We start from the raw sequence: 60948 nt of genomic DNA, 5'->3' as shown, positions 1-60948 counted from the left end.
ACTTCGACTGCAGCAGGCCATAACTCTGGTACAATAATTTCCAAGCTCTTCACAGCATTTTCATTGTTGGTGTCCACCATCCTGCTTCCAATGTTCTCAACCAAAGCTTGAATAAACTGATTACGATCAAAAGAAGGGTAGGCTAGTCTCTACGTCGAGCTTTGAACTGGTCCAATGTTGTGCCTTTAAAGGAGTAGTTTTTTGTACTTCCGGGACTCAAGTTAACAACTTCATCAAACGAATATATACTTTCCTTCTTGAATAGCTTTTTTTATTTGAAGTAGAGAATTAACAGTCCATTTGACATGACGATTAGCTACTACGAAGTTGATATTCCCAGTCTGGAGAGTTTCTGACAAAAGTGATAATTGGCGATTGCTATCAACTTATGTTCGTGTTTTTTTGCAGTTCTGTTGTGAGAAAGCTGTTAAAGTGTTACTTGTTCAGTCGAGAAGTTGTTGTTCAGCCAGAAAAGCTGAAAAATGGAAGCTTGAACGAGCCCCCTCTACATCAAGCCTTTTCGTTTTTAGGGGGATTGAGCCCCCCGAGCCCCCCAGGAATGCCTGCCCCCTGTTCACAACCTTTACTTGCTTCTAAATCGGGTCTCGTTACCCCCCAAAAACAGGCAAATTACTTCCCGGGGGTAACTTACCCCCAGGTTGGGAACCACTGCTTTACAGTTTACTCTTACTGTAGAAGTCAGAATGCAGAAGTGCTTGAAAAGTAGTGTGCTGAAAAAGTATTGAGAATCTAATCTGTACCCGATAGAGCCTGATGTGAACGTGCCTTACTGTACCGGTAACTTTGTTGCTATTTAGCAGAGTAATTTGTGCAATTTCACTAGGTTTGTTAAGCTGATTTTTCATGTGTTATTTTTAGCTGTACATTCAAGAGCATTTGACGGCTTGTATGTTTTTAATTAACATTTTTTTTCAGGTTCTTCCACTGACTGGCATGCAGTTTTTACATAGTTTACTAATCAATGTAGTAATGATTGGAATAAGAATGAATGGCTTGATGAAAATGTATGTTTGTTGAATTTGTGTAATGATGATTGTACACCTTGTCCTTCAGTGAAAAAAAACCCAACACATGACAAAACTGAGGCTAAGCAGTTCTGTTATGAAGTATGCCTAACACTCAGAGACAATGAGACATCCAAAAGATTGTGGGTGTGGCAGTGTTAACAGAGACATCCAAAAGATTGTGGGAACGCCTGACGGGGGGTCTGGGGGGCAAAGCCCCCCAGAAGTTGGAAAACATAGTTTCCGCGCCCCCTGCTATAAATTGGGCTACTTTGGGAGCAAATTTGCTACTTTTTTGACTACTTTTTTTTCAAAATCTGGCAACTCTGCTGGGTAGTGGGAATGGCACCTAAAAGTAAATTAGGCCCCGTGCCTAAATATCTTGATGCCACAGTGTGCGCACCTATTTGTCACGCATCTAACTATCTGCACCTAAAACATGTGCTCCGCATTGTCTTGCACCCCACAATGTACTCTTCGCAGAGGTTCTTCAGACGTTGCTGTTGTTCAACTTCAGAGACCCTCTTTCACTTCTTAGAAGGTTAGCCTGCAGCATCTTGTGCCAACATGGCAGAGACTAAGTGCTTTAATACACTTCCAGATGGAAGGTTGGTGGTGGCCAACGAGGTGAAAGAAATGGCAGTTCCATCCCTCACAGTTGCCTGATGCACGATCCAGACTTTAGGAGGATAACGAGTAATGTTATGGTGCTATATTTTCCTCTTTTGCATTTGTGTCGTTTTTTCCTCTTACATTTGTGCCATGTTTTCCTAAAATTTTTTACTTTGTTGGTAGAAAGGAAAGGTCATTATCTGTACTTTAAAAATTAGTTCTGAAGCAATGCTATGCCAGAAAGCCTTACCTGACAAATCGATTTACCTATCTTGTCACCGCACTTTTTTCTAATTTCAGTATTATTTAGCCTACTATGATAATAAATTTAATACTAATTACGAGGCAGACTAGCAGTTACCCAATTTTTAGAAAGACATGTAAGAATAGCTTTTGAAGAAACATAGTCCATGTGTGCCGTGTGTATTTTTGACCATTTTTTCAAGAACCTCTGAAAATCAGATTTGTTAACTTAAACAGTTACTCTTTTTTTTACCAGAAAGATATTTTTGTAGTCTTAAGTGTGTAATAATTTGGTGGTAGGCCCTATTGTTGTGTGTGTATTTAAATTACAATGGTGCATTTTGTGATTGCTGTTTTAATTCTAAAATGCGTCCAAACACCACTGTCATTCTGGTGAAATATTTCTGTGCAATCCACCTAATTAAACAATTCGTAAAAAAACTTGCGGTAAATCATGCGATAACAGCAACAACACACGAATCCTAATAAAAGCACTTCTCGTTGACATATTTATTTTTATGCCGCTTGAAAGTCAGGATGCCATTTTTTTATTTTCATAAATAATGGAGTTTTTCTGAAATCGTAATTTGAAAACCAAACAACAACTCACATAATTAGCAACAGCGTAAAAAAAGAAAACTCGGACAAGTTGTGATAACTTTATTGATAATTAAACTGTTATATAATTTTTTTTCTGTCAAATTATTTACAAATTTGTGTTATGGACGCAATTACACACATGGACCCCAGCACCTTTTGGTACTTAAGCAAGGTAAAACCTTTGTTTTTACTGTTATTATATATTTGTTATAATGCAGGGGTCACCAACCTTTTTTCATGCGGGCCCAGGGCTGCGATTTTTTCTTTCTTGTCGAACGACCAAAAATTCTGCATTTGTTTGTCGAATAGTAATGACGTCACAAGAGTCAGATTATAAGCGTTTGGCCCCGAGTTACCGCACGAGTTGTGTGGTATCAGAGTCACTTACTTAAGTTTTTAATCGCACCCTGGTGGAGTGATTGCAAAGGAGTATCAAGTGCTAAGTTATGTACCTACCGGACATGTATACTGCCCTCGAAATTAACTTCCATCTACGACGGCAAAACATTGCCGTCGCCAAATCAACAAACCTTGGATTGCGGCGGCAATTGCCGTATGCTTTAAGTTTAATGTCTGATCAAACGAAATTTTATGCACTTCTTCATCGCGTGTCACACGGCGGTAGCCCAAAGCATCACGCAAGCTATTTTATGCGCTGACAATGCTGTTGAAATTGTAAAAAGTTTGCAACCTTATAAATACCGGCTTATTGTTACGCAAAAGTTATTCTTTCATCGAATGCTTATTGTTTACCGGTGTCGTTGCGAATATAAATCATTCATGGTGAAAGAAGATACAGTTAAAAAGTGGAGTTTACCTGCTATAGATTATCAAACAGAAGGAAAAGTTAGTGTGGTATTTTGCAAAATTTGTAAAGAATTTTATGACGGAAACAAATCGGAATTGGAAAAGCTACGGGGTCAAGTTAAAAAAGTAGTACGAAATTCGATAAATGGTTCTTTGGCAGTAAAGTAATACTTCCGATCATATGGCATCGCACATTCATGAACGGGCAGTTTTGCGTCTTCAAGTATTCCAGTGACGACGCGACAACCTCATCCTCCGATACAGCATCTGATGATTCCGATTCTGACAGCTAGTTCTTTATCAAACAGACTTGTGTTTGCTCGCAGTATCCCAATTGTGCCGAAATTATGTTAGTGTAAACGTAAATCGAGGCAATCATTTCGCAGTGAGCTATTAATTTGTTACCGGTACCTGGTTGAACAATTAACGTTATTTTATGATAATTCAACGTCGCTAGATGTCGAATTAATGTAAAACAAACGTAAATTTCTTGGGCATTGTTACGCAGGCAGCAAAATTTGTTATTTTTGCATTGACTTCACGTATGTAGACGTCGAATCAATGTAAAAATGATGATTTTGGCTGTCTGGGTACGCAATATAATCCGCCAGGAAAATTAAATCGATTTGTGTTGACTCGAACGTTGAATCAACCCAAAATTAACGTACTTTTCCCCCTGAGTTATTTAACGGGCAGTTCCATGATAAGGACAACCAACCCATCAAAACATATTTTTTATCTGATAACAATAAAAATGGTATCCCTGGAAAGCTTATTCTTTCTAGTTTTCAGAAAATAAAAATATTTGGCCCTGACACAAAATGGGTGGAAGTTATGCTTCAGTAAGCGAACATCATTTCAAATGTCAAAAAAATCATGAAAAATACTCATATACTGAATTCTGAAGTTTCTGATTGATATTTCAAGTAACTTCGTCAATACTGCTGTTGTACAATCAGAAATGAGTGTAAGATTAATCTCTAAAAAAATTTTTTTTGAACAAGGTGTCACATTGGACTTCTAGCATGTAGGACTTCGACCTGGGGGTCCTGTACGTCCGTCACAAATTTTTTCCTTTATTTTATTTTATTAAATTATTAGAAGAATTAAAATTTTGAAACTTCATTTTTTCTTTTAGTTCCTACATACCAACCTACATCCCAAATGGTTTTCAAAAATTTTTTGTTTAACTAAGTAAAAATGCGTGACGGATGTACATCGTAATGGAACGTCCATCACGTACGTCCGTCACATACGTCCATTATAGATACTAATACTGTTTAACTAACTTTAACTTAGTCATTTTGTGGTGCTTATTAATGCAGGGATCATGCTCATGTTTATATTGTCACTGATATAAAAAGTTATTATCCCAGGTACCATAAATCTTAGTTATTATAACCCTATAGTTTTCAATTACACTTTCTACATCTTATGAGCTCATAAGTGTAACCTACTGATTACTGAACTCTTGTTACAACAATGGTCCACAAGAGGGCCGTGAAGTCTTCAGAAAAAAAAGGATCAGAAGCACAAGGGTAGGATTATCTTTGAGGAAGAAGAGAAGTGAATATCTACATAGTATGATAGGAGTTGAAGGATGTGATAGCAAAAAATTAAAGTTTAAGCAAATGATACCTTTGTAAGTTAGATAGAAACAATGGCTTTTAACTTTCAGTGTAGAACATAATTATAAATTATGTTACTGGTTTTGTACTCTTTCCAGCACTTGATGCCAGTAAGTCACAGGAATTTGTGTTCAATACAGTAGCTGAATTGATATTTCTTCATCTTTGGTGATTAGCAATGGCTAAAACTGATAGGTTAAGCAGTGGCAAGAAAAGAGAAATAAGAAATTGAAGGAAAATCCCCAGCTATACTTAAACCATTTAAACAAGGATCGTCTCAGAAAAGAGAAAGAAAGAAAAACCATGAAAGAACGAATGACACAGCAAGAAATTGAAGAACACAGAATTAAGGAAAGAAATCGCATCTGAAAATATCGAGAACAAAAAAAAACAAAGTTGTTTCTGCTGAACCTAGTACATCGCGAATTCTGTCTCCGTATGGGTCAAATCAAGCAACTGGAAAGGCTTGGCGCAAAATGTCCAGGTGTTTGCCACATTCACCAAGGAAACAAAAGATTCTTAATTTTAATAGCTGCTCAAGCAGAAGGATTAAATCTCCCTGTCGACACTAGGAAAACACACAAAGGCTTGTCGCTGGACACCATCATGAAAGTTCAAGAGTTTTATGACAAAAATGATAGTCATGGCAAGCTCCTGGAAGAAAAGATAGGATCATTATAAGAAAGGAGATGATGGAAATACGGTGGAAAAGCAAACACAACAAATATGGCATATGACCATTGACCAATGACCATGTCTCTGAAGGAAGCATATCAATTGTATTTGACAGAAAATGAAATGCGTCTTGAGAAAGTTGGTTTATCCAAGTTTTGCCAGCTGCGACCTCAAGACATCAAAACTTTTGATAATATGCCACATAACGTTTCAGTCATAGACAGCAACAATATCGCTGTGGCTTACACATCCAATGATAATCAGCACACTGTTGCGATTATACTTTCCAACTATGGAGAATCTAATGAAGACATGAACGTCTGAAGTAGAAGAAAGTGCTTGCTATCAAAAATGTGATTGGGTACTTGTTGAATATGATAGTGAATTTTACCCTGGTGAAGTTCAACAAGTAGCGAGCACAAACTACGAAATTTCAGTGATGCACAAAAGTGGCAGTGTGTGGCGATGGCTTATAACTATGTGTGTACATGACTTATAACTAGTATACTTATAAGATACATGACTTATAACTAAATCAAATATAGTTATTACTATCTGAATTCTTAACAGCCTGTTTCACCTCAAACGAATCATCAGAAGGGTCTTATTCAAATAGAATCACATAGTTTATATTTGTGACTTATAACTTCACATTTGTGACTTATATGATAACTATGTGTGTACGGCACTACAGCAACTACACAAGTGATTCTACTGGTTTGGAACAATAAACTTTTATATTAAATTAGTTCATTTTAATATTGGACGAAAGAGTTCACTTTTCAACTATACCGTAATTGTAATTATTTGTATAGGCTGGTCTCAATTAAAGCATATATATTGGAAATTTTAACCCATCCATTAAGTTTTGTGTTATGTATGCGATTTTTCACTTCTTTTATAGTAGATTTCTTGCACCATTCCTGCTTAAATTCAGAGCCGTACGTCCGTCACGAAAGTTTTGTACGTCCGTCACGTTACATTCTGGGGCACAGTGTATTCAATTCACACAATAAATTTGTGCAACAACTTTTGTGAGTTAGTTTATTCATTCATTAAACTAATCAAGTTAAAAAATTGCAGTTACCTATGTACAAATCAGAGCGTTTCGTATTTTACGAAAGTTACTCAGGATTTCTGGTTTCTCTGCGTACGTCCGTCACGCATGATAAACGAGCTGTATCTATTTTATAGGAAGCAGCTAGAAAAAAAATTTTGGGGTGATTTCATAGTGGTAGGGTACCCTTTCATGCTATGTAGTAAAATTGCCAAGATTTCTATTTCATCCACAATTACGGACTGCTATAACTCTCTGAATGTTACGTCCGTCACGATGGAACTGCCCTAACGTAAATTAATGTAACAGCGTGCGTAACGCTACTTTTGGTATTATTACATCACAACAAATCATACAGTGCGGTGGTGATAGACTACTCTAGTAGCCTATATTTTTCGCTTCTCGTTTTCGATTCAACGTCTGCAGACGTGGAATCAATATAAAAACGACGGGTTTTGCTAGCTGGGTTGTGTGCTTTTGTGAATGCAAGTGCAAAATCGCCCATTATGTAATCACAGAGAAACCCTTTTAGTGGAAGGAAGTCGAGTTGCAACCGTGTTTATGTGTCTACTATTCTTTATTCACATTGCAAAACATTTCTCCAATCTTGGAACAAGTGCATAAGTCAGACATAAATACAAACTTGCATAGACGTTGACAACTAAAAGTAGCCTACTTCGGTTATTTTATCTATAAAAGAAAGTTAGAAACCCGTTGTGTCGAATAGCACGAAACGTGTGTGGCGAAATGTTTGATGCCAGGCATTAGTAGAACTTTGATCAAAGCATTTTCCCGCAGTGTTCAAAATGTTCTGCAAGAGAACTCCTTTCCATAAAAATAGCGGCTTTTTCATCTGCATTTCGGAACGTCTGGTCGGAAACTAGGCTGTTTTCTAGATGTGAAAAACTTTTGTAACAAGTATCCAACAGTCATTTTAAAAGAGCAATATTGTTAATTGGCTCAAACGGCGAAATACAAACTGGCATAGACGTTGACAACTAAAAGCAGCCTAGGTTATTTCATCTATAAAAGAAACCCGTTGTGTCGAAAGCACGAAACTTGTGTGGCAAAATGTTTGATGCCAGGCGTTAAAACTTCGGTCAAAGCATTCTCCCGCAGTGTTCAAAATGGCGGCGCGGACGCCTTTTTGAACACTGCCTTGAAGTACCTGGCGTAAGAAAATTTACGTAAGTCTTATGAATTACAGCACTCTTATGATTGCATCACGTGATGCCGCCCTCGCCCCCCCCCCCCCCGATTGTTCCTCGACCTGACGACGTTTAGTCCTCTCTCAGTTTTTTTTTTTTCCGTAAGGCACGGCGTTTGTCGAATAGTGATGGCGCGTGTCGAGTTACCTCGTCACCAAAAAAGGCAAAAATCGCAGTCCTGTGCGGGCCACTTTGGCACTAAGGAGAGCTGTGGCGGGCCGCACTAATAAAATGTTAGGTAGGTTGACTCTTATGCTAGAAAAGATTGCATTTCGTACCCAGTATCCAGCGTTGCATGTTGTTCATATGTATGTTAGAATACCGCAGCAGCAAAATTAATCGAACAACACTACTGCCAGGCCAAGCTCCTTTTACAACACTTTTGACTTTTTTAACAATGCCTAATAAACGAGGCCACTTGTTTTGCGCACTTATAGCGAGGCGAGCGGTTTCATCGGAATATTCATCGCCAAGCAAGAGTGGTGTTGTCGCTTCGCTTCACAAATGATATCTTGCAATTAACAATTTTAGTAAACAAGGAAATGTTTGACACATCGCAATACAGGCAACAATAATGACCTGCAAACATATCAGCGAAAAATAGGCTCCAATAACGGGTCTGCTACTATTCGGCGAGTCCGATTCGACTAGTCCGATTCGGCGAGTTCCCTATTCGGCGAGAGCCTTTTTCGGCGAGTGCCCTATTCGGCGAGTTTTTGACATTTTTGAAAGGAAGTTATCGGGTACCGTAGCCTAATTATAATTGCCGTTTTTACATCGTTTTAACGTTGAAATCGTGCGGAAAGGAATAAAAATAAAATGTTTGAACTATTAAATTAAAATTCGTCATGTCAGTTCAGTTATTTTTATTTTTGATCATGATATCAAAAACAATGCACGTCAACATAGCAAAGGTAGAAACGACAAAACGCGAACGTTAAAACGTGCTTGTGACTGAAGTAACTTATTGAGTTGAAAGAAATTTGGCTTGGTCGCAACACCTTCAGAAAAATTTAAGATATGAAGGGAAAATAAAACAAAAAAAATGTTACAAAAAAAAAAAATCAGTTTATGTCTATAAGTTAGTACTTTGGAATAGTTAAAATGATTAGTTTGGATCAACAAATGTGTGGCCTACAGCTTGGATTGAAAGGAAATTATCGGGTACCCTCACAGTCTAGTTATCCCGACCAGCAAAGATTTGTTCCAAGAACACAGTTCATTTTTACATTGTAACAACCAAATGTGTGGCCTATCGTGTTAACTTCGCTAAACGTTGAAATCGTGTAGAAAAGAGAGCTTTTGCTGACTAGGATACTTTGAAACTGAGAAACATTCACAGAAGCCTTTCGATTTGTTCCAAGAACCCAGTTAGCCTAACAGTTCATTTTTACATTGTAGTAACAGAATGAAAAGGCTAACCAAATGTGTGGCCTACAGCTTGGATTGAAAGGAAATTATCGAGTACCGTAGCCTAGTTATCCCGGCCAGCAAAAATTGCCGTTTTTACATCGTTTTAACGTCGCTAAATGTTCAAATCGTGTAGAAAAGAGAACTTTGCTGACTAGGATACGTTGAAGCTGAGAAACATTCACAGAAGCCCTACGATTTGTTTTAAGAACCCATTTAGCATAACATTTCATTTGTACATTGATTCAACGTCTGAATACATTATCTTAAAAATGCAACGTATCGTAGGGCTTCTGTAAATGTTTCTCAGTTTCAACGTGAGGACGAAAGCAAGTACCTCCACGTGGTCGTCCCCGCAAGTACCTACTTTGGGAAACTAAACTTGCTACAACTGTCGCTATAAAAGTCATCATGCGTTGACTGTTTGCCTGTCCTTGCAAACATTGAGCCAGCTGCACTACGGCGCCAACGTGCTGTTCTTTCCCTAAGCCGTAAAGCCCTAAACCCTGGCCATCCGCTACACACAACCACACTGAGATATCCACCAAAGCAGCGGCTAAAATCAAAAAAGCCATTTGTACGCGCTGCACAAGACCTTCTGGCAGCCTCTGGTGGAAGCCCTAGCAAACAGTGGTGCCACTCGGCGTGGTGTGAACAATGGTCAAGCAGCACGTCCCCACTTCGCCAAGTATTTAGATCCCGTCCGAAAACCAGATGGGACATGGCCTCTCTAGACTTGCCTCATCAAGGCGTAACCGTTTGCTCACTGGTGTTGGACGCTATGGAGCAGACATGTTGCGTTGGGGCTTGGCAGAGAGTGCTGCTTGTGAGTGTGGCGAAATGCAGACAGCAGCCCACATTATCAAGGATTGCCGGCTATATAGACCACCCCATGGTATGGAAAGCCTAATTTCCATCGATGACGACACCAGGCAGTGGCTAACCAACGGATGCCCTAACATATAGCGACATACGAAAGAAGAAGTTTCAACGTATCCTAGTCAGCAAAGTTCTCTTTTCTACACGATTTCAACGTTTAGCGACGTTAAAACGATAGGCCACACAATCCAAACGCTTGTGGAAATCACCGAAAAATCGTAATTCTATCGTAATTCATAAACAGTCTTCCCTCTAAAAAAGCAATGAGTTGGTTTTTCATCCTTTTTGTGAGAGTCTATAAAACCGTCTTTCTTTTATTATAGACAACTGTCACTTGCGGTGCTTATGAGCATGGCAAGAATTTGTTGATTAACAACATTTTGCAGTACTTGCTTTGGCAGTAAATATACTAAAATTGGAACAATACAGGGAAGATTAGCATGGCCCCTGCGCAAGGATGACACGCATAATCGTGAAGCATTCCATATTTCTTAAAAAAAAAACATTTTGCAGTACTAAGCTAAATATTTTCATAATACAATCAGAAAAAATCTTTAAATTTATATATATATAATATTTTGCCAATAATTATAAATTGAGTTGACACACCGACTTATTTTGCCAACAGAAACTTGCATAATAAGAACATTGTTCGTGAAACACAATAACGGTGAAACGCACACTAGTGTTTACATGACATTTGCAAACTTAAAATAAGCAACCCTATGCTCACAGACATTCGAAAACAGACGTTTTAATCAACCACTGGGATAGTGTGGCTGGACATCGCATTGGAATACCTTTAAACGACACCTACCTAGAACTACAATCTGATTGGTCGGTCGGTGGAATCGTATGCAAAGCGAAAATATGCTTCCCGGAAAGTATTTTTTCGCCTTCGTGCTTTTTAACTCCTCAAGAAAAGTATTTTTGGTTATACTTGTACGCTGATACCTTCCGCGGGCCGCAGCGATACAGCGTGGCTGGCCGCCAGTTGGTGACCCCTGTTATAATGTATGTCCATGACAAGCAATTGATCGGTAGTGGTGCAGCTAATAGAGAGCCAAAAATTATAAGTAGGCCTACTTAGGCCAAATTTGACAAAATTCACGTTTCATAATTCTCTCTTGGTGTCACTGTTATCCACCGGTGTATGCACATTGATACTTTTACCAACAAATGTTTAAATTGTTAATGCAATATTAATCAATGTATTAAGCTCTTTCTTATTTTGTGTACTAATTGCATTTTTATATCAGTTTGACATATTACATTTAGTTTGTTCAACATATTTGATGTTAGTAAAAACAGAGAGAGACTGTTCACCAGGCATTTGATAATAAAGAACGCAAATTACTTTTAATATTTGATGTTTTTGCATCATTAGATTCATCATCACAACGAAGCTTGAAGATAAATACTTTTGTTTAATTGCAGATGTTATTGTATAAAACAGGTGGATGTGTTTTGCAAAAACTGGAACAGCATGAAGGCTCTTTAAAAAATTTGGTGTTTTCATCAAACTATAGAAACCCTAAACAACTTTATGCTCTTGTTTGTGAAACACTGAAATACACTGATGTTCTTGAAGAAATCTTGGAAGCCACTAAGTTTTTAAACAACGTGAATGGTATCAACAAGCCTACTGCAAAGCTACTTTTGTATGACTTTTTGTTTGGAAAAGGGATTCAATGTTCAGGAAGATTCAAGCATATTATTTATTCCAGAAAGTCAATGCTTCAGTCTGCACTTGCTCGAATTAAAATAAAACGGAAAGCTGTGAAAAATCATGATCTTATTGCATCACAAAAGATTTTGTCTTTACCCAAGTATTTGCGCGTCAATACCATCAAGACTAATCTTGTTGATGTTGTCAGCAACCTGCATGATTGTGGATACAAAAAAGTTGAAAATGAATCAGTATGTTTACAAAAAGATGAGTTCTGTGTTGACAAATTCATTCCAAACTTGCTTAATTTTCATGGTGAACTGGACTTCCATGACAATTTACTATACCTGAATGGACAAATTATTTTTCAAGACCGGGCAAGTTGTATTCCAGCGCAGGCTCTTTCCCCCTCCTGCAATGACACTGTCATTGATGCATGTGCTGCACCTGGAAACAAAACTTCTCACTTAGCTTCGATTATGCAGAATACAGGAAAGATTTTTGCATTTGATTTGGATCCCAAGCGACTGAAAACAATGAAAAAATTGCTTAACAAAGCTGGTGTTGCTAATTGTGATGTCATGTTAAAGGATTTTCTTAAAGTTTCAACTACTGATGCTCAATATGCCAACGTAACTCACATTTTAGTAGATCCTTCGTGTTCTGGTTCAGGCATTGTCAGCAGAATGTCACACCTAACTGATAACGTTAAAAGCAACTCTAAAACTAGGCTTGAAAAACTTTCTCATTTTCAACTGGCTGTCCTTAATCATGCATTATCGTTTCCAAATGTGTTTCGTGTTGTTTATTCGACTTGTTCTATACATGGTTTAGAAAATGAGAATGTTGTAAAACAAGCTTTAGATAAAAATCTTAATTTTTCGTTGATTTCTTGTTTGCCAACATGGCATCGAAGAGGCTGTGTTGATTTTGGATTGACGGAAAATGATGCTGAGAAGTGTGTTCGGTGTGATCCTAACCATGATTCTACTAATGGTTTTTTTGTAGCTTTGTTTGAAAGAAATCATGAGAAATTACGAACGATAAATCGCAGTAGGAAACAAGTTTCAAGAAAGAAAAAAATTAAATATAATCATAAAAAATGAAAGATGGTTCCGTGGTCATGTAGTGGTAGTCTAGTCCAGTTTTAATCCGGTGATGTCTCCGTTACTGAGGGTGGCCGGATTCACCTCCAAGTACCACAATCGCCTTCACACCCTGCTTCCACGAGCTATATATGTTTTGGACAAATACTGTGAAATCTTATCTATTACAAATCGGATAGCTTCGTTTAATACAAAGTATTTAAAAAAGAAAGCGAAATAATGATGCGATGCTGGTGTTTACTATTGCAGATTGCAGCTCACAATCAACGATGCCATTGAGCCGGAACTTTTCTATAGTGACTTCTCAACATCAACTTACAAATGTCACAAACTTTACGCAGAAACAATTTAGGAAATGCATGGAAAAAGATGTAAAAACACTTTTAAAAGCAAATAAAATAAGGGAATAGGTCAAAACAAAGAATTTCTCGAAATTGTCAACGTTTTTGTAAATTTGATTCAGGCGTCCATAACTTGCAAAGGGTGGGTAGGGGCAACTGACACATCCATATCCATTCGACGAACCAATTGTTTTACTATCAATTGTTAAAAGCTTTCAAGTTTACTGTTTTTACAGTGCTGCATATTCTTTCAACTAGTGCAGATGAAACGGCAGATGCCATTAACGTGCCGTTATACAGAAAAATCAAAATAATCTTAATAGCACAGCCTACTATTTGTGTTTCTTCGTCTTTTCTTACAAGGCTCGCTTGGAATCAAGCTGATGTGCCATCCAAATTTTACTTTCTGAAACCGACTGGCTGCCTATATGTGACAAGATTGTGATGCAAACTTGTACGCTCTCACTCTTTGAAGAGCACTAGCTAACAATTTTTTGAGAATTTGCCGACAGTTGCTGTATCTCTCAGCAATTGCACTCACACAAAATCTTACCTTGTAGACTAGGCTACACGACAGCTGAAATATTTTGCCGTCTGTGACTTCACCAATGAGACACGAAGTTAACTCTATAGTGTTCGCCGAAACAGCTGTTTTGGATGCTGCTACAAAAAGCTCGCGGATTTACAAACAAGTGCCCGAATTGGAATCTGCTTTTAAACTTGAACTTCATATAATATTAATGCTTGTCAGTTTTTGAGCAGGAGTTTCCAAACTAGGGGTCGCGAGCCGTTTTTCGGGGGGTCACGAAACGCCTGAAAATCTAATATAGCCTATCGTTTAAAATTCCTTTTTTGTCAGAAAAGATTAAAAACAGTTTTACTTCACAATCAACCATTCCTCAACCTGAGGTTATAACTTAGTAGCCTAGGCCTATTGTTTACGCTTTCAGACGTTGCAAACGCTTGAATAGCCTAAGCTAATAGAAAAGCATTCGATATTTTTCACCTAGTCCTAGGCTATATCTTGTGCGTTGCTTTTTGCAGACTAAAGTTCACCAGTAACCAAGCTGTGACAAAAAGCAAGGGTAGGCCTATTTAGAATCCTATGTCAATATAGATTACCGTATATGGACTTGTCATTTCCAATTGCATTAAAAAAATTATAGTGGGCAGGCTATTTTGTTTGAAAGTTCTTTCAGCTACAGTTTCAAGCTTGTAAAAAAAAATGCGGCACCAACCATCTCACTAAAGCTGATTTCAATAAATCTATAAAAGATTGCACTAAATTCAACCGGTGAAAATGTAGCCGATACCGGTATTCATTATTATGTTCTATAATTTAGCCAAGCTTGACAGGAAATAACAATCGGAGGAAATGCAGTAAAAGTCGTGATAACATCGCGAAAAGACGTTTTTGAATATTTTTATAGGGAGTCGCAAGGCTACGTTGATTGCTCTGAGGGGGTCGTGGTGCAAAAAGGTTGAAAACTCTTGGGTTTAAAAAATGCTGTAGCAATGAAAACATTTCGAAGTTGCAGCGACCATGAGCAGTGAGCAAGAAGAACGATCGCGGGTATCTCTGCCGTGGTATGGAAAAACCTAGTAGGCCTAACTACAAATTTGAAAAAAAATCATTTTAGTTTAATTTTGGAGTTACCGGTACTAGGTTTTTCCGCATCTTTTGACAATATTTTAATAACAAAATTTCGCTGAACTCACTGAGATAATGGTATGGGAAAACTTAGTAACTCGCATTGACATAAGAAAATGGTATGCAAAAACCTAGTAGCCTAACTAGGCCTACATGTTGAGGCATCAAGCGTATTCCAACTGAGTTAAATCTTAGCGTTATGAAATGATATCATTCCCAACATGCGACCTCGTTTTTGAAACAATGCGTAGTTTCCGTTTTATTACCTTGCCAGGCCAATTAGTTGGGGTTGCCATATTTTCATCACCCAAAAAAAGGACACATTTCAATGACCATCGCTCACTACATCAACTTTTTGGTAAACGCGTGATGTTTTTTATCCTAGTGAAATAAAAGTATTGTTCATACCATTTTTATGTTTGATAAGTTTTGACGTGCTTTTGGCATAATACAGCTTGAAGATGCAGCAAAAAAACAAAGTCTAAATTTATTGGTCAGATGTTGCCCATGAATAGGCTACTAGTTGCAATGTGACGCAATCAATCGGGCTCATATGAAAAAGGCAATGAACAGAACGCGGAGAACCGGCGGAGCCTTGTTCACTGGCTCATTCGTGCTTGGCAATCCAGCAATAAAAGGGGTAGTGGGTGGCAAACTCATTCATTCATTTGTATGTTTAAAATTAAAATGCATCAAAATTAAATGCCGACACAACTATGCAAAAAGGACATTTGGGCATTTTTGAGTGTCTTCGGAGGACAATTCATTTTTCATGAAAAAGGAAGACAAATTCTCCAAATAGAGGACACATGGTAGCCCGAAATTAGTGAACTTCAAGTATTTTTATATTGACTCCGACTCCGGACTCGGCGCCGCGAATGCAAAATCCGACTCGGTCAAAAAACACTGATTCCGACTCACCAGCCCTGAGTATTATATTTGTTTCTATACAAATACAAAAACATTGCAACTTGCTATGTTTTTGTTGTTCGAAGGTTGAGTTTAATGAAGAAAATAGTTCAGGAGAAACCTAGTAAGTGCAATTATAAACGAACAAACAAGAAAAATGACAAACTAGTAGGCTATATGGGCTTGAAAGACTACCCTTGTAACCAATATTCAAAACCGCCACAATATCAGTATTAATCTAATTTTGCAGAACTAAAAGCTAGAGATGTTCAGTTTTTTGCGTTTTTCTCGAAAAGTTGAAAATGTGAGTTACTAGGTTTTTCCATACCACGGCAGAATCTGTTGCCAGAATAATCACCGTTACGATTTGTACAGACTGTAGAAAACCAACATCTATGGTGACTAGCCTACAAGAAGTGGTGACTGGAAAGTGACAAAGCGCACTTCGTGACTTTCTAATTACTGTATATTGTTGTGTAGCATTGTCAACATAATTCTGCATAGCTGAACTACAAACTTTTTTAATTGCACCTTGACAAACTTGATAATGTCTCTAATCTTTGCTTGTTTGTATTGCACAAAAAGTAGATCGCATGCAGATTGCAGAGTGATTAGTCGCACAGGCCACAGTTGATGATCACTTTTTCAACAATTCATTTACTTACAAGGTGACACACTACGACATGACCAACAGAAATAAGTACAGTAACAAATGCTTCAAACAACTGAAAATATTGAAATTGCATCCACGATACTTCAAACTGTTTCGAATAACTTAACATATTGTACCATATGCAAAGAAAGGTTTGCATTGCAGAAAGGATAATTAAGAAATTTAAAAAAAAAAAAAAAACGATCTGGCTGACGGAGTTGAAACATTGCAGCTGCAAGAGAAAGTCAAGCAGCGAAAGATTAAGTAGCCTACGGTATTTTATAACGCAAGAGTTGAAGCAAAATAATCAAACTTGTTTTCCTAAACAGGCAAACCCCAATTAATATGGCAGAAACGTCACACCAGCACTTTTTTCAATGTAGACGGTGATCCTGTGTTGTCAATAATTAATCATTCAATAAAAATAAGGGTGAACCCTAATAACAAAGAGTAGCCTATTTTCAATGCCATTTTAGTTAAAATAGCGTAGTCTTTGAAAAATTTTCGACACCTGCAGAATAACATAGGGAAGACTGCTTTCAAGAAAACTAACACATATCAAACAAAATTCTTCAGGAAAAAAATAATATCATATATTACAAAAAATACAACGATTGAAGTAAACAATGTTATGGCTGTATTAAAATATTGCTGTTTCGACAAGTCCAAAAACGGTGAAACGACAGATTACGAGAATCACTTTACCCAATAAAATTAAATCCCTTACAGGCAACAGTGAAATACAATACTCACATTACTGTAAATTTTGGTGTAACTAAAAAGTACGGCGACAGGTCAAAGCTTTGTTTAGTCCACTGAATTTCAGTGCAGGCTCACTTTTTCAAGACCGTAAGTTTAAAGATCGATGGGCTAGTCTCTACTGCATCAAGGATCATGTCAATATGGACTTTGGCCACACATATGCTTCAAACAAAATATGCTGTAAACTGACGATTGCAGCTGCAACGATTCGGGTCACAGTTACAAAAAGTACATCGTTGTTTATGTGCAATTCTTATACTATAACAATAGGATTTGTAGGAGAAAACATAACAATTAACAAACTGACATAGCCATACTTATCGATCAATTTAGCAAAGAATTGATTAAATGTTTTCTGCATAATTCACCTTCAGTTTCGACTCCTGCAGGACATCTCCACACTTAGACACGTGTCGACCCACAAACCATACAAAACAGTCCGGTCCGTGATATTTAGGGTTCGGAACAGGAAGGTCATGAACCCGGTATCGAGATGTGTAAGACCTTCCCAATAGTGTCAATTGAGGTTGTGGGTCATTTCCACCACTCGTCTTCTTGTTAATTGAAGAGGGGAGTCCCTTCCCAAAGAGATATTGGACTTCGATAAAAAACGTTTTCTCACTGTAATCGGTGACAAGAGTGCAAGAAAAGAGAAACGAGTCCTTTGTATCTTTGTTGTGCTTCCACTCCACTTCATCGCACTGCAGCGATAATGGTTTAATGACTGATTCTTCTGCAGCATCAGAAGGGACTTTATTGTTGGTTGACAAACAAACAGACCGGACATATTGAGAGTCTTGTTCATCGCCAAACGTTTCAACGTACAAACCTTCTATTGTGAACGGGCGAGCGTTAGAGACACAAGAATATCTTCCAACCTCAGTAGCAGCAAACCCAGGAGTTTTGCTGAACCAATGTTTGGAAGGAAAGATCTGGCACAAACCAATACTGGTTTTCAGAACTAACACACACGATTGGTTGGCTTCCACTCTGACGAAGACTTTCCCACCAGGAGCCGAAAGATCCAACTTGAATAGCAACAACAGGGTTTGGAACGGCTTGGCTGCCTCGCCGACCAAATCAAACTTTCGGAACAGAGGATGCGCACCAACAACGGGATCGATCTTCAACTGGCAGTTTCGTCCGAGCTCATCGTCAACTACAGAAAAGTAGTCACAGGGAAGGACTGGCATCATCTCCTGGGCGTCCAAGTGATACCAATCCCCTTTTGTAGAAAAACCAGAATTGAATGTCGTAGAAAATCCATTGGTGTCATTAAACGCACCTGGTGATGTCAGTGGTTGGAGCGCGTCCCAAAACGCGGCATTGTTCTTGTTGAAGTTCTTGCAGCCCAGTTCCTCGTATACCCATCCAGGAGCAAACAACGCGGTGGACAGATCCTCTCTGAAACATAACAACCCGTGACGAGTGGAAACAGTCATAGGCAGAAGATCGATTGTCTAGTTTCCACTTGGCTAAGAAAGCGAAAAATTATTTACAAATCAAGGATTTTCCTGAAGACTATCATATGGCACCAATCAAAAGAAGCATTTCACCCAATTCAGTGCGCAAAACAAATCATTTGGTTAGGCTAACACTCACAACAGTATTTCAATAAAAGTTATAATTTATGTTGTGGAACCGGTTTTCGTCCAATAGGACTCCTCAGCACAACCGGATCGAAACGAAAAGTTTTCGTTTCTTTTTCCTTTCTTCAAAGCTTAGATAAATTGGCCAAATACAGAAAATATTGCAAGAATCAAATATTATAATTGACCTGGTCCGTACACGTAGTTGTGAACAGCACCAGGGTTGGAAAAAATCATGATTTTTTTAAAAAAATCAAAAAAATCGGATTTTTTTGATTTAAATCAGATTTTTTTTTTTATATAAAAAGCGTCGAGTCTACTTGGGGGAAAAGATCATTTTAGTAAGATAGCAGAATTATTTTCAACCCCTTGATTGATTGAAAGGCTTTGCTTTGCAAGTGTTTAATCATTTTTATTATCACATTGTAGGCTAGCCTGTCTAGTGTCTATTGCACGGTACTACGACAGTTTATCGAACGACAGTTTATCGAAACGACAGTTTATATAACGACAATTAATCGAACAACAGTTTATCGAAACGACAGTTAATCGGACAACAGTTTATCGAACGACAATTTACCGAACGACAGTTAATCGAAAACCTAACCCCTAACCACTAAGCACTAACCAGTAACCCTAACCATTATCCCCTAGCCCCTGAGTATTCCATTGCATATGTGCTTCGTCGTTCGATAAACTGTCGTTTCGATAAACAGTCGTTTGATGAACTGTCGTTTTGATAAACAGTCGTTTCGATGAACTGTCGTTTTGATGAATTGTTGTTTCGATGAATTGTCGTTCGATGAACTGTCGTTCGCTAAACTGTCGTTCTATGAACTGTCGTTCGATAAATTGTCTTTTGATAAATTGTCGCGTCACGCTATTGCACATATTTTTAAGTAGGTGTGATATGTTGCTTTATACTAAATCATAATGTGCATATCGAGATTGAGGTACGTCTCAGACTGTCATCTCACTACACTAAAATCTTTCCTTACGTTTGAGCACACATTACTTTGCTTTTTTGCTCAACTGATGCATAGCCTACAACCAGACTTTTTGCAAAGAAAATTTAACTGTGTAATATAATTATGTTACCGACGTACCATACCAAAACAATAAAAGTTCAGATGACACAAAATTGCAGTTTATTTTGCATTGAGAAGTTTGTACATAAATACAAGCTCGCCAGCTTTTGCAGTGCCCAATCGATTTTAAACTTCTGATTGAAGCAGACCAAAAGTGGAAAAAACTTGCTCAAAAGCTATGTTAAGTGAACAACACTGTTTGTGAACTGCCAAGTAAACTAAGTTGCCTTTCAAAACATGCATAGCCTATAGCCTTAAGTATTTAAATATAACTTTTGTATTACAGAGAAGCAGTGAAACGTTTGTTGATGTATTTATTTTTATTTTAGCAAATAAAAAATCATTTGATTTTTTTGATTTTTATTGTTTGATTTAAATCATGATTTAAATCAATGATTTAAATCATTTGATTTAAATCAGCCAACCCTGAACAGCACAATAACTCAAATAAAGCGTTTGTTCTAGATTTCACCGACATAAGCATTTCTTAATCCTGCTTGCTGAGTAAAATTTATTTGAGTTATTGTTATGTTCACAACTACGTGTACAGACCAGGTCAATTATAATATTTAATTCTTGCAATATTTTCTGTATTTAGTCAATTTATTTAAACTATGAAAAAAGAGAAAAGGAAAAAGAAATGGAGGTTTTCAACTTTTATTGACTTTTATGTATTTAATATGTTAAAATTCGTTTGTTTCGGGCCAGTTGTACTGATATCAATTTATTGCAATTTTTTCGTTTCGATCCGGTTGTACTGAGGAGTCCTATTGGACGAAAACCGGTTCCAAAAAAAATAAATTATAACTTTTATTGAAATACTGTTGTAAGTGTTAGCCTAGCCAAATGATTTGAAGGTTTAGAGTTTAGACTGTAGATAAAAAAAAACTATTGATTTGTTTTCTTAATGTTTTCTTCTGTATCAGGTTGATCACCCATTTGAAGAAGTGTTTTAGTACCAGATCGCCTTTTCCAGTCAGTTTGTTTCCACTTTTGATCAATTTAGTGTGTCATCAAGATGCATAAAAAATTGAATGCTCATTTCTTTACCTATAAAGGTCTAATATAATAAATTGTCACCTTCTGATAAGAGAGAGTGCCGCGGCGCAGTTGAAGCCTCCACCACCGTAGCACCCCCGACCAAACACGTCAATGCCGACGTAAACAGTGTCAGGAGAGGTGGCATTAGCTTTACTTGTCTTTAAGTTCTTTTCGTTCCAACCATAATTTAAAAATATTCCATCACACGACTTGTAAAATATTCTGCAAAAAAGTTGATACAATGAACATGAGAACAAGGTAATCAAACTTATTGTCTTGTGAGGTAAAGTTAGGTCATGTTATACAATAAAAATATACGCTCAAATGGGGCTTGAAATTTGTTATCAAATTCAAACTACATACTGATTAGCTTTGTTGAGTTCATTCTGCCATGCAAGGACGCCATCGGCTGTAACACTGTCGTACCAGATGACAAAGGAAGTTGGTCGCGCCTTGTGCATCTCTGCGGTGAGAAAGCGAATAAAGGCAGCGAGGGAAGGCACCTTGGTAGCCTGCATAATAATAGCAATGCTGTGTTTTTATACAGCACTCTGTCCATCGCAGATACGCGTTGTTCCAAGTGCTTTACTAAAAAAACAGTGACGAGTGACAACGCAGCCGTGTTTTGTTGAAGTGCAGCGGAGCATATAATAATGCCATCTACAGCAAGATTATGAAATCTGGATTATGTAACTACAAATGGACCGTAGCATTGACGGGGGTTCAGAAGATACTTTTGGAGCCAGGCTCGGGATGATTTTAGGATTCCGAAATCTTTTTAGGAAGGTGACACTCGAAGAAAACACAGTATATTCTTTGGAGTCCTATTGTGGTATAGTGGACTTGTATAGAAGCATCTTGTTTAAAGAGCCCAGAATTACCATTTGTATCGAGCCCAAATTATCTCAACACGTCCGCATATGGGTTGTTGACATATTATGATGCACTCTGAGGTTTCAGAACCATCCTAGAGGCACTACAATAGTATAGAGCAGGGGAAGTTTTTCAACCTTGTCTAACGGTTTTTATTACATGTTAAAATAATGCAAAAACATGTTTTATGTTCTAAATCTTCTGAAAGGAATCAATTCCACAACAATACTTGATATAACCAATTCTATTCAAGATTGTGTACGATGACAAAAACAATTGGTTATTAAGTACTTAAGTAAAAGCTGTGTGCATAAAAAATACGTTTACGACAGTGTCATTTACATTTAAGAATCTGCAACAGTTGATCACTAAGTGGCATCAACTTTTCAAAAACATGCCACGATATGCAAAGTTCCCAAAAAAATATACCAAATGCTTCAGAGTAAATCGGATGTAATGTTTATTTCTATTCAATGAAGAGGGTAACGCTATAATGCGATATGCAAAAAATAAGCTTTTATTTGATAAACCGAAGCATTATTTCAACAATAACTATTTATGACTTGGAATTTACAGCGTTTACAGATTCATTTGCAGTTAACTGTGTTGTTAGCCTTGGCCAGTTAACTTACCACAACATTGTTCTCTACATTAAGCAGCCAACCATCAAAGCCGTAGAATGCAGCCAGCCGCACAAGCTGCTGTGCTACCAACTCCCACATGAATTTTGAACTAAGGATCTTGTCACATCTGTAAAAGTATTGTTTGAGAACAACCAAGTGTTACTTTTACTTGCTATTATACTGTATATTACTTGCACCTGTCTGGAACTGCAGTTTCCAATTTCTCATATCAGCCTTATCGACCGTACGATAGCCGAAGTGGTCATATTGTGACTTAGTGCATGCGCCCTTTTCCAATGGACTCCATCCCACCTTGCAGGGATTCAACTGAGCTTTGCCATCTCATACTTAGTTCGTCGGAAAAAAGAAATCTATCAACCACTCCATACTAAACGCTACATTACATATCACCTCAAGAGACTTCTCATGGACATGATTGTAGAAATTCTTTTGTACCACCTGCTCTTGGAATGATTCATTTATCCAGCTATCGCAACCTAACGCAGCGCTCAAGTAGCAAAATAAGCTTTGTACCAAATGTCAATCGTAACAAACACATAAACCTGCAAGGACATTGAAGGTGGACTCACATTTTATATCCAGCATCCCCTTCCATAATGAACGTTCCTAAGATGGCGGTACCGTTCCTGTGACCCGCATTCACCCATCCCACTGGGGGGATTGTTACAAAGTGATGACTGAAGTAGACGAAGATATCTATGGCATTCCAAGCTATGACGTGGTAACCTGACACATCATTTTCTGTCACACCTTGGACGAACCTAAATAAATTGATTTAGATATTATAGATCGATTTATAATACTACAGTATAAACAGACATAACTCAGCAACAACACTACATTTAACATTATAAAAACAAAAAAGCGAACGTTTTCGGCTAGTCAAAAACGTTCGCTTTTTTGTTTTTATAATGTTAAATGTAGTGTTGTTGCTGAGTTATGTCTGTTTATGGTTTAAAAGAGTTACCTCTCTACCCAAATTGATTTATAATACTGTATTATAAATGGAAAATAAAATTTCAATGTGCAGGCATCACAGATCTCTGTCACATGATATCAAAATCGTGCAGTGGTGTACAAAGGATTTCCTTGCGGGGGGCATTGTTTGAGATTGATGGCTTTTTTCTCATGGCTTTCATATTATTAAAATCTCCAGTTTTCATTAAGCAATACGAGTTTTTAAATACAAAGAAGCTATGATACTTGAGGCGAACTTGACTACCTGTCATTTAGGTATCCGTTCATCATGTCATGACACACCAGCACCTTGGGATCACCCTTGCTTGAGAGTTTTGGCACAAATGGTTCATGAGCGATTGAGAATGATTGGCCATGATCGTGGGGATCTTGAGGCTTCCAAGCAAGCAACTCCTCCAAATTGTCCAGAGGGAGGGTAACTGGCTTTCCATCTTCCACACTACGGCCCACAAATTGTGGAAGCTTGAGAAAGTCGACTCTTAAAGTGACCTCATCATACCGGACTTCCTTTGTCATATTAAACTTTACTAGGATGAGTCAACTTGACCAGGCAGACAGTCCTTGAGGGTATAGCACTTAACTTGGCAACTTTTAATTCTTCCACAGTTGAAACAGATTCGTTGTCGGTCTCCCTGATAGATGACACACTGCAGGCCTCCAAATACGAATACTTAGATATTTCACCTGAAAAAAATTTCAATGGTAAAAGTAAAATTAACCCATTAGTGCCCGCGCGTCCTTACAAGGACGTGAAAAGTGGGTATATATTCTAGATTCCGAATTGCTTTCTTCAGATTGCTGATTTTTTTCAACTTTTTTTTTCTTCGACTAGAATAACATTATAGCTATAGAAAAAGCGCAAGAGAATTTTCGTAAATAAATTTTAGTGTTCAATATGCAACGTTCAATGTGGACCTTTTGTGAAATATGGAGCCAGCACATGGTACACGAACTGTGACCTGCAAAATCGAAGTATATAACATTGTTTTTAATCAACTCTGTGTTTTGATAAATCTATTAATATGTATAGCATATTAGTAGTGCCCGCGCGTCCTTACAAGGACGTGAAAAGTGGGTATATATTCTAGATTCCGAATTGCTTTCTTCAGATTGCTGATTTTTTTCAACTTTTTTTTTCTTCGACTAGAATAACATTATAGCTATAGAAAAAGCGCAAGAGAATTTTCGTAAATAAATTTTAGTGTTCACTATGCAACGTTCAATGTGGACCTTTTGTGAAATATGGAGCCAGCACATGGTACACGAACTGTGACCTGCAAAATCGAAGTATATAACATTGTTTTTAATCAACTCTGTGTTTTGATAAATCTATTAATATGTATAGCTATGTGCCCAAAGCGAAATATTTTATTTTTCTCTTATTATTTTTTCTGAATATAAGTTAGAAGTTAGGTGAGTCCTTGTAGGGACGCTTGGGCACTGGCGCGGACGCTTTATTGCCAAACTATATAGGCAGGTTCGCCTAATGCTATAGGATTTCGTATGTTTTCATGTTTGGGCGAAAACGAACGTTATTTGTAACGCGCTGATATTCAATTTGCAAAACTGGGTGTTTTTGTTGAGGTAGTAGGTTAGGTTAGGTCATCACTTTCGTGTGCGGACGGTGGTGCTTTAGAATCTAGGAGTAGGCGCTTTCACTATTTTTGTACTGTAAATTGATGTCTTGTTATAAATGTTCATGTATCTTTAATTTATCTTTATTTTTAAAAGAAGTTCATGTATAATTAAATTTTTGCACTTTTTATACAGGAAAATTCGTTTCACTGTTCAAGAAATTTTGGAAGAAGCTCCACCCAGATGAGACAGAGCCGCTACCCGGACCATCCAAACCCAACCCATTGCGTTGAAACCCAAGAAGAAACGTAAAGAAAGTACTGGCAACACAAGAAAGTGGGTCAACGCCCGTTGCGTTACATGACCTGGAAGAAGAATTATCGTACAACAAACCTGCCAAGAGACAGTTTATAGAATTACCCAAACTAATTGGAAAAGTCACACTTGTAACTAAAAAAAGGAAGGGCCGTCCTTGAAAACTGTGTTTCCTAACTCATTATCAAGTAAAGAAGAATTAACAGAAGAAAAGATACCACCTGTATGCGTCAGAAACAAAGATAGGATCCAGCCTACAGCCAAAAATCAACTGGGGAAAAAATTCCTCCTTTTCCTGAAGCTGAAAAGCCATGATAATTTATCCATTGATCCTGATAATGTGAAAACGCCGTATGATGTTATGAAACTGTTCATCTCTGACTGATCGTTTTGTGAACAAAGTAGTGAGAGAGACCCAGAGGTATGCAGCACAACAAAACCAATTGGCCTTCCAGTCAAAGGTGAATAATTCCTTTATAAGAGCAAGTCATGCAATAATGTTCATGACAGGATACATCACCCCTTTCACACGCAGGATGTATTTGGATAGGAGAGATCATGCAAGCAATGTGATGACAAGAAGAGCCATGTCAAAGAATCTTTTTTATGAGGTAATGCGCTATAGCCATTTTTCCAACTTAAACCACCTCAAAGACGACCCATTTTGGAAAGTTGCTCTTCTTTTTGAGACTTTGAATGAGACAGCAGCCAAACTTGTTGAGTACGCAGCTGTAGACGAATCAATGATCCGTTATTTTGGTCCCTACCCTCTCAAGTAATTCATAAAGGGCAAACCAACAAGATTCGGGTTTAAAATTTGGTCTACGTGCTTCCCCTCTGGAGAGCTAGTCCAATGCGTCCCCTATGCTGGAGCAAAAACAAACGTCTTTAAGTAGGGATTGAGTCAGGGGCCTAACGTTGTTTATGGCCTTATGGAAAGTGTTCGACTGATTCCAAAATCGAAGGCTGTGTGCGACAATCTTTTCAGGAGCCTGGATTTCATAGATCATTTGCCTAAGAAAGGGATAGGCCTAAGTGTGTTGGGGACAAAGAGGTGAAATTGAATGAACATTGAACAATCTATCTTTACTAGCCTATCAAAGAAAGAGACCAATGATATGAAGAAGAAAGATATGAAGCAACTTTACCTGGGATATGATCAAACCATTGTTGTGTGTTTCTGTTATAGTAAGTAATCATTTTATCAAATTTTAGATACTCTCGTGATTCAATAAAGAAACTGGACTTGGATCAGCCTTACTTACTCAAGGTCTACAATAACAACATGGGAGGTGTGGACCTGTTGGACAATCTCAGTTCCTGTTATTCCATCCGCTCAAGAAACCGCAACTGGTACAGGGGTGTGTACAATTAGATTCTAAATATCAGTATGGTGCAAGCTTGAAGGTTTTATAGAAAAAATTGGGGTAATTACGGAGGAGAGAGAGATATGGAAAAGATTAGCCTCCTTGACTTTATCTGATCATGTGTAGAAATGACAATTATGATCATTGGGAACAAGACATTTTCTCTCTTACCATCGACGCATGCACTTGCCAACCGTGAAGAGATCAGAAGGGGTCAGGGCAATTACTTGGTCATCAAGACGAACAAAAAAGCAAATAACTGTAAAATCTGCAAATACTGTCACAAACGCACGTCATATAATACAGATGGCGTCTGTGTTATGTTCGACTGCACCCAGATTGCTTCAAAATGTATCATAACATGGCCACCTAGTAGAATATGGCCAGCTATGTCACATATAAAGGCCTTTTTACAACGGGCCGATAGAAAAATACTTGAAATTTTGACAAACAAAGAAACTGCTCTTACTGGCATGGGGTACAACAAAGCAGGTATTTTTCAGACTTGTTAGGCGTTTTTAATGCATTTAACAGGTGCCTGACCTTACACTTAAGACATACTGTATTACCAAACTACATAATGAATGGTGCAAATTAATAATTTGAAAGTGAACAAACACCTCAAAACAAACAATAACAAACAGCACAGACAATTTTTTTAACAACAGAAATAGTGTAAGGAAATACGAAAATAATGATATATATATGTGTTATTCAAGAAGTGGGGGGGGGGGGGGGAACTAGACAGACGATAGTGATCATGGTGACGGAAAAATGACATCCCATAATTACAATAGAATCTTAAACTACTTTTGCCTTCGCTTAAATGCTACAATGTCACCCTTTCTTTTTGACTCATTTATAATCATTTGGTAATTATTATAATCAATATTAACAACAATTTTCGATACAAAGTGGTTGCCCCAGACCACATGTGTGTCACATGTAAACTTTACACCGGAGAAAATCTATTTTTTTAAAACATAGGCTACTGCATAGCCTTTCGACAAGGCAATCCACATTTGCGTACCTTTTCTTCAACAACATCTAAAACAGCAAAAGCACTACAAACAAAATCAGCAAGTGGCTGAGAAGGCACATTGAAGCCCCCCCTTGACAAAAGCCAAAAGTACAAAGGAGCTTCAGCTGCAGAATCAGCTGTACGTAAACTTGTGCACATTGCACATTTGGAGCGTTTAACAAGTTTTTTGCAATATAACCGGCTATTGTAAAGCCAACTTCTGCACTATTAGAAGATAATGTTGCGTCAAACATTTCAATGGCAACTTCATCCACATCTTCCTGAAACTTTTCAAAGCTTGACATGCATGGATCACTTGCAGCTAGATCCTCTTTCCAAAATTGAATATCCCTTTTCAACAGATCTTTTTGCACATGCAAATTTTGATCTACTTTAACAGCTTCAGCAACCTTGGGAAAGCCAGACAACTTGTCTGAAATAATGTTGTAAAAAATCAAAAAGTTTTATTCCCGACAGTACTGAAAACCATCTGCGCAGTGTGCCTCAGTTATGTCACTGAAAATCAGATATTTTGTTTTTCTGCGAAACGTCTACCAGTTCATCAAGGTGTTTTATACGAATTTTGTGTGCTTTTCGTGGAAGTGCTGCTGGAGTTGGTAAAGCTGATGGGCGTTTTGATGCTTCAATTTCGTGAATTGTCGGAACTGGATTTAGATGCCACTTGAGCTTATTTCTTCTACCATAACTTATAAACTTCTCTTCAAAATGTTTTGTACACAAAACATACTTTTTTGTAAGCTCCCAGTTAGATCGGTTCACAAATGTTATCCATTGCGGCAGCAACACTACACTATATCCAAAGAAAAAGCAAACTTAGAAATATTGGCAGCAGAAGTAAGGTAGCCTGATTTGCAACCAAACGCAACGCATTTGTTAGGCATTTTGTCACTTAATTCCTATAAAATGCAATGAAACAACAAGTCCGTCATCTACTTGAACATGTTAACTACATATCATGACCGATTCACGGTCATGTTTTATTGTATAGGTAGGCCATCTTACATTCCAAGACTTGCATTACAATTCATACATTGGTCAAAGAGTTACAATATTTTGCTGACAGAAAACGATTGGTTTATCTGGTTTAGTTTTGCAAACATGAAGTTAACTTGCTTTCCTTTCCTGAACTGACTACAAAGTTAAAGTAGGCTACAGTAGCAATTAAAAAGTATGCTGAAGTGAAGATGCAACTAGGCCTGTAGCCATTGCATATCAGAAGTTTGATTTGCTCAGTAATCAGTTGCATAATTTCGGTACCGTGCATTACTTTCTGTGCTATGTTGCTTGAGAATATCACATGAAAACTAACTGCACATATTGTGCGACTATATTGTTTTCCTTTTCACTCTAGCTGCTAGACTTGCCTATGCTGTGACTAACTGCGTATGAGTTTACTTCATGGTTCACTCCCATCAAGCAAAATGTCCAGCTGCGCAATATTTCAGCTCTCAATTTACAAACCTTCCTTACATTGAGTCAACGTCTACAAACCTGCGATTCATGTCTACATACTCTTAAGGCAAAAGTAATGTGTTTTGTCTGCCGAACTGCTACGAAACAGTCGCCCGGTATTTTAAGGCTTCAAAATGTGACATAGCCGGTCATCTCTACTAGTATGGTCATGATCATAACTGAAAGGAATTTGTAATATTATGATATCTGTTTAGATCGAGTTTCGTTTGTTTGTTTTTCAATAAATCTAATGAAAAAGCGATGCATTTTTATTAGAAATTCATTTTTAACGCATCTTAGACCAGTAGTATTGCTTTTTACAACTTCAAAAATTCCATAACCGGAAAATGCTAATTTTGTTTATTTTACATCAAGCCTTCGTGCGAATGCCCAAGCGTCCATAGAGGGACGTACTATTTTCTGCATTCCTGGTACAGACATCAGAAAAAATTCTTTTGAATATTCATATTCAACCCATAAGGACCTTACATGAAACTTTTTGTAAAAATATTTCGACTAGAACGATGACCGGGCACTAATGGGTTAAAAGATTATTATACTGCAACAAAAAGATAACCCTTGACTGTTATAGTAAGTGAGTGCTTATGTAGATACTGTCAAGTGCAATGTAGGTATATGCAGAACTGAAAGAAGAAAAAAATAACACAGTTCACAAATCAGTTGCTCTCTTATTTGGGGAGCAAGTCTTTTAGGCGCTGACAGTTAGGCGCTGGTCTAATAGGCGCGCACACTGTGGCGTCTGGATATTTAGGTGCGGAGCACTGCGGCGCCCGGTCATTTAGGTGCTATTCCTAGTAAAGTCTGTAGATTGTATCAGCTTGCCAGAAAATTATATCCTGGCTTCCGTGAGTGAAGCTGCTTAAACCGGCAATGCTTTTCACACAAAATGTTATATTGAACAGAAGAATATATTGTTGTTTTATTGATATATTACTGTTTTATTTGTTGTTAGTCCAGGTTTGCGTTGGTGAAAGCTTTATCAATAAATCATTCAAGCTTCAGAACTTTATTGAGTTCATTTTTAGTTAACCCTTTCGCGACCATGGACGTATACACACGTCTTGGGATTTTTGCCATGATGACCAAGGAAGTATCCCCAAGTATCCCTACGTCCAAGGTTGAAAGGTAGCCTATTTCAAGCAAAAAAAAATGTAAATGATGGCAGATAAAAATTTTCTCATGTGCAGAATTGTTTTGGCATTCGATTAAACTACATATCTTTTCATATTATTGTATCATGCTTGGGTAGTAAGGATTATAATGGAGTAGGCTACACTTTTCTGCCAATTTTTAATTTTTTTAGAAATTAGAAAAAATACTGTGTGGAAAGTTGCTAGTTGTACATTGAATGTTTTAAATTTTATTGCAAAGCTTTGCATCTTCGGATAGCTGAAGATGTATGCTTTTATTTGATGTCAAGATTGTGCGTCTATGTCGATCACATGAGATGTCTTTAGGGCGTAAATACAACAGATTTGTGTGAAAAATGTCTGGTACTATTTAGATTAAACGTCTTGACCTCGGTGGTTGCGAAAGAGTCAAATAATAACTACACTAAACATCAGTAAAAAAATATCATACCGTGGCCTATATTGAAGCGGGTGGTTAAAATTTTATTACATGTAAACTAAAACATTACATGTAAACTAATAAGAAAATCTATCTAATAGTTTTTAATGTAGGCTACAGTTTTTCAGGCTATAGCTTAACCGCTTTGGACATCTCAAGTTTGTACACACTATAGCATTAATTGATCAAAGTTGTGCGCTTTTAAACATTTTGAAAGTCATTTAACAAACAAGCACTGGTTCACTATTGACCTAGTCAAGAAAAGCATTTATGTTGAAAAATAGCCTACCTGAATACACTATTACTCAGCACTGCCACTCAGCAACTTCACTCACTGAAACCATGACCAACAACGCACACGCATTAACAAAACAATTTTTTTTCCTGTTCAATATAACATTTTGTGTGAAAAGCATTGCCCTACGCCCCTACCTGCCAAGCTGATACAATCTACAGACTTTACTAGGAATAGCACCTAAATGACCGGGCACCACAGTGCTCCGCACCTAAATATCCAGACGCCACAGTGTGCGTGCCTATTAGACCAGCGCCTAACTGTCAGCGCCTAAAAGACGTGGACCCCTTATTTGGTGTGCTACTGAAATGTCTTCTTAAAACACAACCATAAGCTTACAGAAGTCGAACCAACAACTTGCACAGTATCTCCTGACCTTTTGATTGCAATCACCTACTAAAGGAACCACCTCTCCTGCTTATTGAGTGGGAAACCCAATAACAGAACGAGCTTTTCCGATATTTCTTTACTTCATTAATAAAAACTTTTATAATCAAAGCTCCCTTACTTGCGATAACGTAAGACCTGATGAGGTTGATAGAGAAGTAAGTAACAACAAATGCAACAAGCAAAGAACAGGCTAAGAATGGAATCGCAATTGCCCAGAACCTAAACAAAAGTCATGTTATTGTTATGAACTTAATCACCAGCTTATGAGCATCTGCAAAGTACACATCCATATGAGACTAAGCCGATAATGATAATGACAAGAGAAAAATCTTGATATGTTTTTACGGAATGGCCCGTTTCGGTGAGTCCAATTCGGTGAGTCCGATTCTCTATTCGGTGATTTTTTGAAGTTCTTTTTTAAATTATCGGGTACCGTAGCCTAATTATCATCGCCGTTTTAGGGTTAGGGGTTAGGAACTCACCGAATAGGAGCAGACCCTGTTTTTAAACATTAATTGCTTAGTGATACAACTGATGAGATTCATGGTAGTTTCTTTTACAATGCAAAAAAATGTAATCAAATCATTCCATCAAGCTTGCGCCCTGCAGCTGCAGACATTAGTTGACTTTCCGCCAAAGACTATATAATTACCAACACACAGTCTAGGTATATTAAGGCTTTAGCTTACTTTTTTGTCCTTTGCATACCAGTAAGAGTCTGCTTAGATACTACTTCAATTGGTTAGCGCGTCACTTTGTGAGCAAAAAAGCTTTAAGATCAAACGGTGCTGGTTCGACACTTGGAGTGTGCGCTTGAGCAACGCACGTTAAGGACTGCTCCACATTCAGCAGCATCTAATGGATGGAAACACTACAATAATCAGAAACTTCACTCTGTCAATCTCTGTGACTGGGCCAGTGGGCCTGCGTCGTTCACAGCATCTACTACACTCTACAGCAGGGGTTCCCAACCGGTGGTACGCATACCACTAGTAGTACGCGGGAGCCTTTCAGGTGGTACGCGAGCAGCTCTCCGTTGCATGCGATAAGTAGTGGTATTGTCAAATAAAGTAGGCCTATTGCAACAATTATTTAATTTTGAGTTTATAAAATATGCGAACAACACTTTTTTTTCTTTCCGTACTAAATTCTCTGCAGTCAGGAAGCTACTTTTTTCGATCTTGCTCCCTGCTGTCATTGTTATTAATACAATGCTGCTATGCAAACTTAATGGTGTCTGTGACGAAGCTATTATGTGTGCAATGTGAATGGTGTCTGTGACAAAACTATTACGTGTGCAATGTGGTCTGTGCAATTGCAGAATTGCGTTTATTCTGATGTTGGTGTTCCGACGTGTAGTGGCTGAATCCTGAACAGCATTACATTTTTGTCTAAATATATATTTGAAAATGTCGAAGCGAAAGTATAGCGCAGATTATATTAAGTATGGCTTCATTACTATTCAACATCGTGAAGATAGCTTACCTCAGTGCGTGATCTGTATGAAAACCCTTTCAAATGCAGCTTTGAAACCAAGTTTGCTTAAGCGGCATCTTGAGTCCAATCATTCAGATAAGACGAATCGACATAAGAGTTATTTTGAGCGACTTGGGGAGAACGTGAAGCGACAGCGCATGGATCACACAGGCCAGTTTTACCGAAATAATGCCGGAATTGTGAAGGCATCATATGAAGTATCTCTTCTCGTGACCCAAAACAAAAAAGCTCATGTCATTGCGGAGTCACTTGTTTTGCCAGCAGCAAAGATATTAGTCATAAATTTGATAGGAGAAGATTCAGTGGCAAAGTTGGATAGTGTGTCGCTTTCTAACAATACTGTAAAACGACGCATCGAGGAAGTGTCAGTTGATATCACTGACCAAGTTACTGCAGGAGTAAGAGATTCGAAGTTTGGATTTGCCTTACAACTTGATGAATCCACAGATGTCACAAACTGCTGCCAACTGCTTGTCTACGTCCGCTTTACACAGAACGATGCTGTAAAAACGGAATTATTGTTGAATCATGAGGTGTCCACTACATCAAAAGGAAAAGATATTTTCAACTCTTTGGATAATTTTTTCAAGGAAAATGAACTGGATTGGGGAAATCCTGTCGGATGTACGACAGATGGGGCTCCCTCTATGCTCGGTAGAAAGTCTAGATTTCAAGCCCATGTCAAAGCTGTGTCACCTCGCGTCATAAGTGTTCACTGTTTCATACACAGGTTTGCTCTTTGCACAAAGGTTCTTCCTGCAAAGTTGTTAATGTGCTTGAACAGGGTAGTCAAAATCGTAAATTTATCACTCTATCACACAGAAGTGCGCTGACTCTATCGAGGAAATACAACTAAGCGTCTTTTTGAAATGAGGAATGAATTATTTTTATTTTTCCAACAGAAAGACCATGAATTTCAAAACGATCTGGAGGACGAGGAATTCATTGCAAGATTGGCTTATTTGTCAGATATATTTGAAGCTTTCAATCATTTAAATCTGTCATTTCAAGGGAAAAACTGCACTGTTGTAGACTTTGTTTCAAAACTGGGAGCTTTTATCCAAAACGTGGAATTATGGAGGAAAAATGTGGAAAACAAGCGCTATGGTATGTTTAAATTTCTGTCAGCCCTTGAAATGGAAATCAGTGATGACTTTTCCAGAGAAATTACCCAGCACCTCTCGCTGCCAACTGCTGAATTGCAGCATTACTTTTCAGATACCACAAGCTGCCCATACATCACAGATCCTTTCTCAGTGGACCCAGCCGACCTACCTGTCGGTACAGGGGAACAAGCGGAACTGATAGACATGCAGGAGGATCAGACAGCAAAAAAACAACGCAAAGAATGTTCTGCAATAAACTTCTGGCTTAGTATAGCTTCTTCATACCGAACGCTAGCTTCCCACGCTGTTCCACAACTACTGATTTTTCCTTCTACTTGGGAATGCGAGCAGGGATTTTCTATTCTTATGAACATCAAATCATAAAATCGAAACCGACTAAGTGCCCCTGGACATGACTTCAGATGTGCTATTAGCAAAGTTATGTCACGCATCGATCAACTGGTGAAAGATAAACCAAAATCTCATTAAATTTAGTTGTATCATGTTTGTGTTTAGTTGTGTCTTTTTCGTTGTTATTCTGATGCGTTCTGTGCTGTGTGGTGTAATGGACTCTGTGATGTTTTGTTGCTAATTTTGCTACTTTCGCTGACTTTACATCCAGATTCATCATCTTGCAAATAATTTAATATTGGATCAAATTGCTTGCCAGATGTTTTGTCCCTGAGATCTTTCGTCCCGACGTTTCGGCCCTAGGCTTGCGAGATGTTTCGTCCCTGAGATCTTTCGTCCCGACCCTACAAGACATCGGCTACTTTGGTGGAAAGTGCAAGATTGAGAGTGGCAAAACACCGCGACCGAAAACAAGTTTTGTTCGAAGTCGGTAAGGACCGAAACATCTTGGGCAGTGACTCGTAATGGTTTTGTTTCTGGCTTCCTTTTCCTGTCAAGCTGTTGCGGGCAATTTCAAGTGTAATCTACCTTGGAATTAACTTTAATAAGCGGGTGTGCCTGTTAACCGTGGGCTTGTGTAACGCCATAATCATAAAGCTGCTTTTCTTCTAGGCAAGACGATCCTGCCCAGTGTCCTATAGGCTACAATTGTTGTATGAAAAACGATCGTGTTATTTTATTATTTCATACCCATTCCAGTGCAAGAAAGGGAACCTAGCTTGGAACCACATCAAAGAATTTTGCATGACCCACTGTAGGTTAAAGGTTTTTTTTTTGAGTCACTAATATTCTTCTGTAAGAAACATAGTGGATGTTGCCAGGGAGGTCCTAATAGGTAAAGTAAGCCTATGTGACAAAATGGGGGATGACAAGCCAGTTTATTAGCTTGAGCAAAAAGTGACGCCTAGATGGTAAGAATCCAATAGCTGGGTTAGTAAAGTTGACAACCATGCAGACTCTTGTAGCGTAAAGCGTGTGTATTGATTTACAATAAACACAAGCATGGGCTACTTGGCACTTGGGTGACACACATGCAAATTGCAAAATAAACTAGACTACGGTACGTTTAAAAAAATAGCTAGCTAGGTCTAAGTCAAAAATATTTATTTCCGAAAGCTTTAAGTTTATAGCCTACAGTGATTCACAGATGTATTCAAATGCAATGCTTATTAATAACTTTTTAAATGCATCCTTTTATTAGTCTGTTTCATAATAATCGTTTGGCACTGGTTTGCAGATCTACATTTGTCTACTGTTCAACAGTAAATGCTCGTAACCTACTACAAAAAGTGCTCAATGCCAAGCAAAAGGCCAAGCAGAGCGAATTACATCAAATACAATTACTATTTTCTAAAGAAAAACAAAGAATTTGTTTCCCATCAAATAGACGAAAAATGGAGTCTGATTAACAACATCAGGCTCAGAAAATTGAGATACTTCGGACATATTGCAAGAAGCAACGCGTTAAAAAATGCAATATTGACTGGGATGGTGCAAGGCAAACGAACAAAAGGACTACAAAAAATGAAATATTTTGACAATATCAAGCAAATTACGGGAAAAAAAAGCATGCCGGAAGTACTAATAAAAACAAAAGACAGAACAAAATGGAGGCAGTTCGTATGGAAGATCACAGCTGATCTAACATGATCAATCTGTTTGAAGAGATTGTCTAAAAACCTCTACAAACTGTTTCACCTTTATGTGGGATCACTGAAGGTCATGAAAAATATGCAAAAATAATAAATCGGTAATATACGGTAGCCTACTTGAAAAGGTATTAAACATTACAACCTTTAATCTGCCTGCAAAAAAAACTCAGAGTTATTGAAGGACCACAACCAGCGTTTTTCGCACAAGACTCCTATAAAAAACGTGAACTGATGTTAAAAATAACAACGTTTATGACGTCATACATAAGCAAAATGCGATGCACGCTGACATAACCTGTAGAAATGAAAATAAATTTATTTTAAAAATGAATGAATGAAAACGTCCCATTTCAATTATGTTATTTTAAAGTATTTGAGTTTAAATTTATTGCGGTGACGACATTTACTCACCAATTCAGAACGACTGTTCAAAGACAAGGGTGTGGATTATAAAATATCATGGTCCTATCAATATCATATCATGGTCCACAGTTATTCTCGTCCTAATAGTGGGGGTGGTCGTAACAATTGTGGTCTTTGTTTTGCTGAGGAGCTTGCTATTCTGATGGCCGATTGTAACTACCTTCGGAACAATCGTTCTGAATTGGTGAGTAAATGTCGTCACCGCAATAAATTTAAACCGAAATACTTTAAATAACATAATTGAAATGGGACGTTTTCATTCATTCATTTTGAACATACTGTAAATTTATTTTCATTTCTACAGGTTATGTCAGCGTGCATCGCATTTTGCTTATGTATGACGTCATAAACATTGTTATTTAACATCAGTTCACGTTTTTTTATAGGAGTCATGTGCGAAAACGCTGGTTGTGGACTTGTGGTCCTTCAACAACTCTGAGTTTTTTTGCATACAGTTTTAAGGTTATAATGTTAAATACCTTTTCAAGTAGGCTACCGTATATTACCGATTTATTATTTTTGCATATTTTTCATGATCTTCTGATGATCCCAAATAAGGGTAAAGCAGTTTGTCTATTGTTCAATAGATAAGATGGGCTATTCAACCACCGGGCTGACTAGTTTTGCACAGGCGTTTAACAGTTTGTTCGCACTTCTTTCGCCATTTTCATACTGACGCCAATAACGAAATGCCCTCTTATGGCGGAATGGCCCGTTTCGGCGAGTCCGATTCGGCGAGTCCGATTCGACTAGTCCGATTCGGCGAGTTCCCTATTCGGCGAGAGCCTTTTTCGGCGAGTGCCTTATTCGGCAAGTTTTTGAAATTATTAAAAGGAAATTATCGGGTACGTAGCCTAATTGCAATTGCCGTTTTTACATCGTTTTAACGTCGCTAAACGTTGAAATTGTGCAGAAAGGAATAAAAAGAAAATGTTTGAACTATTAAATTAAAATTCGTCATGTCAGTTCAGTTGTTTTAATTTCTGACCATCATATCAAAAACAATACGTACGTCAACATAGCAAAGGTAGAAGCGACAAAACGCGAACGTTAAAACGTGCTTGAATTCGTCATGTCAGTTCAGTTATTTTTATTTTTGACCATCATATCAAAAACAATTCACGTCAACATAGCAAAGGTGTAGAAAAAGGTAAAAGCGACAAAACGCGAACGTTAAAACGTGCTTGTGACCGAAGTAAGTTATTGAGTTGATAGAAATTTGGCAAGGTTGCATCACCTTCAGAAAAATTTAAGATATGAAGGAAAAATAAAACAAAGAAAATGTTACAAAAAAAATAATGTTTATACAGCATATGTCTATAAGTTAGTACTTTTGAATAGTTAAAATCATAGGCGCCTAACTATTTGTTTGGCCGTGGGGGCGAAAGCGTGTTTCATCAGCAGCAACGTAAATTCAGCGAAATGTCACGCAGATGGATGACGTAATTATGTCGCCACACTAGGATTGCTTTTATTGCCACACTCGGAGTTATCGCTACGTTCGACCTACGGTTAATTATTATAAACAAAGCTCGACCAAAACACATGCTATGCGTCTGCGTTGGCTAGCGGTTGATGGACTGCGACTCTTTAAGCTAAGCGCAACATAAAGTTTAGCAACAAACTAGATTTATTAGCATGAAACAAGAGACGAAAAGGTATACTGTAAATGGAATGAAAATACTAACTTGATCATATGCTTGAAAATATACCTGTTGAAAGCAAAATCATTCATGTTTACAGCAATTCAACAGCACGTCACCTTTAATAAATTTAAAAGATGCTGACATCAGTAAACAGCCCTTGAAAAATAGTTACAGAGAGACGTTTGATTAAGTTTTTGACTTGACATTGCTCCCTTTTCACTACAATATCGCAACTTATGGCTGACCAGCTTTCAAGTTTCAATTCGCTGTAATACGCCCGTTTTCGTGTTGCAGATGAAACAAAAAATGCGCATATTCCCCGCCTTTGATCGGGTTTCTATGGCAACGGATGTGTGTGCGCCATGCAGTTTGCGCGAGTCCGTTGTTGTGTTGATTATGCCGCTTGTGCGACTGTGGGCAGTGCGGTTTGTACCAGCCCTTGATACGTTGGTTGGTGGTTACCTCGGGCCGAGACTTCAAGTTCATTTTCACAGCAACCGATTCACTGCCGCGGCAATTCTCTGCAGAGGTTTCAACTTTTCAAAGCGACAGCGAGGCTGTTTGTAAGCGCATTAAGTTAAACGCACGCTGCGTCAACGTAGCAAATTATGTTGTTTTTGGGTGCATTCAACATCTGATGACATTGAATCGACGCAAAATAGTAGATTTTTGCTATGTCACAGGCAGCAAAATTAGTCATTTTTACATTGATTCAACGTCTGTAGACGTTAAATCAACGTAAAAATGACAGATTTTTTTGTCTGGAGTGGGATTGTAGCATCGCTACTCGTTCTAGTGATTATTTACTGCGAAGCTGTTGCGGTTTGCATTTAAAAATGTTTTCCTGCTGCCGATCGCTAGTTCATCTATTGTTTTATGTATCAATGCAGCATCAAAAGTTGCTCCCACGCGGAAATGTGCGTGGGGGCCTGGCTCCCACGGCTTAGGCGCCTATGGTTAAAATGATTAGTTTGGATCAACAAATGTGTGACCTACACTCCTACAGCTTAGATTGAAAGGAAATTATCGGGTAGGCTACCGTAGCCTAGTTATCCCGACCAGCAAAAATTTGTTCCAAGAACACAGTTCATTTTTACATTGTATTAACAGAATGAAAAGGCTAACCAAATGTGTGGCCTATCGTTTTAACGTCGCTAAACGTTGAAATCGTGTAGAAAAGGGTGCTTTTGCTGACTAGGATACTTTGAAACTGAGAAACATTCACAGAAGCCCTACGATACGTTGCATTTTTAAGATAATGTATTCAGACGTTGATTCAATGTACAAATGAAATGTTATGCTAAATGGGTTCTTGGAACAAATCGTAGGGCTTCTGTGAATGTTTCTCAGTTTCAAAGTATCCTAGTCAGCAAAAGCTCCCTTTTCTACACGATTTCAACGTTTAGCGACGTTAACACGATAGGCCACACATTTGTTTAGCCTTTTCATTCTGTTAATACAATGTAAAAATGAACTGTGTTCTTGGAACAATTTTTTGCTGGTTGGGATAACTAGGCTACGGTACCCGATAATTTCCTTTCAATCCAAGCTGTAGGCCACACATTTGTTGGTCCAAACTAATCATTTTAACTATTCAAAAGTAGGCTACTAACTTAGTTATAGACATAAACATGATCTTTTTTTTTTTTTTTGTAACATTTTCTTTGTTTTATTATTCCTTCATATTTTAATTTTTTCTGAAAGTGTTGCGACCGTGCCAAATTTCTTTCAACTGAATAACTTACTTCGGTCACAAGCACGTTTTAACGTTCGTGTTTTGTCGCTTTTACCTTTTTCTGCACCTTTGCTATGTTGACGTGTATTGTTTTTGATATCATGATCAGAAAGAAAAACAACTGAACTGACATGACGAATTCAAGCACGTTTTAACGTTCGCCTTTTGTCGCTTCTACCTTTGCTATGTTGACGTGTATTGTTTTTCATATGATGGTCAGAAATAAAAACAACTGAACTGACATGACGAATTTTAATTTAATAGTTCAAACATTTTCTTTTTATTCCTTTCTGCACGATTTCAACGTTTAGCGACGTTAAAACGATGTAAAAACGGCAATTATAATTAGGCTACGTACCTGATAATTTCCTTTCAAAAATTTCAAAAACTCGCCGAATAGGGCACTCGCCGAAAAGGGCTCTCGCCGAATAGGGAACTCGCCGAATCGGACTAGTCGAATCGGACTCGCCGAATCGGACTCGCCGAATAGTAGCAGACCCCTCTTACGGAGTGCAACATATTTCTTTCTTTGGCGACGCTTCAAGCATCCCATATCAAGGAGCTGGACATTTATTGGAATGTCGCCAGCTTCTTCACGAAGTAGAGTTACTAACAAATAAAATGAAGTGTTTGGACGGGCCTTCTTGTTTATTTTGTGATGCCATCCTTCAACGTCGTTGTTTGTACGAAAGGGAAGGCCGTAAACGCTCCAATATTCTTTTTTCCTCACACAATTTTCCATCCAAGTTGATTGCACATAGTTTGTCAGTTCAGACAGAGAAGCAGAGGCATTTGCTTCTTGCTCCAGAGCTTCGAACATTCATCCAATATGAAGGGAAGGAAGATAGCATAACGCCATTAGCTTTTTGATAAAATTTCTTATGTCGACATTATTGCGATAGGATGTCGATAATCCCAAAGATTGCACGTGTCTGTAAATGGCTTGGGTAAAATGAAACGAACAACCTCTAATTTCAACAGCAGGGAAAACGTTTGTGATCGCCTTCCACACAGCCGCTTCGAAATCCAAGATCACGCGTGTAACTGCAGGCGGTGTGACGAAGCCGGTCTCAAGCACGGTCTAGCACAGTTATTGAGTTGAAAGAAATTTGGCACGGTCGCAACACCTTCAGAAAAATTTAAGATATAAAAATAAAATAATAAAAGAAAATGTTACAAAACAAAAACAACATATATTTAGGCTATAGCTTTATTAGCCCACATAGCTTTAGCTGATATATTTAAGATTTGTATGGACAGTTGCTATGAAGATCGGCCATGGTGCGTTATCAAGAGTGCTGATGGTCGTAAGGGGAACACGTCTTGATGCGTTTAGCTCATAGCAAAGAAGAGCAAGGCAGGCAAAGAAAACCCCACAAAGAAATCCTATCACGGGCAAAGCTATTTCAAGCGCAACGCACCATAGGCCTTGCACGACTCACAAAATAGATAGGCTATAACTTGACGACATGAAAACAATGACAAAAACAAATAAAACAAACTAGCAAAAACAACATCATCATCTTGCGGAAATTCAATTATACCCAGGGAAGTTATATCTTGAAGATATCAAGCATGCTTTGATGAAAGGTGCGTTGATAAAGCGATAATTTTAGACCTCAGTCAGCTAAACTCGTCACCTCCACACTGATCCAACGTTAGCAAACGTTGAATTAATGCAAAAACGACAGGCATCGCCAGCTGGGATGTAGTAGTGGCATGTCACAGTAATATGATAAATTTAGGTTACCGTATGTTTTACACGTTAAACCATAACAAAAGTGAAAAAAAAAAATTCAATTTAGCATGTTAGAAAAATAGATAAACAATCAGACAATATAGCATGACGATCCAGTCCAAGATATTGATATAAAACAACTGGTTGTATCTCAATGTGGGTCGGTGAAGCAAATTAGTAGCTAATTTATAGCCTATTGATGTCTATCCCTCAGCTCATCCACCCGTCTATGAAGCTACATTCAAAAGCATTTTTTTTCTTCAAGTAATCCTCCCCATTATAATCTGGCCTACTTGTTCCTTGACTGCTTAGAAAATAAGAGGCCAAAGTTGAAAAGCCCATCTTGATTAATGATTAACTCAGACACATAACTTAGCTTGTAAATGGCTTGTCACACATTTAAGAAAACTAAACATGCACATGATCGAATAGATATATTAGCCTATGTTTTGCATTTATTCATTTTCAAAACTTACGTTTAACTTATTTGTTGTGAGTGACCTCAAAAAGAAATCTACGTCCATGTAGCTTAGTAATTTCGGGTGTTCGAATTCTTGTTTTGATAATAGGAAAAAAATTGTAAAATAAATATTTTGAAATACCGTAACAATTGTCTTTTTTTCCTAAACACACCATTGGCACATTTATTCTATACAAAGTCGTTTTGAAAAAATTACACAGTAGGTTACCACGGTACCTACAAATGATTGCACTACCGAGCTTCTCCACGGGGAGCGATCGTCGCTGCTTGATTGTTCTGGCCAACTTCAGGATCAATGGAAAGACAAATAGACATGATGTAGCCTACTGAGGCTGTTTTAGCCTACTTTTTCAAACAATGTTCTATAGGCTACAATACGTTTGTGAATAACCAAAAAAAAACGACATGCGTTTCTTTTTCTAGTCTAAATCAATGAATATATGACATGATAATTAGGCTAGCCTATAGCTTTTTTAATCACAATTGTATTCAGATAGGCCTACTATTAGCTCGTTTCCACTATCTGACAGTTGAAATTAAAGGTCATGTCTTCATCTACCTCTGACGAATATAATCAAATGCTGTTATGTTGAATTCTGCAGTGACTGTATTGTAGGCATATAAGGCAATAGTTATTGATTTTCTTCATCGTGTGTCACACGGCCGTCGCCCAAAGGTTGTTAAATTGAAAGCTTAAGAGATGTTTCAGCCTATTGTCGACTTCGAATTAAACTTTTTTTCACCCGCGGAATTAAACTTTTTTTCGGCCGCGGTGTTTGCCAGCTCAAGAGATGTTTCGGCCCCTTGCCGACATCGAATAAAACTTTTTTCGGCCGCGGTGTTTTGCCGCTGTTAATCTTGCACTTTCCACGAAAGTAGCCGATGTCTTGTAGGGCCGAAACGTCGGGACGAAAGATCTCAGGGACGAAACATCTGGCACCCGATCAAATTAGTTGTTTTGAAAATAATGGTACGTGTTGACAATCCGTGGTGGCTAAGTGGTACGAGAACATAAAAAGGTTGGGAACCCCTGCTCTACAGTAATGCGAAACATGCTCAGATTAAGCTCTCGAAAAGTATTCCCAGTCCGAGGATAAAGATTCAATCAATCAGTAAAATACAATATATAACAAAACCAAAGCTTACTTATTAGGCAGGTATAGCAATCCAGTCTTGATCAACAAACTGTCTGGGACATATGCCCAAATGAGGTATAAGCCTAAATAACAGTTGAGTTATCACAGCACAATAAAAGTAAATTGATTGATGATAAGTGATTGTCAAAACTTTACTCATGTACCTTTTGGAGGTTTGATACAATGTTTTCACACCATATTATATACGTAAAGAAAATCCAAAATTAGAAAAGCAAGATTACTGGGTAGTGGGTACCTTACGTTTTTTTTGGAGGACACGCCCTCTTTTTTTATTTAAACTATAAAAGGACAATGCCTCCTTTTTTTTGATAAAAACCATAAGTATTAAAATTTATACACTGTAGCACTGTTTATACTTAACCAAATTTGCTGGATACAATTGCAAATTAATATACAATATAGGCCACATTTATTTACTACCATTAGTACAATGGAACACTGAATGAAAAGCATTTGCAAGTGGCACTGCATTTGAAACCATGATAAATATTAATGACAACAATTCTACCAATTTTAGATACCGTACTGTACCACACCAGTTGATATATACGACAATGAAAAAGTTCAAGAAATGTGGGTATATATAGTATCAAAAAGTGTAAAACCATAAATAACATGATTATGACACATTGGATTTTACATAAACCCCATTTTGTTGTTTTAAGGTATGTCACATGCATTCAATGTAACACTTAAAAGACCCCTTGCATCAATTCAGTTTGTTCTTTCTAATTCTAATCATCACAACGAAATACAGTATATGCTAAACATAGCAGAGGTTCAGAAAAAGGTAAAAGATGCAGCACAGGCCAAAACAAAATATGCTAGGATAGATGAACCCTTACCACAAAACACAAAACTGGTTATATATAGTGTGAATCCATACAGTGCCCGCTCTGCAGTTGGTGAAGGATTCTGCTCTGGCATTTGCACACACTTTTACATTAAAAGACACATGTGTATGGTAAGCTTCAGTCTAAGAACATTCTGCAACATAAACATTAAACAGTTGTTGTTTTGTGTGATGCTATCAGTCCAAGCAGTTATTGTTTTGGTTGTATATTCATAGCATCGGGTTTGGATCGTTTATTCGTTATTCTGACAATCGTTATTCTGACATCTCATCCACAGCTGTTCCAACATGGGTAATCCTGTGTTGGTCGTGAATGGCAGGAATCATCAATGCACGTAAGCCTCCACACATCGACAACATTATTACAAGAAATCTCGGAGCTGGTGTACAAGTCTTCACCTTTGTAAAAAATACCATGATGTCATAGACACTAGACAGGAATCAACCAAGACATATGGGCTGAAGTGTGTGAACAGTAAAACAAAGGTAAAGTAGTTTCACCCTTAATCCTTTATGTCAGGGGTTCTTAAACATTTTGGGCTGTGCCCTCCTTAACACTAGAATGGCCGAAAAAAAAGTATACCTTCAACGGCCAATGGTGTCAAAATCAACACTTTTCAAAAAAACATTATTTTTCCGCAAAATTAACAGTAATAGTTCGTTTTATTTTGTAAAATTATCTGAAGCACTGTTATATTATAGGCAGTGGCTATTTGACCGGCGCCGGTCTTTGAATCTGAAACATTATTTGACCGGTCATGACGTCACTATATAGGCATTTTTTTCTTTTTCTCTTTCAAAGCAAAAGATGAGAAGAGTGCCTATATAACTTCTAAATTCAACACCTATGTTCATCTGACTCTGTGGCGCGTAGGATACGTATTGGGCTGGTGCCATAGGCGCCGGGTTTTGAAAATTGCCGGGGGGGCAAACTTTCTAGCCGACTGATTGCTTACATTCAAAATGCTGATGTTTGTTTGTCAGCATTGATGTTTGTTTGCGTCTATTTGCCATTGTATATCGCCAAGCTTTATAATGAAGGCTCAGGCCTCGAAAGTCCCGGCGGACATGTCCGCCGTCACAGCATGTGATGTCCGCGGGAAGTACCATCTAGATCGGTCATATTTGTCCGCCGAAAAACAACACAAGAACTAGCGATACAAATCGTCGTTGCATAGCACGAACAATTATTGCAATGATATATTTTCCAGCGCATTCTAGCGCGCATCTACAAAATGTGAATACTGTATCCCTTAGCTTCCATTCAAGGAGGAAAACTTTCGATTTTTACGTTGCTTCAAGGATTGATGACATTGAATCAGCGTAACAAAGGTGAATTCTTCGCTAAGAATCGATAGGAGTACAGGTACTTCTACACTAATCACGCGCAATTTAGTTCAAGTTTTACGTCACAATATCTGGCTTTGATCTCCGAGTAATAATGATACGGCAAGGTTGGTTACTAAATTAGATTATACGAGTACGCTATTACAGCAAGATGCAACAAAATTTGTTAAGTTTTGCTATTACAGTAAGAAAGAAAAGACCCAAGGAAAATTCACTTTCGCTCACATGACATGCAAAAATAAACTTAAAGAAAAAAGCCTGTGAACCTTTGCACAGCAGAAAATAGTAGCGTCATTGTAGAAATTTTCCGACTCCTGCCCAGAGTATTGTGACGCAATAAGCCACACGACCTCGTTCGGGGGAAGTTAATCAGTTAACTGTGACGTATTGACCAGCTACACCGCGCTTTGACTCTTCAAGCGCAAGTCGTTGGTCTGATGAAAGCCTTTCAGAGTGACTTTACTGATTCGTTAAAAAGCCTTCTAAAACCGTAGTTATAGTTCTGAAATGGCGAAGAATTATTATCAAGATAAAGTGATTAAGCATGACGATCGACGGCTAAAACTGGTGTGTCCGCCGTGAGACTTGATTTGTCCGCCGAGATAGCTGCTCAGACCGGACACGTTTGTCCGCCGTCAACAAAAACGAATTTCGATGCCTGTAGGCTACTTCGAATTATATGCTAGTCACTTTGAACTTTAGCTCTTAATACGCGTAGATACTAAACTGAGCAAACTGCACCTCGTTATTGACACTCCCAAGAAAAAACAAAGCAGAAGAAATCAAGAAAAACGTTTTTCAATCATTGTTACTATGCTTCAATGGCACCATGCTGGCGTTTATCAGCTACCGTACTTCTGTTTCTTTTGTTATCTTAGGAGCAGCGCTCTTGTTGCAACAAGTAGATCTTTTAATTGAGATCAATCCGCAATGAAGGTCAAACTAACGCAAATTTGAACTTAAAAACATTTGCTTTAGGATTTTTTTTTAAATAGTTTGCAGGGGGGGCAGCCACCCCGAGCTTAATTCACGGGGGGGCGCCGCCCCTCCGCCCCCCCAGAGTCGGCGCCTATGGCTGGTGCTCCAGAGGGAATGAATTCGATTCTACGTGGAAGCGTTTTTTTTTAATTTTTAACGAAATTTTGACCCGAAGTGACTCAATCGTCAGGTTTCTGCATTTTTGTGGTCAATTTTTAATTTGAGTAGCCTACAGCTCAATTTTTTATGTCTTTTCAAATATGAGTAATAAAGTTAGAGTTTTTTATTTTCTTGAATTTAAGAATTTCTCTGGATAATTTTCCGTTCGTCATAAGAGGATGTGACCGTGTTTGCCGAACGACGCAAAAATGTGGTAGCCACTTTAACAAGTAGAAATTCTGCCACTACGAATGACTACAATGCAACCGCCAACCAATCAGAACATGTTATAAGAAGCTAGCATCCAATTGCGACCTTTCTAGCACTCAGCCAGAGAGTTAATGCTTGTTTTGAACTTTATTTGGTAATTACAGAAGAAAAAAGGGCAATATCAGTGGTGGGAATCGAACCCGCGTCAATGATATAACTACTTTCTAGCCCTAACCCTAACCCCTAAGCCAACCAGCTGTCAGAAAATCCATCACTTGATTTGCTTGTATCATCTTCTTTTCGCTGTTTTTCACGTCATAGAAAACGTAGCTTATGATTGGTTGGCGGTGCATTCTAATCAATTGCAGTGGCAGAATTTTTCCTTGTTAAAGTGGCTATCCAAAAATGTAATGACGAACGGAAAATTATGACAAACAAAAAATTACCCAGAGCAATTCTCAAATTGCAGAAAATTAAAAACTCTAACTTTATTACTTAACTTTATTTTTTAATTTTCTTGAATTTAAGAATTTCTCTGGATAATTGCCGTTCGTCATAAGAGGATGTGACCATGTTTGCCGAACGACGCAAAAATGTAATGCGTCGTTCGGCAAACACGGTCACATCCTCTTATGACGAACGGAAAATTACCCAGAGAAATTCTCAATTTCCAGAAAATTAAAAACTCCAACTTTATTACTCATAGTTGAAAAGACATAAAAAATAGGGCTGTAGGCTACTCAAATTAAAAATTAACCACAAAAATGCAGCAGCCTAACGATTGAGTCACTTCGGGTCAAAATTGAGTTAAAAATTAAAAATGAAAGAACGCTTCCACGTAGTATCGAATTCATTCCCTCTGGAGCACCAGCCGAAGACTTTTTTTTTTTTTTTAAATGGGCAAAGACTTATCCTACGCGCCACCGAATCAGTTGAACATAACTGCCGAATTTAGAAGTTATATAGGCAGTAGGCACTCTTCTCGTCTTTTGCTTTGAAAGAGAAAAGGAAAAAAAATGCCTATATAGTGACGTCATGACCGGTCAAATAGTATATCAGATTCAAAGACTGGCGCCGGTCAAATAGCCACTGCCTATATTATGTTAAATTATCTGAAGCACTTAATACTTTTGTCACCTATTTGCCTAATTCATTTTTTGGTTTCAAACGAAAGTTATGACGTACCGTAGGCAGTGTTGGGCGCGATAACTCATTTTTCAGTTAAGCGATAACGATAATCGATAAATTATCGCCGATAATGTCCGATAACAATATTTTTTTTTCTTGATTATTATTTTTGGTCATTTCAGTCCAAAAATTTTCGAAATCGATAAAGAATTCGCAAAGACAGAACAATTCAAAGAAACCCATATCAAGAATCCAAGTCTGCGGTTGCCGCATGTAACAAACAAGCAATTGACTCGCCAGCCTCAGCTTTGAAAGAATAGGGATGAGGAAAGTAAATTATTATCCAGTGAAGCAATTGAAGTACAGTACGGTAGAAAATTTATCAAACAACCATTAGTAAGCCATGTGGATTAATTGTTTTACATTCTATTGTGTAACATCTTGTTTGCTGCCCATTATCAAATCGGTTCAAAGTTTGTCCTAAAATTTTTTGTTTTAAATTCAGTTGTTTTTTAAACTTTTCTGGATTAGTGTGTGTTGTATCGGTATAAATCAATTTAATTAAACCAGCGCAAGAGTTTTTAATGATAATTTACTTAGTTTTTGACATAAAAATTAAACGTTGGCCAGCAATCAAGCCTAGTCAGTTTTTAAGCAGGGCTGCCAGACAAGTCTGGATCAATCGCACTTAGCCTAAATCGACAAAAATGCTTTTTTTTTCTTGCTTTTATTTCAATGCGAAGTGTTTGATTTTTTTTAATTGAATTTAAATTTTGTTGCTTTATGTCAGTGGAAAAGTGACAAAAATTGTCATAAATTGTTATTTTGGGGTCAAACTTTGTAATGATACGTCGTCTGGATTTGATTTTTGTTAAATTTCGTCTGAAGAAAACATTATTGACCTATTGTGTTATTCGGTTACACTCAATTATTTCTCATTTACATTCTATTCAATTTGTCAAATTATATGGTCACATTGCGCTAGTTTCATGCAGCCTAACAGGTACCACTGACAGTCACTCAGCCATTTCTTTTATGGCAGAACAATAGGCCTAGGCTATACCTTTTTTTTAAATTGTGATTATTTTTGTATTGTAATACCAGAGTCACTATATAGTGACTCTGGTAATACTGTTACTGAAAATTTTTTTACTCGTAGCCTTGAACTATTTATTGGCTTGAACTTTTCTTGGTTGCACTGAAGTTTAAACGCCCTTGCTACAAGAGTTTATTGATTTCAAAAGTTTTTCCTATTTTTAATCACCCGGAATAAAGTTTATGCAGTGGAATTCGCCTATAACGGCTTCGTTTGTGGCGTCGGTTCGCCTATTGCGTCGCATTTCGCTCGGTCCCGGCAGAGTTCTTGTCTTTTGCGTACATTGTGGTTCGGCTGCGGCAGCATCGCCTATAGCGTCAATTCGCATGTAACAGCGCCCTTTGTTTGTCCCCAGACGTCTTTCGTTCGTTTATAACGTCACTTTGGGCCATCACCTTCACCACGAGCGGTCAGTGTTTTAGTCCAGTTGGCGCTGCTCCTTGCAAAATGTCTTCCCTTTGTTTTGCTATGTCGTTCTCAGCAGGGACTTTAACTGAATTAACTTTTTTCTCGCGTGAAGGGCTATCACGTGTGGAAAGCAGCTCTACAGCTGACCTTTAAACAACTCAAAGCAACAATTGTACGTGCAGTATTGTATAAACTAATTGACTGAATTGGCTTTTTTCCCGCGTGAAAGGCTGTCACGTGTGAAAAGCAGTACAGCTGTGTCAAATCCGTGTCAAAACCGAAACAGCTCAAGATCAATGCCTTTTTTGCTAATAAACTTCTCTACTACTGTATGTAAAAAAAAACAAAAAAAAACTGTATATAACGAGCTGTGTTGCGCAAATTTCCTGTACCTTTCGCTGTAGGTTATTTTTTTTTAAACAATTTCTTTATTCACTGTATTTTCTGCGTGCCTTTTGTCAGTTTGGTGGTGCACAGTGACCCTGATTGGATTCTACACCTCTTTCTTTAATCAGGGGGCAGTTGTGGAATGGTTTGCGGTGGTTCGTCTATGGCGTCGATTCGGCTATGGCGTCAGTTTTTGCTAATCCCCTGGAGGTGCCGTTATAAACGAATTCTACTGTATTTGAATAAAACCACAGGACTTCACTTAAGGATCGCAGCAGCACATGATTTTTTTTTTCTTTCATTAATATTACTAAACATCAGCCTATCTTGTTTCAACGTAATTTGCCGATGCTTGACATTTGTCACATTAAGAACTAGGAAGCAGCTGACTCGATGACTGATATAGTCTTTCGCTGCTTCCTGTCTGTTGTGGTATTTAGATAGCTATGGTACTATTTTATTCGTATTGTTTATAATTATACCGTACTATTGTCAACAGACAAAATAAAAGGTTTCTCTCTCTCTCTCTCTGATTAGCGCTGCCCCATCCCATGCAGCATGAACTGTTTTCATAAACATGACGAACAGTGTTGTACGTTGACGCCGTCAATTTGACGGCGTCATTTGACGGCGTCAACTTTTTGTTGACGCTGAGGCTAGCGCCCTCAAATTATTTTTCAGTTGACGGAAGTGATAGCGCCGTCAACTATTTTGCCGATTTTAAGCGTCAAGCGCTAAGCGTCATTTTTTGTTTTCATGGAAAATCTCGTTTCACAATAAGAGTTTCACAATGTATTCTGGCCAGCGCGACTCATCCGAATTACCGGCTTTTGCGTTGGTTGGAATGGCTCCCTGGAATACATGCGGAAGAACTTCGCCAAATGGTGATCACCCATGTATTGAGAACGAGGGATCAGAGACAGAAAGCAAAAAATCCATGAATGGCATCGCGGACGTTGAATATACTTTATTTCAAGAGCTCTATGCCCCTGAAAAGAGCGATGTTGGTGCAGTGGACCTCGTTAAAAGATTTATACATGCTAAACTATCACAGCACGCTTGGAACAGTGATACCTTTCCAACTAAACGTTTTCAACTTGTTTTTGAAATACAACACACCAATACCAACCAGCGCTGCTGTGGAACGCATGTTTTCACTTGGGAAGGACAATATGCGCAGGGGCGCCGGAAGCGGGGGGGAGCAGGGGGAGCGAATGCCCCCCTGCCCTCAAATTTCTGTGGATGGGGAGGGAAGAGGGGGCAATGGTGCCCTTTTAAGGTCATGTAAGCTACTGCACTCTTTGCATTATTTGCATGCTATTCGCTATTAGCCTAATTATAATGTTCTATTTTTGCCTCAAAATAATATTCACGACACAAAATTCTCCATCACAGTAAGTTATATTACATCATTATAAAATAACATTATGCCCTTCCGTGCCATTGTTCTTTGTATAGCGGACACTTGTATCATTACTCGACAATAAGCTGATAGATGAGCATTATCGCTATATCTTATCTTAAAACTAACAAAAAAAATGGCCTTTCAGCAACAAAAGTGCCCTTTTTTCATACTCCTGCCCATCCAGTCAAAAATCGCTCCGGCGCCCCTGAATATGCGTTCCAAACGCAGCAGATTGTCAGACAAACGTTTTAAAATGCTTGTTTTTCTGCAAGGAAACAACTAATAGGCTGAGCAGCTAATTACAATACAGTCTCAAAACATAATACCTGCTCTTTATTTATAGCTATTGTTAGCCTGAACTTGGTTGAAATATTTGCGTTTTATGAGACGCTGGCAAAAAATAGCGCTAGAAATTAGCGCTGACGCTGTCAATTTCTTTAAGAGCTTACGCAGTCCTTTACGCCGTAAAGTTTTTAGGCAATTCGCGCTGACGCTGACGCCGTCAAATTATTTCAATGACGCGTACACCACTGATGACGAATAATCGAACATAATATAAGCTACTGTAAAGGGACAAAACTTTTTGTAAGTTATGCATGAATAGAATCGCAACAGCGGCAGTAGGTATCGAATCTTCAACCTCTTGATCCACAATCAAACCACTGAGGTAACCGCCGTGCTTATAATTATACCTTCAGACACCAGTTGGATGCTTTTATCAATTGAGTTACTCTGTCGCTTACATGCAGTAGGCAAAATAATTAGATCAAATGAAAATACCATAAAAAATTCCAAACTTTGTATTTTGCTTTCTGCTTAAAGGGCTGTTAACAACAAAGTCAGCAATAATTGAAAAAATTCCAAAATACGCAAAATCAAACGAAATTTATATCGGAACAACAATATCGGATTTTTCAATGTTAAAATTAGCCATTTAATGCCAAAAACTCTCTGATAAGCTCCCTGAGCTTCCGATCCTCGGATTCCACTGAGTGAGTTTGCAGCGCTTCTCCAGTTCTCTGGCTGAATTTTAAATGATTTTTCATTCAAATTTACAAGGCTATTATTTGTTACGTTTTTGTCTCTGTGGCCTCTCCTTATAAACCAATTTCTTATTATGTTGATTAGTTATTTGTTAACTTTGATTTGCAAAATTACCATTCCGCATTCATAATATTGTTGCCCCACAAAAACTTATGGCGTTTATTATGTGACCGGCTTTTTTATAACTTGTTCAATGTTCATTAGGTTAACATTTTGGTGCTCTCTCACTTTGGGTACTTTTTTTTCTCTGGCGAGAGCACTGAAGTATATAGGGGAAGTGCGGGACCTATGGAACACCAGATTTGCTCCCAAACCAAAAGTGGATTTTAAAAAATATTTATACTTGGAAACACCGTTTTGACATGTAAGCAGAAATCAACTTCGAAAATTCTGGAAAAGGCTGTTTTGAAAGACGCAAACGCTTTTTTATGTTTTTGAGCTTGAAAATGTACCTTTGAGGTCTAACTTTGTAAGAATTCTTCAGGAGTTTAGGGCAAGCAGGACTCTTAGCGCAGAATCTCCGATGAAACCATTTATTTAAACAGTATATAGACAAGAATGCAGCACAGTGAAGTGCATCATTTCAAACTTACAACCAGTTATCTAAACATCATGGCTATGTGGGACCTATGGAACACTGTTTCACATAGGTGTTCCATAGGTAAGGGGCGCTATCATTATTCTGGGTGGATTTGTCATTTAAATGGTAAAAAACTAAGAAAGAGACACTGCGGTTTTAAATAAGCTCTGCATGCAGTCGTTGCCGAAATGTTACTGTTCAATGTGAACCTTATTACCCAAAATTTGTTAGTGGCAACACTGTTCAATATATATAATGTTTGTTGCATAGTGTTTCTACTGAAAACTTCGGAATAAGGAATTCACTTTGAAAGGTGATATCTTGGAAACGCCTGCACTTCAGTAAGAAAGTTTAAATTTGGAGGGGTAGAGTTTTTAGGTTTTTAATATTTTTAGTAGCCTAACAACTTTACCACGTGACTTTATTTTGTGGGTTTCATTTTTTGTTATTTTTCTGTGTATTCGTTTTTTTCGATTGGTGTTGAATGTTTTCCGTGGTGCTTTGTTAAAAATCTAGATTTTGCTTGACAATGAGCAGTGCTTTTAGCTCTAATGCAATAACGTTCCATAGGTCCCATCGGGTGTTCCATTGATCCCATAGAGGTGGGACCAATGGAACATTTCGCAAAATTTTTGTTTTTTCTCGTAACAACCTAACCAATCAACATATTTTTATTTCGCTTTATCATAAGTTAAAACCACCCACCAGCATGATATAATCCAAAACGTAGGTTGTTTGAAGTTAAAATACAAAAGTTATGACCATTTCAAAAAAAGTGTTCCATAGGTCCCACACTTCCCCTAGGCCTACTGTATTGTTCTTGCATCTTTTCTCGACGGCCAGACATAGCCTATCTACTTCATGCTTACTGCATGGCTAATTTTTTTTAACTTTAAACAGGAACAACGTTTAACTTGCTACGCCCCTAATCTAAGCCTATGCAGTAAAATCCTACTCTCCAGAGTTTTGAGCTTGAAAAGTGTGGTAAAATGCACGGTGCTGCAATCAGAGTTGCGCTTACATTTTAATTGTAAAATTCACTCACGATTGCGCAGCAAAACAACAAGAGAATTGTTGCACGCATTTCATTGCAATGCAATTTGCAACTCTAAAAATTATTGTGTTGTCAAGGCCGTCGCTGCAGGGGGCGTGCCCCCTTCCCTGACAACGTGCCCCCTCCCGTGCACACACACTTCAAGCACTGAAGAAGAACTGGTTTCAATTTTAGTTTCCTTAACTAGGTGGCTAGTAAAAATATTACTTTTAATGGTTTTTCCACTTGTGTGTTGATCCGAATTTATATCTTAAATTTTTCTGAAGGTGTTGCGACCGTGCCAAATTTCTTTCAACTCAATAACTTACTTCGGTCTCAAGCACGTTTTAGCGTTCGCGTTTTGTCGCTTTTACCTTTTTCTCGACCTTTGCTATGCTGACGTGTATTGTTTTGATATGATGGTCAGAAATAAAAACAACTGAACTGAAATAATATTTATCGGCGATTATCGGCGATAATCAAATATTGCCTTTGGCGATAACGATAAACGATAACTAAAAAAATAATTGAACGATAACGATAAGCGATAAAAATTTATCGCCGATAATTATCGCCGGTAAATTATCGCCGATAATGCCCATCACTGGACGTAGGCTACTAGGTCCTGATCAATGCAAGTCTTGACTGTATCTGTATCTTGACTACAGTATTTCTTGACTCTGTAGACTACGATAACCTAAAAATACAAGGCAACGACATATTTATCATAAACATAGCACAAAGTTTTTTTATTCAGGAGAAAAAAATCAAACAAACCAACAAACACTTTATGCAGTGCAGCCTTGGCACTCTGTAACTTTCCAGTCACCATTACCACACTTTCCACAAGTTGGTTTTCGACAGTGGCGGCAAATGGTAACTGTAGGCCTATTGTTTTTGCAATAATGTCCAGCACATTTTCTGCGCTTTCACTGCTCTTCTTCTCTCTGCACTGTCGGCTTTTGTTTCAGCACATGAGCAGTTCTCAAGCCCTCAATGAGCTGGAGGATGAAATCAAGTCGGCTGATGTTGCTGTCGGAACTTTTTCCAAAAATAATCCAAGAGTTCAAAGCTGGAATATCTAGCATATTTGTCCAAACTGCAAGAGACCATCTTCTGCTTGCTGCATGTGTGGTGTATTTTCTTGTCATTTGGTCAAACACATCAACTGCTGCGGTAGGCTACTTTGTTCTCGGTATAAAAATGAATAACAGAGGGTTTCTTTTTCTCTGTTGCATCGACACTGGAGCTGTCATGCATAGTGGAAAGGACATTTACGTTTTTCTTTTGTTTGCACTGATAGTTTACAAGCATGCAATTGTTCGTTGAATTGTAGAAGAATTTACTGAAAAATCTTTCTCCTCCACCCTTGGTCATCTCCTTTGTCAGTCCTTTACTGTTAGCTCGAACAGTTCCAACAATGGTTATATTTCTTTCCTGTAGCTAACCAGCAAGATTCACCCTAGTAAAGAAGTTATCTGTTGTGACGTTGTACCCGCCTCGTCTGTGTGAATTGGTGGTGATCCTCATCACTACATCCTCGGCGAGAAGCCTTCCATTTCGCTGCTCTCTTTCAATAGCTCCGAGATATGGTAATAAATTGCATACGTATTTGGAATGAACCTCAGCTAACACCCAGAATTTCATGCCAAATTTGTCTGGTTTGTTTGGCATGAACACGATAAAAGGACATTTGTTTTTCATTGGAAATAGCTGTTCATCGATTGTCAGGCTCCACTCCGGCGTGTAATTGTAGATACAATTAGCAACAAGTCTTTCCAGTGGCTCTCAAATATGAATAAACTTATCTGTTGCTCATCGCTGGCTTCGACGATCTTTGTTGTCAAACCTAATGAATTTTTTCACTTCAACAAAATTAGCTTGAAGCATAGTTTCTCTGAAGATAGCAAGTCCGTACATTGTACTCAACAAAAGTCAATAAAGTGGCTCTTGCCATTAATACCCCTTGTGTACTGCAAGGCGATGAACGCTTCCAACAAGGTTAGTTTTTATAGCTTCCCGCATGGTATTTGTTTGTATGGATGTCAAAATAGAATTGTCAATGAACAATTTCCAACAATCATAAGAGCTTTTTCTAGCTTTATGACAAACGTTTGGATTGACACCAGATCTCGCCCATACAATGTTTGATGCATTGGTACGGACTGCTCTTGCAGCTAAAAATGGAGTCTTCGTCTCCCCGTTACTATCTGTGTACTGTGCCAAAGATGGACTTCCATCAAGATTATCTTCTTCATCTGAAGAACTACATGCATCTTCAGGAAGGTAAATTTTTTTCGTCATTTGAAATATTACTAGCATGTGCTGCAAATCTTCTTCTGGCATGTTTCCTTCATCACCGGAATCCTCGTTGTCAGAGTCTTCAAAAAGCATGCTGGCGGCTACAGCAGCCGTGTATCTACATGTAAAGTCGTGTGCCGACATCTCTAGCTAATTTTTTGAAGACACTGTAAATTCTATAAATGATTATCTGCAATGTGTGAAGAAAATTTATTATCCTTGTAAAATAATCCGAGTTTTCTCATTAGGCCTACTCTAGATCAGTGGTTTTCAACCAGGGTTCCGCGGAACCTTCCAGTAAGTTTAAGGGTTCCGCAGTTTTACATTCAAATCCGAGAGTCTATTTTATTGGGAGCAAGTCTTTTAGGCGCAGACAGTTAGGCGCCGGTCAAATAGGCGCGCACACTGTGGCATCTGGGTACTTAGGAGCGGAGCACTGTGGCGCCCGTTCATTTAGGTGCTATTCCAAGTAAAGTCTGCAGATTATATCAGCTTGGCAGGTAGGGGAATGCTTTTCACACAAAATGTTGTACGGTATTGAACAGAAAAATATGTCATGGCTTCCGTTAGTGAAGCTGCTTAAACAGGCAATGCTTTTCACACAAAATGTTATATTGAACAGAAAAATATATTGTTTTTTAATGCGCGTGTTCGGCATTTATTTGTTGTTAGTCCAGGTTTGCGTCGGCGAAAGCTTTGCAATAATGCGTATTCTAGTAATTGCACACTCTATCAGTTAAATAAGGAGGCCAGCTTACCAGTAGGCCTATGAACTATGGTTCTTGTTACTTTTGGGACCACCTGAAAAGGCCATATCATATTTAGATATAGATTAAGTTTGAAAGAGCGAATGTGCTGTGTGGCCATTTTTTCCCAGGTCTGAGATTAGTTTTCTCTCTTCACAGCTTTACAAAGGTTTTTATAAAATAATAATTTCTAAGTTGTTTCAAATTACTTGCTGTTTGCCCATGCTTGGAGTGGATGTGATCGTTACGGACAATTTTCATATCAAACGTCACATAGAACCGTTGTCTACTAAACCTGACGTCTTACGTCATGGACTGTTGCTAGAAAATAGCAAAGATTACATCATCGTTAAATCTTTAAATACTTGAACAGGTGTAAACCAAACTTGAGCAGGTGTGAGCCAGACTTGACCAGGTGTGGGCCAGGCTTGAACAGGTGGTTGAATAACTTATCATTGCCTATCATTATTACGTCACAGTGACTGCTTACGTGCGTTTAAAATATCGTAATTTATTCTCGTCATTTTAAAATTGTTGCTTGAAGAAGTTGGTCGCAAATTTAACTGTTTTGCTTAGTGCTTGCCAGCTGGACAAAATTTCCGTCTTTTATCTAAGTAGTTTGTATCGTAGTGACAAGTTTTTAGTGGTGTATCGCGTTGTACTCCATTTTCGACAGCTTTGAGGCTATTTTTACAGAAATACAATTCTTGAATAGACGTTTCAGAAGAGTGTTTCTTTCGGTCATTGCATACAGACGAACGGATCCGGAAGTTTATGTTACAATTTTCCCACGAAGAGATTATGGTTTACCGCTGTGACCAGTGATACAACTTCTACAATATATCAACAAAGTACCAATATAATTAATCAGCTGTGGTAGCAGTACATTTTAATCTTGCTTTCAGTATTTTCTGGATTATCCCCACTCTTCATTCCTGAACTGCTTACCATTCTTGTCTGAAAGTACATTTTTACCATTTTCTGATCAGTCATTACCAAATCCACTAAATATTATAAGGTGCAAGTTTGATGCGCTTAGCATGATAAACTGTCGGACAAGGTTGCCAGGCTGAAATTTGAAAAAAAGGCCAAACTCACCAAAAAAAAGGCCAACTTGAGGCCAAATAGGTAGAAAAACGACCAAAAATAAGCCAAACTCTAACAAGATAAAATAAGCATTGTAGGCCTAAGTCGTGACTCAATGTGCCTGAATCCGAGCTTGGATTTGTTCTTGTTGAATATCAGCATTTAGAAGCAAAGATGCCAGACTATGAAAAGGTCCTAAAGCCAAAATAATACAAAAGGTTTGGTTTTGAATCTTTATCCTCGGACTGACAAAGCTTTGATAGGTTATACCTGGTAGTTTCGCATACCTGTAGAGCATAGCCGTACGAGACCAAACCATTTTGGGGGGAGGGGCAGAACGTAAATTTGCCCAAATGTGCATGCTTTTATAGAAATTGCCCTAATATAATGTATGCGGTGCATGATAACAGTGAAAAATTAACATAACAAGATCACTAGCAGTGGCGTAGCCAGTAATTTTGAAAGGGGGGTTTTGACGGCGTGTTTCGGTTATGGCGACATCCAGCAGCGGGGGCTTTTGGGGGGCCTCCCACAGAAAATTTTGAAAAATTACTTTAAATTTGGTGCATTCTGGGAGTAGTTTCAACAAAAATGTGGTTATGAATATTCCTGTATAATGGTACTGTGTTTTCTTCGGCATTTTTCGGAAATAAAGCTACAATTTTCTATGTTTTCTTGTTGTTAATTCCTGGCTGAGATATTTGAATGTTTGGTAATGGCAAAACTCGCTCTTTGCAATACCCACCCCCCTGGCTACGCCAGTACGCCACTGATCACCAGCTAGCTAGAATTTCTTACCAAAGTAATCAGGATAGAACAACTGAATTCATCTTTGAAGATATATACCTTGCTTGTGCATTGCTCGATGCTTCTGCACTTTGGCATGGTAAGTAGGAGTAACAAATATTGTTTTACACAACACAAATAATAAACAACGCCACTTAAATATTCAGTTGTGATGTCATAAAAGACTCAAAAAATAAACATTGCAGGAAACCGGCTCAGGGGGACCATGCAGATTCAGAAAAAAGTACATAACAATAGAGAAATTATAATTAAATGTAATAAAACACAGACATACTAGGCTACTTCTGTTCAAATAAACTTTGTTCAATCAATTAAAGTAGTTTTGATGATACGAATTTTAGTACAAAAATAAAAAGGTCTGGCAGCACTACTTCTAAAAATATAGTTAGGCTAGGTAATTTGATGACAAAAATAACTAAGCTTGATATATTCTAAGTTTGCATACAGACGGTGACGTAGGATTCAAAGAACCCAATTAGCCTAGCAGTACGTATTTACATTGATTCAATGTCTGAATATTGAATAATATTCAATCATCGGATTTGCAGAAGGCGTCGTTGGATTTTCAAAAAATCGCCGAATAGGGAACTCGCCAAATAGTAGCAGAACCTTTTATAAAAGTAACCAAACAAAGCTAAGCAACACCTTAACATTACTTTTAACAGGTATAACATGTTTTTGTTAAATGTTGTGGTGTTGCTTAGCTATGTTCGTTTATGGTTGAAAAAGTACTGTGACCTCCCCGCCCGAATTGTTTTATAAAAGTATTTACCAGATTTATATAAATTCATATTTTGTAGTTGCCCAAATCAAGATGATGCATTTATGGATATTATAAAAAAAATTAAAGACTTTGTAAATGTTGATGCCGAGGCAACTGCATCATGCCAATTTGGGCAGTTTTATAAATAGACTATGATCAGATACTGCAATTTCATATTTTTTGTTGCCCAAATCTAAACGATATAGTTATGTAAATGGGAAAATTAATGAATTTGTTCATTTTGGGGAAACTGCCTCACGCTAATTTGGGCAGTTGTATAAACAGAATAATCAGTTTCATCAAATAATTTCATGTTTTCAGTTGCCCAAATCAACACGATTGATTTGTGAAAATTAATAAAATTAGCTATATAGCAAATTTTGCGTTTTGATTTGGGCAGTTTCACAAAAGTATTAGAGACATATTTTGGTGGTTGCCCAAATTGGCATGATGCAGTTGGTTAAATGCATTTCGTGCTGCAGTTTGATCACCATGCAATACAATATATCAATATGGGTGTGCCAAATGAAAATTTTGCGGCACATTTCTTGTGCAAATAAGAGGCTGTAGCCTACTTAGTTTGATAGGTAAAAGATATTAATTTATAGTTTTTCTTAATTTATGCAATTTTGTAGCGCTTTATATAGCAATTTTTGCCCGAATTTGCAACGCTTTGAAACAACATGGGGGGCGGCTGCCCCCCTGGCTCGTACGGCTATGCTGTAGAGGCTTTTGACGCGGGCCGGTTACCGAGATTGACAGAGTTAAATTTCCGATTGTTGAAGGGTTGTTGCCAGGGAATTATTCCATCCTCCGTTTGGTGCCGCTGAATGGAGAGCAGTCCTTAGAATGCGTTGCTCAAGCGCACACTCCGAGAGTCGAATTAGCGCCTCTTGAACTTGAAGCTTCTTCGTTCGCGAAGTCACGCGCTAACCAACTGAGCTATCGGGGTGGACTTAAAAAAAAAGCCAAACAAGGAAAACATTAGATAAAAAGGCCAAATGGATGTTTACCTGTTTCTATCAAAATACTGTCTATAATATTCATATTTCTTGATATTTTATGACTTGTAGCGGATTTTGATAAATTGTAGCAAAAATATTTCTGAAAGTAGCCCGTAAAATAGCAAGTATAAAAAGATCTGTAGCGGATGAGTTTAAATCCGCTACAGTAGTGAGATCTGGCACCACTGGCTGGCTTAGAGTTGGGCGCAGTCTGACTCTGCGCAGGCGTCACATTACGAGTATTAAACAAGTATAGAACTTGTCTTGAACAATGTTGAATATGGTGTTCATCTG

The 60948-nt window shown here is 38.0% G+C and overlaps 2 protein-coding genes and 1 non-coding gene across 4 annotated transcripts; 2 read left to right on the top strand and 1 right to left on the bottom strand.

Annotated features, from left to right (window-relative positions):
* The first annotated feature begins 1009 nt into the window (after window positions 1-1009).
* Window positions 1010-13105, top strand: LOC145769538 (28S rRNA (cytosine-C(5))-methyltransferase-like). Its single transcript, XM_082581191.1, has 2 exons — window positions 1010-1025; window positions 11582-13105. Exon 2 carries the CDS (start codon window positions 11582-11584, stop codon window positions 12917-12919), a length of 1338 nt encoding a protein of 445 aa, XP_082437317.1. The 5' UTR covers window positions 1010-1025; the 3' UTR covers window positions 12920-13105.
* Window positions 10534-10636, top strand: LOC145785000 (U6 spliceosomal RNA). Its single transcript, XR_014291100.1, has one exon. It is a non-coding gene; the product is annotated as a U6 spliceosomal RNA (small nuclear RNA).
* Window positions 13106-16388: 3283 nt separating the features above from the next.
* LOC145769911 (cytosolic endo-beta-N-acetylglucosaminidase-like) lies at window positions 16389-44305 on the bottom strand. 2 transcript variants are annotated; one of them, XM_082581460.1, is made up of 9 exons: window positions 44165-44305; window positions 43309-43381; window positions 31592-31692; window positions 23692-24131; window positions 23039-23230; window positions 22458-22575; window positions 21316-21464; window positions 20992-21174; window positions 16389-18638 (listed from the first exon to the last, which is right to left on the bottom strand). In XM_082581460.1, the coding sequence occupies exons 4-9, from the start codon at window positions 23961-23963 to the stop codon at window positions 17579-17581; spliced, it is 1974 nt and encodes a 657-aa protein (XP_082437586.1). In that variant the 5' UTR covers window positions 23964-24131; window positions 31592-31692; window positions 43309-43381; window positions 44165-44305; the 3' UTR covers window positions 16389-17578. The 2 variants fall into 2 exon arrangements, with proteins under 2 accessions (XP_082437586.1, XP_082437594.1); XM_082581468.1 differs by lacking the exon at window positions 31592-31692.
* Window positions 44306-60948: the final 16643 nt, after the last annotated feature.

Source organism: Aplidium turbinatum, chromosome 1 (genome assembly GCF_918807975.1).
Source record: "Aplidium turbinatum chromosome 1, kaAplTurb1.1, whole genome shotgun sequence".
Lineage (NCBI taxonomy): Eukaryota > Metazoa > Chordata > Ascidiacea > Aplousobranchia > Polyclinidae > Aplidium > Aplidium turbinatum.
The sequence above is the reverse complement of the archived record's forward strand: the minus strand, read 5'-3'. Positions and strand labels throughout refer to the sequence as shown.

Coding starts and splice junctions, on each gene's coding strand:
- LOC145769538 (XM_082581191.1), top strand. CDS start 11,582: ATGTTATTGTATAAAACAGGTGGATGTGTTTTGCAAAAACTGGAACAG.
- LOC145769911 (XM_082581460.1), bottom strand. CDS start 23,963: ATGACAAAGGAAGTCCGGTATGATGAGGTCACTTTAAGAGTCGACTTT. Junction 22,576..23,038: donor GGGGATGCTGGATATAAAAT/GTGAGTCCACCT, acceptor ATACTTTTACAG/ATGTGACAAGATCCTTAGTT. Junction 21,465..22,457: donor ATGTAGAGAACAATGTTGTG/GTAAGTTAACTG, acceptor ATTATTATGCAG/GCTACCAAGGTGCCTTCCCT.